This window comes from Nicotiana tomentosiformis, chromosome 12 (genome assembly GCF_000390325.3).
Source record: "Nicotiana tomentosiformis chromosome 12, ASM39032v3, whole genome shotgun sequence".
NCBI classification, from domain to species: domain Eukaryota; kingdom Viridiplantae; phylum Streptophyta; class Magnoliopsida; order Solanales; family Solanaceae; genus Nicotiana; species Nicotiana tomentosiformis.
The window spans coordinates 103,175,836-103,247,924 of record NC_090823.1 but is presented as its reverse complement, the minus strand read 5'-3'; the positions used below and the strand labels follow the sequence as shown (position 1 = coordinate 103,247,924).

At 36.6% G+C, this 72,089-nt stretch overlaps 5 protein-coding genes across 15 annotated transcripts; 4 read left to right on the top strand and 1 right to left on the bottom strand.

Moving 5' to 3' along the window:
- The first annotated feature begins 18,963 nt into the window (after window positions 1-18,963).
- On the top strand, window positions 18,964-22,135 carry LOC104109123 (F-box/kelch-repeat protein At3g23880-like). Its single transcript, XM_009618338.1, has 2 exons — window positions 18,964-19,064; window positions 21,652-22,135. Exons 1-2 carry the CDS (start codon window positions 18,964-18,966, stop codon window positions 22,133-22,135), a joined length of 585 nt encoding a protein of 194 aa, XP_009616633.1.
- A 759-nt stretch (window positions 22,136-22,894) lies between these two features.
- LOC104109122 (vacuolar-processing enzyme-like) lies at window positions 22,895-30,796 on the top strand. The gene is made up of 9 exons (XM_009618337.4): window positions 22,895-23,133; window positions 24,336-24,500; window positions 24,575-24,731; window positions 25,789-25,874; window positions 25,973-26,172; window positions 26,599-26,647; window positions 26,891-27,100; window positions 29,392-29,598; window positions 30,357-30,796. The coding sequence occupies exons 1-9, from the start codon at window positions 22,945-22,947 to the stop codon at window positions 30,537-30,539; spliced, it is 1,446 nt and encodes a 481-aa protein (XP_009616632.1). The 5' UTR covers window positions 22,895-22,944; the 3' UTR covers window positions 30,540-30,796.
- A 5,697-nt stretch (window positions 30,797-36,493) lies between these two features.
- LOC104109120 (uncharacterized) lies at window positions 36,494-41,354 on the bottom strand. 3 transcript variants are annotated; one of them, XM_009618327.4, is made up of 3 exons: window positions 40,938-41,352; window positions 38,541-38,753; window positions 36,494-37,124 (listed from the first exon to the last, which is right to left on the bottom strand). In XM_009618327.4, the coding sequence occupies exons 1-3, from the start codon at window positions 41,268-41,270 to the stop codon at window positions 36,777-36,779; spliced, it is 894 nt and encodes a 297-aa protein (XP_009616622.1). In that variant the 5' UTR covers window positions 41,271-41,352; the 3' UTR covers window positions 36,494-36,776. The 3 variants fall into 3 exon arrangements, with proteins under 3 accessions (XP_009616622.1, XP_009616623.1, XP_009616624.1); XM_009618328.4 differs by having other exon boundaries at window positions 38,541-38,702; window positions 40,938-41,346; XM_009618329.4 differs by lacking the exon at window positions 38,541-38,753 and having other exon boundaries at window positions 40,938-41,354.
- Window positions 40,857-46,907, top strand: LOC104109121 (serine hydroxymethyltransferase 3, chloroplastic-like). Of its 9 annotated transcripts, none has more exons than XM_009618336.4 (12): window positions 40,857-40,992; window positions 42,013-42,234; window positions 43,239-43,434; window positions 43,624-43,798; window positions 43,881-43,998; window positions 44,092-44,204; window positions 44,319-44,441; window positions 45,060-45,164; window positions 45,509-45,595; window positions 45,675-45,782; window positions 46,196-46,268; window positions 46,347-46,907. In XM_009618336.4, the coding sequence occupies exons 2-12, from the start codon at window positions 42,018-42,020 to the stop codon at window positions 46,619-46,621; spliced, it is 1,590 nt and encodes a 529-aa protein (XP_009616631.1). In that variant the 5' UTR covers window positions 40,857-40,992; window positions 42,013-42,017; the 3' UTR covers window positions 46,622-46,907. The 9 variants fall into 9 exon arrangements, with proteins under 9 accessions (XP_009616631.1, XP_018630722.1, XP_009616630.1 ...); XM_018775206.3 differs by having other exon boundaries at window positions 40,867-40,992; window positions 41,984-42,234; XM_009618335.4 differs by having other exon boundaries at window positions 40,980-41,119.
- A 1,031-nt stretch (window positions 46,908-47,938) lies between these two features.
- Window positions 47,939-48,673, top strand: LOC104109119 (uncharacterized protein C6G9.01c). The gene has a single exon (XM_009618326.4). It carries the CDS (start codon window positions 48,081-48,083, stop codon window positions 48,471-48,473), a length of 393 nt encoding a protein of 130 aa, XP_009616621.1. The 5' UTR covers window positions 47,939-48,080; the 3' UTR covers window positions 48,474-48,673.
- Window positions 48,674-72,089: the final 23,416 nt, after the last annotated feature.

The following is a 72,089-nucleotide window of genomic DNA, read 5'->3' as shown; positions in this document are numbered from 1 at the left end:
TTCAGGATAATGATAATATTTCTGATAAGGATATTCCTTCTGTGTCCGAGATGGATTTTGACTTAAATGGTTTTTAAATGATTCCACACCAAATTGATTTTAGTCCAGGGTCACAAGCTAGAGGTTATATCCAAAAATAAATTTTCAGTGATAAATGGAACCAGTTTAAAACTTGGTTTTTTGATACTTATAGTAAAGAGGATTTAAATAATATTTCCCAAGAGTTTTATGAAACTTGTGCTTTACATAATCAAATTATGTATTTTGTTCCTTGGGTTATAACCGCATATTTACCACTTTTTATAAAAGTTTTAGAAAGATCTTATAAAGACGGGAGTGGCAATATTACTAAAGTCATTTACCCTCCTCAAGCACCTTTTGTTTTACCTAATAATACAGGTATTACTTTTACTGCATTTCAAAAATTTATTGATGAAGATGTTGCTGCAGTCAGCATCGCAGAAATTAATAAATTAATTTCTCAAAATAATTATTTGAGTTTATATGTTAAAGTTTTCGGTGAAAACATTAGTTTTCTTAATAAAAAACTTGATGATTTAACAGTTTTGATAAAAGAAATGAGTACTATCAAGAGAAGAACTGATATTGCCTCTACTTCAGGAAGCAAATCAGAATCTCAAATTGTTGTTACTCATATTCAAAGACCCCCTGATATTCAGGATTTTAAATTTAAATCTTTTGGTGACTTAGAAGAACTTCTTGATAAAAAGTTATCCGGTTTGAATATCAAACCCATTGATTTATCAAATAATTTTGCTGATAAATTAGATGCTACTTTTGACTATAAAAAGGATGTTTTGTCAGAGTTTAATAAACTCAGAAGTTACCTCAAAAAGAATAGTAAGTTTGCGAATAGCAGATATGCTGATAAACCCAGAATGCAAACTTATTATTACAATCGTCCAACTCCTCAAGATGTTTTAATAGAGGAACGTGATTGGAATCAGACTAATACGTCTTACTGTGGTTTCGAAATCTACGAATGGAATCTTGATAGTTTGACTGATAGGCAGTTAACTATTCTTGTACATAGAATGTTTATGTACGCAACTATCTGTAAAAGTGTAAAAAAATACATATAGAAATATTTGCAGAATGATTGTTGCAGGTTTTACTGGCCAACTTCGTGGCTGGTGGGATAATTATCTGACTATCGAAGATAGAGCAATGATTATTAATGCTCAAGCCACTGATGAAGGAGTTGATAACTTAGGAATGACCTTAGTGGCAAATAGAGAAGATGCTGTTTATACCCTTATTCTTACTATTTTAGAACACTTTAATGGTAGATTTACCAATCAGAACGAGACTGTTCGTACTCTCCTTAATGGCCTTAGATGTAAGACCTTAAGTGAATTTAGATGGTATAAACACACTTTTATGAGTAGAGTGATGGAACTACCTGAAAATAAGTTTGATCATTGGAAAGCCAAGTTCATAGATGGCCTTCCCTCTTTATTTGCTGAAAGAGTTAAAAAGATTCTAAGAGGTAGTTATGGTAAAATTCCATACAGAGACTATACCTACGGTAAGTTAATAGGAATCTGCACACAAGAAGGACTAAACTTGTGCAATAAATTAAGATTGTCCAGACAGCTTAAAATGGATAGGCTTAAGGAAAAATCCCAGTTAGAAGATTTTTGTACTCAGTTCGGTATACCCGAGACTTCTACTCATAAGAAGAAGAAACATAAGTATCATAGATACCCCAACCAAGACAGTCCTTATAGGAGAAAGAGATCTAGATATAGATCCAAAGAAGAACGAGAAGCTAAGAAAGCCCATCGTAAGGCTACTAGATTTACCAAAAATAGGTCTAAGAGAGACCTAGCTGACATTAAGTGTTATAAGCGTGATAAATTTGGCCACATAGCTCCGAATTGTAAGCTTCAAAAGCTGAAAACCTTAGGACTAGACGATGAGCTACGTGATAAGGTTTATAGTTTGTTATACACTTCTGGATCAGAATCTGATTATTATTCTGAATCAGAATCCGAAGCTGAAATTGATTTACTTGATTTATCTGATAGTGATAAAAATATTGATAATACTTGTATAACTTGCAAAGGTGATACATGTACTTGTGATGATGAATTTTATAAATTACAATCACAATTTAAAAATTTAAACATGAAAACGATTACATCTGATAATATAATAGAACTTTTAAAAGAAGTTACTGATGAAAAACTTCGTGAAAAAATTATTAATTTGGCTGCTAGTTCAAGTTCTAATTCAAGTTCTAGTTTTGCAAAACCTTTTGAAAAGGAATTTGAATATTCACCGCCTTATTCTTTACTAGAGGTTAATAACCGTCTTTTGAACAAAAATGCAACTCCAGCAAGAGATTCTTCTTTCGAGTTGAAAACTTGAAGCGAGAGATTAAATCTCTTAAATAGAATCAGATGATTTGTGATCATAGGATTACTCAGATTGAGAAAATCAATTCTCCAGCTGAGAAATCTAATGATAAAAATAAAGGTATTTTTGAAAATGATATTGAAGAAAAACCTATTAGTTTTAATCCTAAACATGATATGTTTTTAGGAATGATGCAAATTATTACTGCTCACAAATGGTATATTAAATGTACTATTCTCATTGATAATAGTTTTTCTATTACAAACATTGCCATGATTGATAGTGGATCAGATGTTAGCTGCATTCAAGAAGGTTTAATACCTACGAAATATTTTCAAAAAATTACTCATATGGTTAGATCTGCATCCAGACATGCTTTAGATATAAAGTATAAATTACCTAATACGGGTATCTGTCAGAATAAAGTCTGTATTCCCCTTTTTTTTTTCTTGGTTAAAAACCAGTTATACCCTCCAATTATACTTGGAACACCGTTTATTAACGCAATTTATCCTTTTACTGACATTGACTCGAAAGGTTTTACTGCTACTTATAAGGATAAAGAAATTAGTTATACTTTTATTACGGATCCAGTAACTAGAGATATTAATGCTTTAATTGATATTAAGCAAAAATATGTTGATTCTTTACAAATAGAATTGTTTAGTATGAATATATTTGATACTTTGAATTCTACTAAAGTACAGGAAAAAATCAAATTGATTTCCGAGCAAATTGCTATTGATATTTGTGCTGAGCATCCAAGTGCTTTTTGGAATCGAAAAAAGCATATTGTCACTCTTCCATATGAAGACAATTTCTGTGAGGATGATATTCCTACTAAATCTCGACCTTGTCAGATGAATGCAGAATTGGTAGAATTTTGCAAAAAAGAGATTGATAGTTTGCTATCAAAGGGTTTGATAAAATCCTCAAAATTCCCTTGGTCTTGTACAGCTTTTTATGTTAATAACGCAGCTGAAAAGGACCGTGGAGTTCCTAGATTAGTCATTAATTATAAACCCTTGAATAAATATTTGAAGTGGGTTAGGTATCCTATTCCTAATAAAAGAGATTTATTGTCTAGATTATATGATGCCAATATATTTTTAAAATTCGATTTAAAATCTGGATATTGATAAATTCAAATATTTAAAGAGCATACTTATAGAACTGCTTTTAATGTTCCATTTGGGCAATATGAATGGAATGTTATGCCTTTTGGTTTGAAAAATGCCCCTTCAGAATTCAAAAAAATTATGAATGATATTTTCAACCCCTATCTAGACTTTATCATTGTTTATATCGATGACATTTTGGTATTTTCCAAAACACTTGAAATGCATATTAAGCATTTAGATATTTTCAAAAGAATTGTTATACAAAATGGTTTGGTCATCTCAAAACAAAAAATGAGTTTATTCCAAACTAACATTCGATTCTTAGGACATTATATTTGTCAGGGAAAAATTACTCCTATTCAAAGATCGATAGATTTTGCTTCAAAATTTCCCGATGTTATTACTGATAGAACTCAGTTACAAAGATTTTTGGGAAGTTTAAATTATATTTCGCCTTTTTATAAAGATTTGTCACGTGATTTAGCCCCCTTATATGATAGGTTAAAAAAGAATTATAAAAACCCTTGGACTGATAGTCACACTACTTTGGTAAAAAATATTAAACAACGTGTTAAATCTTTACCTTGCTTAACCCTTGCTAATCCTACATGGCAAAAAATTATAGAGACTGATGCGTCTAATATTGGTTATGGAGGGATATTAAAACAGATAAATCCCAATGATAAACATGAATATCTGATTAGATTTTACTCTGGTAAATGGTCTGAAGCCCAGAGAAAATACGCTACTGTGGCACATGAAATGTTAACCATAGTAAAATGTGTTTTAAAATTTCAGGACGACTTATACAATCAAAATTTTTTGATAAAAACTGATGCACAGTCTGTTAGATATATGTTTAACAAAGGCTTTAAACATGACGCCTCGAAAATGATATTTGCAAGATGGCAGGCACAATTAGCCCCTTTTGATTTTGAGATACAATATAAAAAGGGAATTGATAATTCTCTGCCTGACTTTTTATCTCGTGAATATCTACAGGATGGAACCCCCCTGGGGTAGGGGAAGAGGTAGAGGTTGGGGAAGATCATCCCCACACTCTAAAGGAAGATCATCATCTTCAGGATCGTCATACGGATCCTTATCAAACTTTCCAGTTATACAAATGGGAAGAAAGAGTTTGGTTAATGAGAGGATATCTCTCAGAGAAGAATCATCAATTGGACCATCCGTCCATCTGGAAGATATTCCAAAAGATAGCCCGTTATATACACATTTGCAGGCATATTTGACTGCTCAAAAACAGAAAGATACTTCTGTTAAGCAAAGTGATACTTTTGCTTCAATTTCTAAAGATGACAATGATGATATCAAGTCATACGAGAAAGTGTCAAAAAGAGAAATAATATTTCTCTTGGAAAACTCTAACATTCAGAGAAAAGAAGAACCTTGGAAGATATTCCAAAGGTATTTAATAAATGGGTTATATTATCCGGGTGAGTCATACAAAATCCGTTCCTACTATGAAATAATACTAACCAGTACTGGCAGTGCAGATTTTCAGCACTTTTCTGGGTATAGCACAGACGAGAACGTTTATAACTTCTCGAAGATTATAATTAAACAGATTATATCTGTTGAAGATTGGGGTATATCCACAATGAAAGAAAGGCAGATAAGCCTTAACAAAAGTAAAATGAATTTTACCTATTGGGATTATATCCAAACCTTTGATAAAGTACTTTACTACAATAATGATAGACACAAACATACTTGGTTTATAAAGGTATATGCAAAGATATTTGCAGCAACTGTTCCTAATTGGTTTCTGAACTGGTGGTCATACCACGGTCCAACAATAAAAATTTTACCAAATCCATTTCTCAGGTTATAAAAAGAATGGATTAAAACTTTCCCATTTATAAACAACTTATATCACTCAGATCATATATGTTACCCTGATAGAATCAACTAGATTTATTTCTTTCTGGAATTCTCTATTCCATGAATACACAAATGGAATCCAGAAGTCGGATTCACAGAAGAACAAGTCCCATGCTTATACAGGACTTTCTACAACAACTTTTGGGATAAGTTAATGAAGAAGGATCCCAAAACAAAGACATTATATGGTCAAGAATTCTTGGATTCAATAGAAATAAAAATTCAGGAATATTCCGGCAAACCTCAAAAAGAGGTAATTGATGACAGTTCAGTTAGGCATATTGCCAGAAGAATCTCCTTTCAAGAAGGAGATAAAGCAGAAATGATTAACGCTTACTTGGAAGAAGTCAAAAGAAATTTACTTTATTCCATTAATCAATACGAGAAATCAGATACGTCAATGCAAAGTGAAACAAGCAACGATGATATCGCTGAAGATTCTCAGCCCATTGAAACAGAGAAAATATTATCTGAGGAAGACTTAAATGATGCAGAAGAATTCATCCACAAAATGAAAGAAGCGGAGAAGAGACCAGCACAGTGAAACAGCTGGACCCCACAAAAACAGTGAAGCTGCCGGACCCCACAAAAATAGTGAAGCCGCCGGACCCCACTCAAACAGTAGATACACTGTTCATCAACAGTAGATACACTGTTCATCAACAGTAGATACACTGTTTCAACAGTGGAAACACTGTAACAGGGACCCACGGGACCCACTTTTTACTGTTCATAGATTCCTTTCCTTTTTCTATTTATAGAATTCATTCGTTCATTTTTAGGAGGCAGAAGTCGAGACCCTCTCTCTCTAAAACCCTCTCTCTCTCTAAGTTTGTAAGTAAGGAGTTTTTAGCTAGTAGCTTGTAATAGAAGAACACAAGTAAATAAAGTTTTCAGTTCTTCATCTTCAGGGCCTTGAATCTTGGCCACAAGGTAAATATTTCCTTCCTAATTAGTTTTTCTTTTTCTTCTAGTCTCTCCTCTCTGGCCGTGACGATGTCCGGCTAAGAGACATCATATCTATTTTGAGTATCTAACTTCTCTCTTATATACACCATGAAAGCGACGGCATCTATTAAAATATAAATGAGTTTTATATATAGGGTTTTGACTTGGTGTCAAGATGGTTGGTACAGTCTAATATAACACTGCTCTTATTGGCTTTGCCTTAGTGGCTTCGTCTAGCCAGCCGTGAACCTCAGCCCGATAAAGGAGTTAAAAGGGCATCTTCTTTCACGGTTAGAACTGCTAGACACATGGGCTCAATAAAAGTATGTATTATATTATGACAAACCCCTTTCTTGAGTAAAGGTTTTTAACCTTCCATACAGTCATTAAACTATATATAAAATTCAAGTATATTTCAATTCTTATATCCTTATTGATTGTGCGGATTACCGCCAGTCTTTAAATATAAGGGTACTGAATTAGCTAGATTAAGAATTCTCAAGTATGTTAAAATAGAAATCTTTAACTGGTGAAAACCTTCCAGGCATATAAAAGCCAGATGTGAGGTGTGAAACAAGTCCAGTTCCCGGTCAAACAGGTGATTTCTGTTTTAATTTAATTGAGAAGGCATGGCGGATTACCGCCCGCCACTTGATATATATATAAAATCTGAAATTAACAAGAAAAATAGCATAGAAGATCCGGGTCAATCTCTCTACTTTGAATTCAAACATCTTTCCTTTCATTTTATCCTTAATTATCTTTATGTCACGATCCCAATCTCTTACCTTAGAATATTGTGATGACACCTAGTCTCTAAGACTAGGTAAGCCTAACATTTGATAATAACATAACAGAAATATTCAACTGTGATACTAAGTACAACAGATAAACTCATATTAACTTCCAACATATAACCTCAACAACAATATTCCCAAAATCGGTGAAACTGATTCATAAGTTCTACAGAATGCTCTAAAATGTCTACTACAACACTGTCTGATAAAGTAAACAATGGAATGAAAAGATAAGGGAAGGTGACTCCAAGACTTGCGGATGCCGAGCAGGTATACTTTGAAGTCTCCGGAAGGCAGCTAACAAGTCAATTACTAGCGTCCAACATGGGCAGACGTACTTGGATCTGCACAAAAAAGAGGTGCAGAAGCGTAGTATAAGTACACTATAACGGTACCCAATAATTATCAAGCCTAACCTCGGTAGAATAGTGACGAGGCCAGGTCAAGACACCTACTAGGACATGATAAATCGAACAAAATATAATAACGAGGAGTAATGAAAAAGCGGCGAAATGAATGATAACAAAGCAATTTAATAACGTAAACAAATTGCAGAATCGTAAGCATAGAGATAACAAGAAGGAAGCAATTAATGAGAACCACAAATAGTCAAATACGGACAAAACTGATAAGACAAGAAATACTAAAAGCAACAAGAACTGTCCAACCAACAACTCTTTTCATTATGAAATGCACAACAAGAATCACAACCGATGTACCACCTCATATTCACTTTTAACAATTTCAATCACAATCTTTCCTTATACCGACGTGTGAGCCTTACATTTAGATAGTTTGAAATTATTTTTCTCGAAATAGCTACACGCACTTTAGCCCACCTTATGACGCCGCTTGGCTTCATGTAATTCCCTTACTAACAACACGTACATAAATCTCACCTTATGATTCCGCATGCACGTTAAACCCTATCCTTAAACCGCCGCATGCTCATCAACATCACAACACAATAACAACTAGCACCACAAGTGGTCATATGCTACAACTTGCCAAAAATCAACAATATTAATATTTTCACAACAAAAAACCCATGGCTAAATCACAATGTGTACAAGAAAATCAACAATAACAATGAATGTGAATTGCTCAACAAGGCAGTGGCGGATGTAGAGTGTCGGGACCGGGTTCGGCCGAACCCAGTAACTTTGAAACCATTTTTCTCAAAATAGCTACACGCACAACCCTGTGTTTGTCTTATAAAATCCATTGAATATGTATAAATGATTAATTTAGAACCCAATAACTTTTAACGATTAGAATCCCAAACCCATAAGCTTGAAATCCTAGCTCCGCCTCTGCAACAAGGAAGATATATCAAAAATTAACAACTTCGACAACCTTCACAACTTCAACACCAATAACTCAATAAGAAGATATTTCACGAAATATTAACTTCAAGTAAAAGTAATCCAACAATTAAGGATTTAACAAGGCAATAAGGAAGGCAATAACTTCAACTAAAGCATATAAGAGCAAAGTATCAAGTAAGAGATAGAACAAGTGTTAACAAAGTCAAGTAAAGCATGTAAGGATAGACTAACACATGTAAGAGTAGATTAACAATGAGAATTAAAACATGATATGACAATCCAATTAAAGGCATGGAATGAGTCTAAATAATATATAACCTGTGTATTCACTCGTCACCTTACGTACACGGATTTCACATAATACAAATAGCACAATCAATCCCAAATCCTAAGGGGTAGTTCCCCCATAAACAGTTTACCTTAACTAGATGAACTCAACCCTCAAAAATAGTTTTTCCCCTAAAATGCGCCTCCACACGGCTCAAATCTAACAAATATTGACTTAATATCATCAACAATGCTAGGAAAAACAATTACAATAGATAAAGCCATGATCTTTACACTTTTTCCAAAATGTCAACAAAAGTCAACTCCAGGCTTGCCCAGTCAAAAACCGGGTCCAAGAGTATATTCCGACTACCCATAACTCCACGAGTCCATATATGTGATTAGTTTCAAAATCCAAGTTCAAATCGACTCTCAAAACTCAAATTCTCATTTTTCAAAAACTTGACAAAATTTTCCAATTTTCCCTCTTTGATTCACATAAATTTGTTGTTAAATCTAAGATATAATCATGAAATATAGTTGGAAGTTGATTATAATCACTTATACAATGTTTGTAGATGAAAATTCCCACTCCAATTCGCCTCCTACCGAGTCTAGGGTTCTAAATGAAAGAATATGTTAAAAACTCCTGACTCCCAACCCTTTTGATCAGTTGCACCCCAGGGCGAGACACTGGGTCTAATGAATCTTTGGTCAAGCAAGTCTTATAACTGCTCTTTCAACTCCGGCGGGGCCATACGGTATGCTGGAATAGAAATGGGCTGAGTGCCCGGAGCCAAATCAATACAGAAGTCAATATCTCTGTCGGGTGGCATCCCCGACAAATCTGCAAGAAATACTTCTGGAAATTCACGAACAACTGGTACTGAGTCTATATAAGGGACATCCGCACTCGGATTGCGAATATAAGCCAAATAGGCTAGACACCCTTTCTCTACCATACGCCGAACTTTCATATAAGAAATAACCCTGCTGGCAGAATGGCCAGGAGTTCCTTTCCACTCTAACCGAGGTAACCTCGGCATAGCTAGGGTCACTGTTTTAGCATGACAATCTAATATAGCATGATAAGGGGACAGCCAATCCATACCTAAGATGACATCAAAATCTACCATATCAAGAAGTAGAAGATCCACACAAGTCTCAAGATTACTAATAGTAACCACACACGAACGATAGACATGATCTACTACAACAGAGTCTCTCACCGGTGTAGATACATACACAGAAGCACTCAGAGAATCACAACGCACAACCAAATATAAAGCAAAATAGGAGGACACATAGGAATAAGTAGATCCTGGATCAAATAGAACTGAAGCATATCTATGGCAAACTAGAATAATACCTGTGATCACAGCATCAGATGACTTGGCCTCAGGCCTAGCTGGAAAAGCATAAAATCGGGGTTGGGCACCACCACTCTGAACTGCGTCTCTAGGACGGCCTCTAACTGGCTGACCTTCACCTCTAACGGTCTGACCTCTACCTCTAATGGCCTGACCTTCACCTCTAACGGCCTGACCTCCCCCTTTAGCTGCCTGACCCCTACCTCTAGCTGGCTGAGCAGGCGGTGAAGCAACCGGTGCCGGTATGATAACACGAGAATCTTGCCGAGATCTGTTACTCGCTAATCTAGGGCAATACCTCATGATGTGACCAATGTTCCCATACTCATAACACCCATCCTGATGTCGTGGCTGCTGAAGCTGAAGCTGAGCCAAATAGGCCGGATAACCGTTGTAGTAACTCTGGAGTGGTGATGCACTGATAGGATCTGAATATGCACTGAACGTTGGCTGCCCATAGTAAGGCATAATAGTACCGTGACTCCCTGAAGCACCAGGAGATGCATGAAGTGCTGAATGAAACGGTGTGGGAGGATGACCCCTACCAAAATTACCCCTGCCTCCAGACGAGGCACCACTAAAACCATCGAACTGACGAGGCCTCTTATCGGACCTCTGCCCTCTCTCCTATGTAAGAACCATCTCGATCCTCCTTGCGACATTAGCAGCCGCCTGAAAAGAAATCTCACTTCCGGTCTCCTTGTCCATCTGAAGTCTGATAGGGTGAGTGAGTCCCTCAATGAACCTTCTCACTCTCTCTCCCTCCGTAGGTAGTAAAAGGAGAGCATGATAGGACAAATCCACAAAACGGGACACATACTGAGTAACAGTCATACTGCCCTGCTGTAGATGCTCAAATTGCTTGCGGAATTCCTCTCTCAGTGTGATAGGGAGGAACTTCTCCAGAAATAGCTGAGAGAACTACTCCCAGGTAAGTGCAGGCGATCTGGCTGGTCGGGTCGATGTATAATCTCTCCACCACCTCTTGGCAGAACCCGTCATCTGAAATACAGCAAAATCAACCCTATTGGTCTCAACTATACCCAAGTTCTGCAGCACCTCATTGCAGCGTTCAAGATAAATCTTGTGGGTCCTCAGAAGGCATAGCACTGAAGTGAACTGGAAAGAGCTTAGTAAACTTATCCAGTCTCAATAAGGCCTCAAAAGACATGGCGGGCCTATAACCGGTCTGAGCCGCAACAACTGGCTGAACTACCCCAACTTGCGGGGCTGCTGGAGCCCGATTCTGGGGAGCCATTTGCTTCGGAGCGGGAGTAGTGGGAGTTTGTGCTCCTCCCCCAGCCTGCGAGACGGCTGGTGATACTGGAAATGTACCATTCTGGGCCACGCCCTCCCTAAGACTTACCAAATGGACTAGAGCATCCTAAAGTACAAGAGTGGCTCTTAAACCTTCCGGGACCTCAACTGGACCAACTGGTACATTCTGAACTGAATCCTCCTCCTGAAGATCCACCTGAGGTTCTACAACAGGTGTAGTTGCTCGAGCTCTGGACTGAGCTCTACCTCGGCCTCTAGCACAACCTCGGCCTCGACCTTTGCCCCTAGTTGTAGCTATCACTGGGGGCTCTGGCTCCTGTCCGGTTGTAGACACAGTGCGTGTTATCACTATTTGCGAGAGGACAAATAGTGAAATTGTTCCTAAACTCCATAGCCTCTAAGAGATAAGTACAGATGTCTCCGTACCGATCCTTCAGACTCTACTAAGCTTGCTCGTGACTCGTGAGACCTATGTAACCTAGTGCTCTGATACCAACTATCACGACCCGAAATTCCCACCTTCGAACCGTGATGACGCCTAACATTTCACTTGCTAGGCAAGCCAACGTTAGAATAATATTATCTATTTTTAAAACAATTTTTAAATTTATTAATAATCAAAGAACAAATGCGGAAGTAAAGTCTGAAATGTAGTGAATAATCCATAAAAACAACGGTGTCTAAGTACCATCCCAGAATTGGTATCACAAGTGCACGAGCTTCTAGAATAATATAAATAAAGGTCTGAATAAAATAAAGCTGTCTGAAAATAAACACACAGCTAAAGTAAAATAGACGGGGGCTTCAGAACTGCGGATGCCATGCAGTTATACCTCAAGTCTCCTCCGAGCAGCTAAAATCCGAGCAAGTCTATGGCACACCGTTGGGACCAACTCCGAAATCTGCACAAGAAGCGCTGAGTGTAGTATCAGTACAACCGACTCCATGTACTGGTAAGTGATGAGCCTAACCTCGACAAAGTAGTGACGAGGCTAAGGCGGGTCACTTACATTACCTGTACGCAATATTAGTAACAACAACAATAATAGAAATAAATCAGGTAACTCATTTATAATAATTGAAGCCAACTCAGCAGTCATAACCAATTATCATTTCCATCAATTTTGTTGCAACGTGCAACCCGCTCTCATAATATATTCACATACAGTTATGTTGCAGCATGCAACCCGCTCCTCCAATATATTCATTTTAATCAAGTCTGTTGCGGCATACAACCTGATCCCCCAATATATATATGTCGACTTTTAAATAAGTCTGTTGCGGCGTGCAACCCGATCCTCCAATATGGACTTGGCGTGCAACCCGATCCTCCAATATGGACTTTTAATAAGTCTGTTGCGGCGTACAACCCGATCCTCCAATATATTCATTATAATTAATTTTGTTGCGGCGTGCAACCCGATCCTCCAATATATTCATTATAATCAATCATGTTGCGGCATGCAACCCCCTCCTCCAACATATTCATTTACCAATTCTTATAGAAGAAATTTTTCAAAAAATACAATAATTAATATAAAATTATAAGACAACAAATATACAATAATTATGATTTAATTATGAAACAAACAAAGGCAAATAGCAAATTATTATGGAAATTAAAGAGAAAATATGCAGTTTAATATTTAACATGCTAAATGTCAAATAACAATTAAGGCACATAATTCAAATAGCATGTAACAATTAATGCAGGAATTCAAGAATTAATATTTGACACCGAATAGGAGAGAAACAATTATTATAATAATCAATTCATGATTTAAAATAATTTATGATTTTTTAAGTAAGCACGCAAACAATTAATTTGACGACGTATAGACACTCGTCACCTCGCCTATATGTCGTTCACATGCAATTCACGTAGGTTTCCGTCTCTTCTTCTCTGTGTTCGCGAAGCACTTCTTGGCAGCCTTAATTTTTCTTCTTTGCGAACGCGTCCCTTTCTCCGCGTTCGCGATGCTTTCAGACCTGGGCAGAATATAAGTTTTTCCAAATTGAGGGTTAGTCCATTTTCATCATATTTTGACTTGTAGAGCTCGATTTTGAGAAATGTTTTGTGGGTTTTTTCAAGAAAATCGATTGGGTAAGTATTCTTCACTTAGAATTTAATATATTCCATGATTTTATCTTTATTTTTATCATTTAATTTGTGTTTTGAGTTGAGGAAAAAGGAGGTTTTTGAAGAAAGTTTTCAAAATGAAAAATCATGATTTGAGGGATGAATTGGTATCGAAAATTGATAATTTTAGTATGGTTGAACATATATCGGAATGAGTGTTCGGGTTTTGTAAAATTTGTCGGGTTCCGAGGTGCGGGGCCGGGGGTCGACTTTTGGACCAATTTTTAGATTTTGATAAAGATTGAGACTTTATGGTCCGGAATAATTCCTTATGAGTTTTATTTGTGCCTTTAAGTTATTTTGGTTAGATTTGAGCCGTCCAGTGGTCATTTCGCCTGAGAAGTTCATTTTTGAGTATCAGTCTGTCTTCTTTGAGGTAAGTATCTTGCCTAACTTCGTGTGGGAGAACTACCCCTTAGGATTTGAGTCTTTTATGCTAATTGTAGTCCGTATATGCGAGGTGAGGAGTACTTGCCCAGACTTATTTGTGGAAAATTAGCCTTTTAGGGTTTTTAGGTCCTTGTATTCACTGATTATGCAGTTGTGATGTTATGAATACGTCTCTTAATTACTAGTCTTACCTCTATCTGCTTTAATTAAAATTAATTGCTTCATGATCCGCCCTTGATGCTTATTTGAGTCATCTGTGCCTTAACTAAAATTGTTATCTCTTTTATTGCCATGTTATTTTTCCCGTAACTGCTTATCTTTATTTGAAGTTATAATTATCTCTTTTATAATTGCTCATTCTTAATTGAGGCTATGATTATCTTTCTGCTGCTTATCCCTAGTTGAAATTGTTGTATCTCTTTCCTAATTGCCAACCTTAAAAGAAGTTAGATATCCTATATTTTAGTTGACTTGTCCTTATTTGGAATCATCCGTCTTGTGTTAGCTCCCTCGTTGTCGAACTGTACATTGTGGACCGTTGTTACATAATATTTCCTTTCTTGTTGAGTTGTTCTTATTATGACTAGCATTCTCTATTGTTGCTACTCTTTGTGAATTATTTCCTCTGTTTCCTTGAGTTCTGGAATTTCTGAGTTGACTTATTTGTCGTACCATTGTGCAAATATCAATGGTAACAATAGCATGACAGAAACCTCGTGCAACCCCATAACAACAACTGCATGGCAGAAATCTCATGCATCACCACAATAAATACAATAGCAATATATATATATATATATATATATATATATATATATATATATATATATATATATATATATATATGAGAGAGAGAGAGAGAGAGAGTTGCGCATGTGGCGAGACAAGGTGGGAACATTGTTATGCACGTGTGGCGAGACAAGGCGGACACTTACTTTATTATTGCACACGTGGCGAGACAAGGTGGGCTGTGTCAGGGATTGATTTGTAATGATTTGTGATGGCCTGGGGGCATTCTGTTGTTGATATTTATGTAGTGGTACACTTACCTGTGTGAGCTTTATCTTGTGAAAGTTGTGAAGAAATATTATACGTGATGTCCGTTCTTTTTCCTTATGCTTATTTGCTGATATGGACTATGTTAGGACACTTATACAAGCATACACGTAGTTAAGCACTCTTATTGGATAAGAGATTTTCTTGATATTGTTGATCATAGATGCTCACCCTTATTTACTTGCCTTCTATGTGAGAATGGCTCTATTGGCACGTGAGTCGTCAGTGCGGTTATCGGGTGTTATGAGGGCACAGGATGCCAAATGTTAGGGTTCAGGTATTGAGACCCGTAAGTTGTGATTTGTCCGAGGTTCGGTACCTCATGGAGTTTGTTGACTAAAACCTGATATAAAAACGGTTGTAGTTGCTGAGTTATTACTTGTCCCTGCTGTATTTGTGATTTTGGATTTAGGTTGTGTTCCATTCACTCTTCTATGTCATTTTTTTATGGTATTCCGCTGATACTTGTTGTTTCCTTTCTTATTGCAATTACTGTATTGTGAGCCATATTGCATAGTCTTTATGTAGATATCATATTTTTGTTGTTCCTATACTTATACTTGTTCAGTTTATTAGACCAGTGAGTATCTTGACTGTTCCTCGTCACTACTCCACCGAGGTTAGTCTTGATACTTACTGGGTACCTCTGTGGTGTGTTCATTCTACACTTCTGCACATTTTTGTGCAGATTCAGGTATTTGTTCGATAGTAGTTGTGCGGGTCGTTGCTGTGGAGACTCAAGGTAAACCTATTGCTGCGTTCGTAGGCTTCAGAGTCACCTTCAAGTTTTCGTTTTGCACTGCTTATTCTTATTTTTGGACAGTTATATTTAGAAGTTTTCTATCAAACACTCTGTAGAGCTTATGACTTGTATTACCGATTTTGGGAATTGTAAATTTTAAGAGATTTCTATTTCAAATTGTTGGGTGTTATTTAGATAATGTTGTTGTTTCAATTAGTGTTAGGCTTACCTAGTCCCTAAGACAAGGTGCCATCACGATACCCAAACGGAGGGGAATTTGGGTCGTGACAGTGGAGGTGCTCGCCTGCTTGGTTAATTATCGGGGGGTATTTTTGACACTGCTCGCATTTCTTCACAAATCCTAGAGCGTCTTTTTTCATGGTGGGCCAATAATATTCTGCCCGTATGAGGCACCTGACGAGTGCTCGGTCACTAGAGTGACTTCCATAATGACCTTCATGGGCTTCCTCGAGGACGCGTTAGGTTTGGTTAGGGCCTAAGCATTTTGCCAAGGGACCATCGTACGTTCTCTTGTATAAGTCGTTGTGAAGGAGGTTGTACCTGACAGCTTGCATTCCCAGCTTTGTTGCTTCCTTTTTGTCATTTGGGAGGGTGTCGTCATGCATATAATTTATAATACAATTGTGCTAGGCCTAAGTTAGATTTACAAATTTAACCTTAATATGGTCCAATACCGATCTGAGGAGGTGAACTACACTCTTATCCCTAGGGGTTACACTTTTGATGGCAGCGACCAACTTGGCAATTCCGTCTGCTTCAACGTTATGATTTCGTGGAATTTGGTTGAGCTGGTACTCGTCAAAATTGGGTAACAATCTGGAGATATCGGTCTGATATTCTTGCAACCTTTGCTCTTTGATTTGGAAAGTCCCAGTAACCCGGTTGACTACGAGCTGAGAATCACAACGAAACTTTAATCGATTCGTTCCGTACTTTAGTGATAGTCTTAATCCTGCAATTACCGCCTCATACTCAGCCTCGTTGTTAGTCATGTCCGGGCATCTTATGGATTGGTGAATTATCTCGCTGATGGGAACCTCGAGTACGAGTCCAAGCCCAGATCCGCATGCATTGGATGCGCCATCGGTGTGCAGGCCCCAAAGGTCCTACGTCTGAAGAGAATCTTTAGTGGATTCCTTTTCAGCCTCAGGAATTACTTTTGCGCTAAAGTCTACGACGAAGTCGGCGAGTACTTGCAATTTTATCATTATGCGAGGCTGATAACTAATGTCGTGCTCGCTTAACTCGATGGCCCATTTGGCCAGCCTCCTCGACAGCCCGGGTTTGTGTAATATGCTTCTTAAAGGAAAGGTGGTGACGATCGAGATAGGGTGGCACTGGAAATAGGGTCTAAGATTTCGTGAAGCTATAACCAGGGCCAAGGCTAGTTTCTCGAGGTGAGGGTACCTCGTTTCGGCATCGATAAGTGTTTTACTGATATAATAAATTGGAGATTGCGTACCTTTGTTTTCTCGAACCAAGACCGCACTCACTACTACTTTCGAGACGACAAGGTAAACGAGGAGGAACTCCCCGAGCTCGGGTTTTGAGAGCAAGGGTGGTGATGACAAGTACGCCTTCAGTTCTTGCAATGCTTGTACACACTCGGGCGTCCACTCGAGGCCGTTATCCTTTTTTAGTACGCTGAAAAACATGTGACATCTATCGGACGACCGCGAGATGAATTTGGATAGGGCGGCAATTTGACCGGTCAATCTCTGGACTTGCTCTTTAGCAGTCAATTATTCTAGTATCCGGTTGATAGCCTTGATTTGATCCGGGTTGACCTCAATCCCTCGTTGTGATACCAAGAAATCTAAAAACTTTCTCGAGGCTACACCAAACGCGCATTTCTTGGGGTTTAATTTCATTTCGTACTTTCTTTAGGTGGCCAATATGATCCTCTGCCTTCACGGACTTGACCAGCATGTCGTTGATATACACCTCCATGATTTTGCCGAGTTGATCTTTGAACATTTTGGTGACCAACCTTTGATAGGTAGCCCCTGCGTTCTTCTACCCAAATGGCATGACCCTATAACAATATGTTCCCCTATGGGTAATGAACGTGATCTTCTCTTGGTCCTCTTCCTCCATGAGTATTTGGTTGTAACCTGAGTAGGCATCCAGGAAACGTAACAACTCGTGCCCGTCCGTTGCATCGATGAGTTGGTCGATGTGTAGTAGTGGGAATGAATCTTTTGGGCATGCTTTGTTTAGGTCTGTAAAGTCCACACACATCCTCGATTTCTCATTTTTCTTTTTGACTATCACCACACTGGCTATCCATTTGGGGTAGTTCACCTCCCTGATGGATCCATTTTCCAATAACTTCTCTACTTCTTCGTGGACGGCCTCACTGATGGCGGGTCAAACTTTTGACGGACTTGACTTACCGGGGGGTAGAAAGGGTCGACATTCAGCTTGTGTGAGGCAATTTCTTTCTTTGGGGATACCTGGCATGTTTGTATGACTGAAGGCAAACAAATCTGCATTAGTTATTAAGAATTGACTTAATTTACTTGGTTCTCAAAGTTTGTAGCCGATGTAGGCCTTTTTGCTGGGGTCGCTATGATCTAGTTTAACAAGGTCGAGGTCTTCTATGGTTGATTCAGCGACTTCCACCGTCTCGAGATCCATAATGACTTCCTCGGCTTCGCCTTGTGGTGACCTCAACCCTGCTGATTGCTATGCCTCATTTTCCTTTTCTTTCTTTTGTTGAGTTGTCGTGATGTCCATGGCAATTCAGTAGCATTCCCAGTATGTACAATGTTCCCCTCGTATACTGAATATTCCCCAAAGTGTTGGAAACTTGATCACTTGGTATAAATTGGAGGGGCGGCTCTCATGGGGTATATCCATGGTCGTCCCACGATGGCGTTGTATGTAGTGTCCTAGTCTATGATATGGAATGTCGTCTTTAGAGATACTCCGCCGGCGAGAATGGGGAGTGTGATTTTTCCCGAAGTCCGTTCAACTGCATTGTTAAAACTGGTTAATGTAATGCAATGTGGCACTATCTTATCATTGAATCTCATATGTGTGAGGAATCGGGGATGGATGATGCACGTTCCACTTCCGTCATCTACCATAAAACTCTTAACATCGGTATCTAAAATTCATAAAGTAACGACAAGTGCATCATTTTGAGGGAAAGTCAAACTGTCGGCATCTGACTCATCGAAGATAATACTTTCTTCGAGTCTATCATACCGTTCATGGGTGATCGATCTTTTGAGCCTGTGGGTGGCAGTGAATTTGATGCCATTGATAGAGGCGTCGTCGCTGCCGCCAATAATCATATTGATGGTGTGAGCCGGTGAAGGGGGCTTTAGCGGGCCTGGACGTTCTCAGCCCCTCGCCAAGATGTTCCTTCCTTTGTCGCTAAGCAGTTCTTTGAGGTGCCCTTGCTGCAATAAGTTTGCCACCTCTAGCCTCAGGGTGATGCAATCTTCTATTTTGTGTCCAAGTTCTTCGTGAAACTCGCAGAGGGCGTCAATTTTCCTTGTGTTTGGGTCCGACCTTATCTTGGGCGGCCATTTGACTTTTGTTCCGAGCTTCTCGAGAGAGTAGACCATTTTTGTAGGCGATACGCAAAAATTGTGAGTATATAACAAGGGAACATACCTCGATCGTTCATGTGAGTGCCTGATCTCAGTCTAGGCGGACCATCTTCATAGCGGAAGGAGGGAATGAGTGTCCTGACATAGGGTTGGTGTCGTTCCTTGCCCGGCCGCGATATTGGTAATTGTGAATACCATGTCAATGCCCCTCTAGTGAGGGTTTCGCCAATTTTTTCAGGAAGATGGAGGACACCTGCTCTTTGGTGAGGTCGTTGCCTTTCACAGCGGTAACGTAGTGAGTCACATGATCTTCAAGGTCGGTTGTTCCATCGTAGATTCTGAGATATGGAGGCATCTTGAAGGTCTTTGGTATGGCATGTGGGTCGCTTCCTCGCTGTACGGCTGTTCCATAAACCTGCCCCCGTCCATTTTTAGTAATAATTTAGGGGAACCTGGTATTTTGTCTACCCGTTCCTGGTGCCTTTTCATTTGGTCTTTGAGCGCCTTGTTCTCGTTTTCCATTTCTTCCATTCTTTTCAGCACGGCGGCGAGGACGTTATCACTTGCATTATCAATAATAGTGTGAGTTTTACCTAGAGTCGGAGGGTTTGGTTGGTCGTCCTGTTCGTTCCCATGTTGTGCTGCATGGATTCTCGTGGTTTTTGTGGTCGTGCATGGAGCTTGTTTACTGAGTACGCTGACTAGAGTATCAGTTAGCTATGCTTCGATAAGCTTTTTCATAGCATGTGTTGCCCCTTCTCCCGTGGACGTGGAGGCTCCTTTCCCATTTGGTTTTGTTGTGCTGCAGAAAGGGGGATGCGACCTCTCCCGCCTGGGGGAGGCAATGGGCGTCACTTCCTCACCCTGGGTGTCATAACCTTCGTTGATAGTAGTCGTGAGGTTGAGGGGAACATTATCTATTACCCTCATTCCGTTTCCTTGGTTACCTGCCATGGAAATTTTTGTATGCACAGAGAGGACAGATAAACTTTGTGGTTTGTTAGATTAACAAGTCATGCGAGTTGTAGATCCAATGGAAACTAAAAAATTGGTTGAGAAAATCTCCACAGACGGCGCCAAACTGTTTGACCCAAAATTTAGATCTAGGTTTAAACAATTAGATTTTCTAATAGAATAGAGTTAATCTTAGCCAATATTAATGTCTAAAAGATTGTTTGACTAATTTTGTAGAAAGATGTCACGAGTACTATTTGAATAGCAATAAATAGCAACAATAAAGCAATATTCAATGGCCCAAGAACAAAGCGAATACCATTAAATAGTATTAAATGATAATAAATGACATTTATGTAAATAAATGCAAGTGAGTCACCTGAAAATGGGTGAGATTCTTTGATATTCTCTCCGACAAAAATGGATGATGACAAGCCTTAGAATATTCAGACCTTCCTTGGATCGTGGGAGAAACGATTGACACATATCTAAAGAAAAGGTGTATTTTGTATGTTAATGATAAAACAAGAATCTTCAGAGAATGTCAATGTATTATTTTCTACAATGAGTGTCCAATCCCCTCTATAATTCTTTCTTTCAATTTATAAGGGCACATGGACTACAAAAATCTTAATAATACAGATGGTAAGAATATTTCCGAGAATATTCTCTATAAGATTTTATCTTGAAAATTAGCCGTTACTGCCCTGATAAAGGGAGTGCTCGTCCTTGTCCTTCTGCCGAGTCTACTCTACCTCGTCTTCGTCCTTTGTTAAGTCATCTCGACCTCGCCTTCGTCCTCTGTTGGAAACACATCGATGGCACGTGGCAGCCTTCGAAGGCTCTCTTAATGTTGACTTGACCCACATATAATTATGATAATTTTTAGTCCATACAGAGCTTATTCTTTCGTTTTGTGAGAATGGTGCTTCTTGTTGTGGTTCAGCTCTATTGTATGTACTTTTAATTAGGGCTGTTCAAAACCGAACCGTAACCGTTAACCAAACCGAACCGATGGCTTATTAGCTTATTAGTATAGGGTTATTGGGGTATGGATGGTGAAAGAATTGAGATTTTATAATTAACGGCTGGACGGTTTGGGGGCGGATTACTCAATTTTCTTATCGGATAAACCGTAAACCTGTTAAGAATTTTTATATTTATACTTTTACTCCTATGTATATAAAGTACTATTGCAACCCTAAATGGCTAAATCCCTAATTTCTAATTCTCAATTGAATTCAATCTGTATCAGAGAGTGAAAAGTCGACTAGTCATCATAGGAATAATCTCAATGTTAATTCTCAAGTTATGTCTATCAAACCGCCACTCTCGGTTTTCTCCTTTGATTTTTCTTATCCATTGATGAGTACTTGTAATGGATTGTAGCCATAGAATAGTATTATGGAATCCTGCTATTAAAAAATACAAAATGATTCCCAAGTCTGATCGTTACATGTTGCGACGTGCTAATATTCGTCATTACGAATCAACACTATATGATTTTGCCTATGATTCTGTTACTGAAGATTATAAGGTGGTCGCTACACTTGTGATTAGTGCAAAGGATAGCAATTGCATTGTTGGAATGTACTCAGTAAATAATGAATCTTGGAGAAAGATTGGCACTATTCCTGATGGTTATCGATTGTTCGACCAAAATTCAGTTTCACTATATGGTACAATTAACACGATGACGACTACTTCAGTTCAAGCAAATAGAAGCAGTACGTTTAATAAATTCGCGATCATTTCCTTATTTGTGGCTGATAAAAAATTTATTGTAACGCCCGTTCCATTGGAATATTGTGGGAGTCCTATGAAATTGTCTAATTCTTTAATCGTCTGTGTGTTTCCATGTTTGTTGAGATGAATTTTTTGGTGTGTTCGCTAGAGAAAAATGGAGAAATAAGTTGGACCTACCCATATTTTTATTAAGAGTATTCAAAAAATTTGTTCCAGAGATTATTCCGTGTACTCCATGATAAGTCTTCATTGAGTATATACTGAGGATTATGAATGGTAAGTTGAAATGATAAAAGCCAGTGAACTATGCAGTTTGGCCGTTTGGTATTCACAAGATTAGGATTGTTAAAAAAATTCTATTTGGTTTAGCCGATAAATCGTCCGATAATCGTTAATCTGATACCAATCCGCTCGTTGTCTTATTGGATGACTAGCGGAATACTATATTTATAATCCGATAAGCTGACCCGTTAAACCGAACCGTTAAATATAATTATCCGTGTGATCTGTCTGATCCGTCCGAGAAGCACCCCTACTTTTAATTACTGATTTCGAGTTTAAGAGTTGTGAATGAAAAGAGCTGGCCCTTTAATGGAAAAAAAAAAAAGAAAGAAGAGAGAGCCTTTTAATGGGTTTTACGAAAAAACTAAAATAGGAAAATGCAAAAGGTAGTCTGTCTCTACTGACGAAACTTCTTCAGGAGTACTTGTCTTTCACCCACTCTCTGACTTTAATATTTGTCATAGGACCCACCAAAAAGACGTGATTATAATAGAGAGCACGAAAACTTCTTTCAATGAATCCCAGCCGTCCACGTCAAATCCACTGAATAATCTACTCCAATTGAAGTGAACTGTAGATATTATCTGTAATTACTTGCTATAAATAGCAGAACCTTTACGCTTACCCTTTTTAATTACTCCATACCAATTGATAATGATTTCGTACGCTGCCGGAATATTCTTCCTCGTAGGATTCTCCATCGCCGCCGCCGCCGACGGACGTAATGTTTTGAAACTTCCGTCGGAAGCTTCCAGATTCTTCGATGAAGCCGATGACTCTGTTGGAACCAGATGGGCCGTCCTTCTTGCCGGATCAAATGGTTATTGGAATTATAGACATCAGGTTATTATTATGACTATTTGGCTTTTAGAAAATGCTACGTATTTATTTTCATTTGAAATTTATACTTTTCTGATGAGCACAAGTTTGTTTTCCTTCTGATCTATTTTATTTTGTTGTTTATAATATCTGGATGGATGTAGTACCATTTCTTTTTTTTGAAATAATATGTACTTATCTGGTTTGCTTATTTTGGTGAAAATACGGAGGAAAATTTCCAGTAAATCTATGTTGATGTTTTTATTTAACTTTTGTTTGGTTGAATGAGCTAGCGAGCTAGAAACGTGTACTCTGATGCTTTTTCATATAGGATTTAAGTTATACTCCATTACACTGTAACAGTGTAATGAACTTTTTACACTATCTGTTAATTTTGACCTGTGATAGTTGGTTAATTACCATTTTTACCAGGTCATCTGTTAATGTTTATCATAAATTTATCTGTAATTGCCTCATAAAGCGAACTGATTGAATAAATATTTTGTTCACAAGCTCTAGGTTTTTCATTGGATGTGAATTAGGCAGAGGCCGGGAAACTAGTAAAAGCTTATTAAATTGTTAGAATTTGGACTTTGGTTACACTGCACTTGTTAGAATTAAAAGTTATGAAATGTGAAAATTATTTTGACGCAGTGTAATACTTGGAAAAGCTGAACGTCATGATTATTAATCTAAAATTAGTATGCCCATGGGACAAGTCATTACTAGTGACTACCATAAGAGAGAAATTTTCTCAGTTGATTTTCTTCTTTTTGTCTTGTACTCGAGCACTTTGTATTAGAGACTGCTTTCATGTGAATGTTGTCATGCCCACTGAAGAAATTAAGAGAGCTGGATTCAGTCAGATTATGGTGTAAAGATAATTTGATAGTTTGGAATGTGATCCTTTTCTTTCTTTAAGTCCTCATTCGTCGGTGGTACATTTGACAAACGAAGCCTTTTTGTTGCACTACAGTTTTACCAGAAATATTCTTGTTTGGTAGCTTGTAAAGCCTGTGAAACTCATCCCATTAAGACAACTTAATGGAGAAAAAAATTAGTTTGTAAAGAGTTTTGCTAAGACAACATTTTCCTTCTTTTTGATAAATCAGATTTGGGACTGTAGGGTAATAAATCTGCTCCTAACTGTAACAATGTGGAGTGTCTTCATAATTTCTTTTCATGTGTTTACTAATAAGCCTTGTCAACCTTGACGTTCGTATCAGGCTGATGTATGCCACGCGTATCAGCTGTTGAGAAAAGGTGGTCTCAAAGATGAGAATATTATCATGTTCATGTATGATGACATTGCTTATAATGAAGAGAACCCAAGACAAGGAGTTATCATCAATAGTCCTGCTGGCGAGGATGTCTACAAAGGAGTCCCTAAGGTAGTTGTTTTTCTGTCATGTTTTAGTGTATACCTAAATCATACTCTTGTCTCATGTGCTATCTCTTGAGGCAGGATTATACTGGAGATGATGTTAATGTGGACAACTTTTTGGCCGTTCTCCTTGGTAACAAAACTGCTCTTACTGGAGGTAGTGGAAAGGTGGTGGATAGTGGTCCAAATGATCATATTTTCATATTCTATAGTGATCATGGTGGCCCTGGGGTGCTTGGTAAGTAGCTTATTTATCTCTCACTGGGCTTTTGCTTTGCTTTCTATATCTCGCATTTTTATATTTGATCACCTTATATTAAGGCTTGCACCTAAGCCTGAAACTCAAGACCTTTCTGTCTATTGAATATGAATGATCATTGCCTCACTGCTTTCTACTGTTTGACAAACAGATGATGTCTATTCTAGTTAGGAAGGCAAATAATCTTTATTTAATATTATCTCTGGTTCTTATATGTTGAATCTGCTTATGCCTTTGAACATTCTGTTTTCCATTTCAGTTCAGTTTGTCGATTGATTCACCAATAAAACTTGTGGTAATAGTCCCTTAATGCCACCTCTCCCCTAACTAAAAGAATGAGGCAAAGCATCTCTGAGAAAACCAATAGAACCACTGTATGCTCATGGTTCCAGTTTCACAACTTCACCTTTCCTCGTCCTTCCTAATTGGCAATTACATCTCTGATTTGTGTAATATATACATCTATAGTGGATGAAATCACCAGCACAAAGCTTAAACGATCTATCTAACTTGTCTCTTTGTAGTGTCTGTTCATGAACCACCTTCACTTTCAGTCGTCAAGCTATGAAGTGAGCACCTTTGTTTCTATTATTTTTGTGGATCAATAAGAAGTGGTATTTTATTGGACATGATTTTTAACAGGTATTAGGTTAGAGTGTCCCATTAAGTGTTGCATGCTTACTGTCCCTTTTTTCTTTTTTTGATAACCGTGTTGTCCGAGGCTCCGGGCCAGCTTGCGCGCACCTCGACTAATTCCACGGGATACCTTCCACCTCCCACCAGCAACAGGTACCAGGTAACTCTGTCCACCAAGGATTGGACAAATGGGAAGAAAACACCTAGTGTTTTTGTCTCCACTGGGATTCGAACCTGAGACCTCATGGCTCTCACCCACTTCATTAACCACTAGGCCACACTCTTGGGTGATGTTGCATGCTTTCTGTCAGTCACTTATATTGTCATAAATTTGGTTTATTGAATTATAGATTGGATACATTATAATCACTTTTCACATGTCTGCTATACTGTATATTAGGGATGCCTACCAATCCTTATCTCTATGCAAGTGATCTGATTGATGTGTTGAAAAAGAAGCATGCCTCTGGAACATATAAAAGCTTGGTGAGCTGCTTTATTCAATGCAATTCTTAATATTTGTGAAGGCCCTTTCTCATTTTTCCTTTACTTTTTGATTTTCTTCTTCTGTCTACTATTTCCAGGTACTGTACATTGAAGCTTGTGAGTCCGGAAGTATCTTTGAGGGTCTTCTTCCTAAAGGTCTAAATATTTATGCCACAACAGCATCAAACGCTGTAGAGAGCAGCTGGGGCACCTATTGTCCTGGAGACTATCCTAGTCTTCCTCCTGGCTATGAGACCTGCCTGGGTGACTTGTATGCTGTTTCCTGGATGGAGGACAGGTACATGAAGCTTTCTGAACTTCGACAGCCATTTCTATAATTACCAATGTCAAGAGCTGGATGATGTTAAGTTTTAGTTGTTCTATGGTTTAATGACTATGAGGCTTGTGCTTGTCCTTTTTCTCCTGGCATTACCTGTAATTCTTGAGATTGATTTATTATTTCCTCAAGTCTTAGAGGTTGAACTATTCTTAAATCCCACTGCGCCAACAGCTAACTAAATTACGTGCATGTGAGTCGTGACTGGCCAATGCAAGGAGGGACTTGTTATATGAGGACTCCTGTTTCCGTTACTTCTCTTTTCAAATATGGATTTTACATTATGCTCTGGATTTTAAGTTTAAAGAGTTACGATTCTGCTTATAAATGATCATATTAGCCCAATACTTTGCTTCTGACTCATTTTGTATCTCTATTTCTGAGCAGTGAAATGCACAATTTGCGGACTGAAAATTTGAGGCAACAGTATCACCTGGTAAGTTCTTGTGGACATTGACAATTAGGTCATCTAGCGGATGTTCCAGTTTAGAAAGTAAAAATAATAGTAACAATATAGGGAATTTAGGATGCTGAAGCAATGTTTTACAGTTATTAAAAGTGAGAAGAAGAAAGGGGTTTCACGACTAACTATCGGATGATGTAGTTTCTCTCTATGCTTTATTATGATGCCATTTAAATTATTTTGTGTAGTTATGTCTCTATTGCTGGGTTTTTGCAGGTCAAAGAGAGAACTGCTAATGGAAATTCTGCTTATGGTTCCCATGTCTTGCAATTTGGTGATCTACAACTGGGTATGGATTCTCTGTTCATGTACATGGGTACAAATCCTGCAAATGATAACTACACCTATGTAGATGATAATTCCTTGCGGGCATCATCAAAGGCTGTCAACCAGCGTGATGCAGATCTTTTGCATTTCTGGGACAAGGTATGCTTCGAATGTTTTCGTGTTTTTTGGTAGAACTTAAGAGATTCCCGAGTTTGAGGAAAATGAGTTTGCACAACACATAAGAAGCAAAGATATCAAATAGCTATAAACTAGTAGGAAATAAAGCGTTTGAGTCTTGAAGCGCTCCTTTTCATTTTGTCCTTGAGCCGAGGGTCTTCGGAAATAGCTTATCTCTACCTCTACGAGGTAGGGGTAAGGTCTGCGTACACACTGCCCTTCCCAGACCGCACTTGTGGGATTATACTGGGTATGTTGTTGTTGAGTCTTGAAGCGCATTAGTTAACACTATCTCCTCTTAAAAGAGTATCTTCGCTCCATGGCGACACCACGGGTACCTTGTTATATAACCATATTAAGGTGGTTTAATTGCTTTCGAAAAGGTTATATGACATTCTCCATTTTGCAATATCCCAAATTGTTTGACGCAATTCCACTGGTGACATATTCTATACAACTTTCACAACTTTCAAAAGTTCAAATTCATTTAAATTCAAAATTTAAACTTCGATGCTACTTTTTTCCTCATGAAAGCAAAAAACTTTGATGCTACTTTTTCTCCACCAAACTATATTTTCATTCATTATCTTAATATTAATGTTTGTTACCATGCTTTCTATCTAATTTTTCAAATATTAGTTTAATAAGTTTTTCCACTGTCACTAATATAACACATGTCAATATAACATCTTAAACTCGTGACTAGTCAAACATTATAAAAAAGGATTAAAGGAGCATTGTTATTTTTAAAAATGATTTAAAAAATTCAATAGTTCAGACAACTTGGTTAATTTGGGCTAATAATTAAAGATGTTAACTCCAAAGGAATTTAATTGATATCTCGCCAGGTAAGAAGGAAAAGATAGTCTTTGATTTCTCAGGTTCGAATTCCAGCAAAGGCAGAAAAACAGTAGGTGTTTTCTTCCTATCTTCCTAAGAATTAGTGGGCAAAGTAACCTAGTACGTGTGTTGGTGCGAGGTAGCAAGTTTCCAGTAGAATAGTCAAGATGTGCACAAGCTGGCCCAGTCGCCCGGACACCACCTTCATAATAAAAAGATAGTCTTTGACTTCCCTTGGGCAGTCTGCCCAATTATTTGGCTCTTGGCCCAGTGTAATCCGGTCTGCATTTGGCTCTTGGCCTAGTCTAATCCGGTGAATCTATTGATGGTGTACCAAGGTGGTGCTAAGCTGCAATGAGATAATTTTTTAACAAGGCACAGCTTAGGCATTTGAAAATAAACCTGGTTGCTTTATAGAATTCTAGGGCCAAATGAGAGGATATGCAACAGTATTCTGCTGTTTAAAGTTTATAGAAGCATTTCCATTATGGTGCTCACATTTCTGATATTAAGTTGCTGAAAGATTCCTTTTTGTCTTTTAATTGATGGAAACTGAAAGATCCCTTCTATTGACATTGAGGATAGACTGATTTGTTTGGAGATACAAGTAATATTACATGATCGAGAATTCAGAGGCGGATCCAGGATTTAGAGGTTACGGGTGCCACTCTTTATGGTCCACTCCTTAAACAGTATACCTACCTCTAGCCACAAAGACCGATAGAAAGGGTAGGTCGGCTCGATAAGATTTTTGTTACTCCGATTAGTTGAGCCTTTTATTCACAAACATAGACAAATAAGTTTGATTTTGTCTAATTACTCTTTTTTAAGCTTAATTTAAATTATATTATGGAAGGAAATTGCCAAAAAAAACAAATTACTGAAAGAGCACCTCCAATAATAAAATTTGCTTAAAAAGTAGCTTTACTACTACAAATTATTTGTTTTACTAGATTAATTTACCTTCAGTATACTCAATAGAGAAAACAAAGGAGAAGAGCAAAGGAAAATGCAAAGAAGAGGCAGCAACCCAGATCCATACGATTCTAATTTGGGTTCTTTTGGAAAAGAAAGACTACAAAAGCGTCCATCATGTTTGCGAACTGCGGGTGGCACTTTAACTATATATACGTTTTAGCCTAGATATATACTTACATATTCAAAATTTTAGCTTAAGCAGTACCACCCCAAACTCTCAAGGTAGATCCGCCCCTGATCGAGATGCAGTTTAGAGTAAGAGTTTAGTCAAAGAAACAGATTTTAATTCTTGGGGTTTATGTGTTTGAATTAATTTGATGTATTACCGAAAGTTGGTGCCCAATTTGGCTGCTTATGATATCCATCCATACTGAGCTGACTGCTGAGTAGCCTCTGTGCCTTGATGTGAAATGCTTTATTGCTGATTTTTCTGTTTTTTCCTCCAATTTTGGCAGTTCCGCAAGGCTCCTGAAGGCTCTGCTCGGAAAGTTGAAGCTCAGAAGCAATTCACTGAAGCTATGTCACACAGAATGCACCTAGACAACAGCATGGCTCTTGTTGGTAAGCTTCTGTTTGGAATTCAAAAAGGTCCTGAGGTGCTGAAGCGTGTTCGACCTGTAGGTCAACCTCTTGTTGATGACTGGACCTGCCTGAAGTACTTTGTAAGTACAAAAGTTGCAATATTATAGAGTTGCTTAATTATTTGAGATTTAGCTAGCGTTTGGCCATAGATTCCCAAATTTGTTTTGAAAAATCTGATTTGGGTGAAGTTTGATTTGAAGATAAAAATGTGTTTGGACATCAGTTTTCAAAACATATTTCCCAAATTTATTTTGGAAAAACATGAAACATGACTTATACCCACAAGTTCTAAAAACTATCACAAATACCCAACAATACCATTATCATTTACATTCATTATATTATCGCAAACCATAGTCTTGAACATAAATAAATTTGATACAAAATTATTATTTTTATAATGAAATACATGATACACTATCAGGTGACCGAGAAGACGAAGCAACATTGTTACAAAATAATAAATGGTGGGCTCTTTTATAAAATACAAAAGTTTGGGGCAATTTTAGAAAAATGTAATAGTGATATTTTGGCCCAAAACCAGCTATTGAGCTGGTTTTGGGATTTGGGATTTTGCCAAAATGTAGGCAAAATCTATGGCCAAACATGTGTTTGCCAAATAAAACCCAAATTTATTTTGGCAAAATCTATGGCCAAACATGTGTTTGCCAAATAAAACCCAAATTTATTTTGACAAAATCTATGGCCAAACGGGTCCTTAGAACAAATAGGGAGGAAAAGCTTATTTCATCATCATAGCTCGACTGTATGCATGGAACATAATAAATTTTTTGTTGCTTTATGCCTCGGAAATCAAATTAATTTATCCTATGTGCAGGTAAGAACATTTGAGACACACTGTGGATCATTATCCCAATATGGAATGAAACACATGCGATCCATCGCCAATATCTGTAATGCTGGAATTAAGATGGAGCAGATGGTGGAGGCATCAACACAAGCTTGTCCCAGCGTCCCGACCAATATTTGGAGTTCCCTCCACAGGGGTTTTAGTGCATAAACGCCATGGAATGTGCAGTCTCACACTCTGATGCTGGTATTAGTGATGCTACCCTTATCAATATCAATATTCATGTCCTGTCTGTAAATAGTGATTTGATGCTGGTATTAGTGAAGTTTACCGTTATTGGTATCAAGATTCATGTCCTGGTTGTAATTGTTGCTCTGTTGGCATAATGGCTTCTCTGTAAATACAGCTGAAAAGCACACATATATTGTCTGGAATATATTGAGAGCACATTTCTCATTGTAAGCAAATGGTAAAGTCCTTCCTTATGTAGGATTTTGGTTCTTTTCCAGGAATAAAAATAAGAGTCAAACCCAGTTTAGAATCGAACTTTTAATGACGGAGAAAGAGGGTATGCAGGCATCTAAGGTTGCTTTGCTCAAACGGCTTTTTCTTAGGTCACTATTTATATCTGTCCCTCTTAGCCTGGTAGGCTAAATTTGTAGGTGAAAATTGTAATTTACCGATCAATGGTAAAGGTGAAATTTTGCCGCCTGCTAACAGGGATGAATTAAAAGATTGGCCTGATAAAAAATGCTACGAATGTAGCTTATCTTTGTGCTTTTATAACATTTTTGTGATGAGTATTGGTAAAAATGATACCAGGTAGCCACTTTTAATGGTGTAGTTTAGAATATAGTCGGCGCTGTATTACAACAACAAATCCAGCGCAAAGCAGAGTCACAACACTGATTATACAGTAGAGAAAAAGCCATAAAAAAGAGACAATAACAACAAGAAGATAATAAGATAATTGAAGTAAGAAAAAATAATATAGGTAGTAATAAAAATCTAAGAACAAGAAAATACGAGAATAATACTAGAACTACTGGTATGGTAAAGGGGTACACTCGACACTCTACTAACCTTTTATCCTAATTCTTTCCCTCCAGACCTTCCTATCAAGGGTCATGTCCTCTCTGAGCTGAAGTTGTGTCATGTCCTGCCTAGTTACCTCTCCCAAATATTTCTTAGTCTTGCTTCTACCTCTCTGTAGACCCACCAAGGCCAACCTTTCACACCTTCTTACTGGTACATCTATGCATATCTCCTCTTCACATGCCCGAACCATCTCGACCTCACTTTCCGCATCTTGTCCACCAAGGAAGCCACTCACACTTTGATATCTTCATTCCTAACCTGGTCAAGTCCATGAAGCACATGCTTGAGAAAAGATGATCCGCCTAGAAAAGAAAAATCTAAAACAACTGTTGAACGATTCAACCAGGCATAACCAATTTCTAGACGACAACCATTTTGAGAACGAACTGGTTCAAATTTACCTGAGTCAGAACTTCATTTTCTTTATTATCTTCCCTTATGTAATACTCCGTTATTTTTTTTGGACTAATTTAACCTGAAATAGAACTTATGGATGGAATAACCGAACTTTTGTTTGACTTGAAGGCCAAAAACGTGGCTGACAGTATATAAGGCCATCAATAGCCTTGTAAATACCATTTACTTGATTAAGAATATATATATTGGGCCAAACTTTAGATTAAAGGAGGAAATAAGTGGGCCAACCCCACTTCTTAGTGTTCCTTACTTTACAGAGCCTTAGAATTATTTAACGGAAAAAAAAACACTTTATATTAAAGAAGGAAATAAGTGGGCCAACCCCACTTCTTAGTGTTCATTACTTTGCAGGGCCTTAGAATAGCTTAAGGGAAAAAAAATTAAACCTTATTAGCTTTGGAATCAAATTAAGAAAAATAAGAAAGACTTACTTGTGTTTGGAGGTCGCGTTAAGGATTAACAAAAAAGAACAATTGTTTGATATGTTGCTTGGGTCATTATTGTTTGAGGAGTTTGAGGATACATAATTGGCGCTAGCAGAGAGCTAGAAAGCTTGAAAATTTTGCTTGTGCAATTCAACAAATAATTAGGTATGTAGATATATAATCTTATCCTTATAGCATGCCTTGGATTACATTAGGATTAATGTGGATATCAAATTCTTTAGAATGATGACAAGAAGTAAATTGAAAGCAATTTGATAAATTCTAAACCCATTTGAGTTGCCGCCAAGTTTTTGAGATGGGGAACATGACTAGAAATATTAAATAATGGAGAAATTATTTTCATCTAGTAATGGACAAAACTTTAAGGGTAAAACGAGGAGTATTTGGAATATTATTATGGTCATAGGTTTTGGATGGTGTTATTTAAGTATGGACATGTAATATTTTTGATATTAACATATGTTTCTTCCTCTCCATAAACCAAGTGGTCAAGGATATTGTAGCAGTAAGCTTGACAGAGAAATACAAATATTTTTTTTTCACATTATGCACTGATTATATTGAGTAATTCACGATTTAGAAATTAGTTCAATTGGTGGTGAATAAAATTTGTTGAGTATGTCTTGATGATTCTAGCTTAAATATTTGTAGATCGTGAGTTGTTGAACTCCCAGGAAGTTTGAAAGGATGAATTGAAGCTAAGACTTGAGGTGAGTTGAGGTTTACTTTCCTAGTAGGGAATTCCATTAGAACCCTTGTGCTCTATATGCTAGATAAAGCTAAGTCATGTATTCTCGTGATCCAACACTCAGTTCACTTATTCTTATTCAATACGACATTATATGTGACATGAATACATGCTTGTGTGTATTACCAATTGTTATGTGTCTTTATTTGTGATATTCACATTCAGTTAAGTATTCAGTTTCAACATTAATTCATGCATCAATGTGAACACATTCAGTAGGGAGAAGTGGCCAACCTCCCCCAGTGTGAGTGTCATGATGTCAAGGTTACCTACCCCATGCTCGTAGGTGCCAACTATTTATTGGGGAGATAGGCCGACACTCCCCGTACTTGTTCCCAGATGCTCACGTACGTAGGGCCATTATGCGTAATATTTTTTAGCAAAGTTTTGTCTTATATTTTATATATATATATATATATATATATATATATATATATATATATATATATATATATATATATACTGTATATAACTCAGTTTCTATTTTAGATATCAGTTATGGATTCAATTTCTACGTTAAGTTTTAGTTTTAGCTCACAGTTTAGCGTATAGTTCAGTTTCCAGCTTATGACTTGGTTGTAAAATTTATTTGATTTTTCTGTATATGCGTTTTCTTTCTTATTTTTCCTAGAAGGTCTCGCTCTGCCTTTTTAGGAGGTAGCCTACGAGACTTACTGGGTATCCTTTGGTGGTACTTAGCCCGTTTGGGCCTGCTACATCGTGTAGCAAGTATTGAGGACGCAGGTAACGAGGCACGTGGCTAGAAGAGATATTCTAGATTCAGTTTACAGACTCCGTTGATTCATCCCAGCGGTAGTGGATCCTTTTCAGACTATTATTTATATTTTTTTTACGTTTTTTTTTATTTTCGGGGGTTGCCCCCGTAGGCTATGTATTTTAATTTTTTTTTATTCTAGAGGTTCATGACTGGTTAGTGGGTCAATATTAAAATATTTTGGGATTTATCCTTTATATATTATATTTTATCAGTCAGCTTAAAAAATACAATTTGATTAGAATTAATATTTAAGCACGTAAGTTTCTTTGCTATTGAACTTGGAGTTTGATACAAATAGTACACGATTAACTCAACGAGTGATAAGGGTTGAGTGCCAATCACGTCCAACCCAGTTTGGGGGCGTGACACCTTCCATCAAGAATGTCTTACTGCAAACTTGCAACGTATCATTTAAATTAGGGGCACGATATATTAGCACTTGGCTTTCCAATAAATTGTTTTATAGCTTTGCTTGTGCTCTTCTTTGGAATTTTGTTAATCAAAGTCCAATCTTGTGGACTTACGTTGCTTCTCTTCTATCACAATGACAAAGATATGCCCCCAAAAGATTAATCATACTATCATCTCATGTAATCTTCGTATTCAGTTCTAGCAAGGAAATGCTCACCTTTACGCTTCTAAAGAAAACAAAAGCAGACGTTTTCTTTCAGATACACAAAATTTCCGAACTGCCCTGTGTAACTAAAAGCAATATCACGTCCAGTACCCTTAAGTAGTAAGCTTGGCCCTAACAATGAGAGCACCCAGAGGCGGATCCAGGATTTTACGAGGATGGGTGCACCATTACCTGACCACCGTTTGATTTGGTCCTCTAAAATTTTACCATGAACTAACTACAACTTGACAAGTAAAGAACATTCAATATTGTTATTACAAAAACTTATCATTCCATAGGCAAATATCAATAAATAGTTTTCTTACCTCGGAGAACTATCAATGATAACATCGTTATTTATAGTTACAAATACTAAGTTCGATATATTAAAATTAAATAACTAATCAAAAAGAGAGTGGTAAATGAAAAAAGAGAGAACTTGAAATTGAAAAGATTCAAATTAATTTAAATTTCATTTTTAGAGGTTTTGAAACTCAATGATTGAACCAAAAAAGAGAATGAAGAAAACACAATCCAATAAAAATGAAATTTTAATTTAAGGATATATCAAAGGATAAACCCAAAAACAGAAGAATGCGTAGAAAAAAAATATAGAAAACAAAAATAGGACATGAGATTTGAAGGAACTGGAATTCGAACACTAGACCTAGGGATCAATGGTGCACAAATCTACCACTGCACCAAATGCTCTTTTGACCATGGGTTCCCACATGAAAAATTAAATAGTTTATCCGAAAAATACCACTGTAATACACGGTCTAGGGAGGGGAGCATTGGTTCACGTACCCCATGCCCCTCCGCGTGGATCCGCCTCTCAGAGCACCATGGCAAAATACTCATTACTAGGTTACTAGCCGAATACTCATAGTTGGTAGTTCAACTTTGTGTTTGTCACTTTTTTTATATGTAAAAGTCTTTAAACTTTGTGTTCATTTTTCAAAAGTCACTTTTCTATCTTTTATTACACAATTTATTTTACTTTGCTCTAGTTATCACAAAATTTACCTTGGCAAGATTCTATAATACTTTTACTTGAAAAGTCTGTTAGCCCTTGACATTATAAACCCCCTCTTAGTTATGTAATACCTTCTACATTATATACACAATATAATATATTTTTACCTAAGTATTTTACTTATAATTCAAGTAACTTTATATTATTTTTTTATAATATATACGTAATTAGTTTTTTCATGGTACTCTATTTGTTTAATCATATTCAATAAAATATAAAAATGATAAAAAATATTTATTTGAAATAATAAAACCATATTTATTTAACAAATGATATAATAGTTTTTTAAAGCCAGTAAAATTTTTAAATAAATTTCTCAGATATTTGTGTTTAATATTAAGTTTTTTAAAGCTTTATCTATTAATATTATTTATGTGAAAGTATTAATCTAATGTGTCAGTGTGGTAAATGTGGGTATTTTGTTTATTGAATTAACGAATATGGCTTGGCTGAAAAATCTATGAGCTTTGATTTTATAATTTTCATTAAAAATATTTCATTAGGCATGGTTAAGAAAGTTGACTTGAGATTTGTTCACAATAATGTTACTGACATTAATAATGCTACCTATATATCTTAAAAATTAACGTTAAGAAAAAATTACATGCACAAATATATTATAAAAATAATTAATAAATGAACTTTAAATTATTTTAATTATAAGTAAAATACATAGGTAAATATATATTATATAATATATATATAGAAGATATTACATAAATGGGGGATTTATAATGTCAAGGGCACGATAGACTTTTCAGGTAAAAGTTTTATAAAATCTAGTCAAAGTGACTATTGTAATAACTAGAGCATAGTAAAATAATTTTTGTGTAAGAAAAAAAAATGACTTTTAGGTAATGAACACAAAATTAAATGACTTTTACGTAACAAAAAAAAGAAAAGTGACTTTTGGGTAATGAACGTAGATGATGAATGACTACACATAAAATTTAACCCCCAAGTTTTATTCTTCGGCCTGAAGAACCAATTCTAAAGTAAAAGAAATAGAAAGGGCCATAGACCAGTGAAAATAACAGCACATCAGATGATTTTGCCATGACCAAGAGAGGATAGAGCTCATCAACCCTGATACATTTATATTCTTAGATTGGTTTAGACTTTAGACATAGCAACAAAAAGATTACTATACAGGAAGAGACAGGTGCATTTGGGGGGGGGGGGGGGGTTACATAGTTGACCAGAGTACCCTGTCCAGATTAGTCCTCCACAGAACACTAGAACAAGAAGGACGAAAAACAACACAACCAGGGAGAGTTGCTTTGATTTGTTTACAATACGTATCATTGGTTAGAGAGCAGCATTTTCATCAGCTGGGGCTGAGTCAACCGTAACTGACTTCTTTGTAAGAGACCTGGGAATGTCAAGGTCATCTTGCACGCAACGTTGCTGCGGGTGGGACAAGAGTGTACACATATGACGGAACAAGACACGAGTAAGCCCCTGACCACTCTCAAATATGTAACCTTCATATTCGCTGACATGTTCAAGGGCCTCCACGAGGGCATCATACACCTTTTGAGGGCAATTGTCAGGTCCAGGCTTGTCATGAAGGTAAACTACGTCCAAAGTGAAGAGTTTTTGGGTAGCAGGCCATTGATGCTGTGGTGGTATAGATGACCTACAATATAGAAGTATCTGCATAATAATGAGAAAAGAACATGTTAACACTTTCTGGTAACTAGTTGTATAGAATGAGAATTAAATTTGCAAGCATCGGATGCTTTACGAAAATGTTCATTCAGAAGAAAGCATTTAGTGGAATGGTTCAAACTCTGTAAATATTAGATAGACCAAAGAAAATGAGAACGACCAAATGTCACGAAGGTAAACACCTCTTTAGATGCCACAAGACACAGAAAATGTAGATCCATGACCAGCCAGAGAAAGAAAGATCTTGTAGGCACTCTAAAGACCAAGTATTCAAAATATTCGTAAAGCATCCATACACAGGCTTTTGAAGTAATTTCAGACATTCTGTCACTGAACTATGCAGTACTTCTAACTTTTGCTATAGTAACCGACATATTAGTATCCGCATGTGGCGTGTTAGCAATTACCATAGACATGAAAGAATAGAAGAACCTGCACACACAACTCAACTGTACACTTAACACGCAAGCACTAGCCATTGATCAAATTATCTAAAGGAAATTACTTTTGGGTTACACTGTAGTAGTTAGGATTTCTTGTATAAAGCCGAAGGAGGTGACAGCTGGTGATTATGCTTGCAGTATGACCTTTGATGCAAGTTAAGACTTCTCTAAAGGAAGTAAAAGATATTTCTATGCATATAGACACCTGAATCTACGTCAGCTGCATCCTTCATTTGACTTGACAAACCCTATATGTTATCCTTGTCAGATGGAGCTCACACCCAACTAACACCAATCTGAACTGCTGTAACCTTAATAAATTCATGTGATTTCAAGAAATTTACCTTCCCTTCTTCTCTAGCTTTTCTGCATACTGTCCCTCATGATTAGCAACTACCTAAAACCCACTATCATATTTGAAAAGTTTACTTTACTTCAAGCTTCTGAAGAGCTCTTAGTTCATAACACCCCTGTTTGCCAAAGGATAATAAACTCCTGTTTAGTAGTATTATCACCCTACTTTGACCAATGTGTTGTCTCTAAATTACAAGGATCCAATTTGAAAGTAATTTATGCAAAAGAATGCTTCACAACCATAATTCACTCCAACAGGTAGTTGACAACTACAGGGTAACTCCTATAACATTACTTTTTTTCTTTTCTATACCATTACTTATTGCTTCAACAGTTTCAACTACATGACGAAGCAAAGCCATTTTTCTTGAATTGACTAAAAGCTAAGAAATAATTCTACAGAATATAACACATTGGTTCATTACATCAGACCAAAAATGAGTAGCTGATTTACCAAGCGTGTCATTCATATGCAAAGTAGCCTCTATGAATTTCTTGGCAAACCAAATGTTAACTTTCTCCAATATCAAAGGTTAAGCAACAGATGCCGCAAAGCAAATAAAATGCAAAGACAAATTTTGGTGATTGCTAATCACATCCTTACCACCCTGAGTATCCGATTTTGTGCACGTGACTTTTTGGCGTCATGAGCTGCCACCCGAAATAGTTGAGTAAGGTCTGCATGGCCACAAGGTGAATCGACTGCTGTGATACCCCGACATGCAGAAATTGCCGAGTCAATGTCACTAGTAAACTCTTTCCGAACCTTCACGAATAGAAAATTGAGAAGATGATTCCAATTCAATTCTACAGCCACCTAACTTTCCCCACCAGTAAAATGGAACAGGAAGGAGATACGGAGATGAAAACATAACTTAAGCAAATCCATAAAAGTTTTAATGAAATTTTACTATAATAAAAACATAAAAATGTTGCAGAACAGGTATTTGGGAAGCCATCAATAAAAGCTAACATAATTCCGCAGTACTGTTAGAAAGTCATACATCAAATAATACATCACAGTAGCAAAGGGGAAAAATGAGAAGAAAGTGCATCAAAGTTAAGGAGATATTCAACAATCATTCACACTCTTTTACAAACTTCCTCATACTAATTTTTCATACTAAGAAGCAAGTATTCCTATCAGTGACAGCAATATGTTCTAAGCTTGCAGTAATTAAGTTTGACAAGTTGTAAACAATAAGGAAAGAATGAGCATTACATAGTTTTTAACCAAAACGCTAATGTTAAAACTTATTCGATATGTTTGTATGAGAAATTAAAAAGTAATGTCAACTCCTGGCTAGTGAAAATTTTACTTAATCAAGCTACGGTAACTGGTAATCTTCCATCAAATGCCACATATAAGAAACAAAAAACAAGCTTAGTATAGTCCACCAATTGAACCAGAGTAAAAGCGAATGTGATAACATGAATTAATTTTCCTTCTTATCCTTTTTTCTTTTTCGGGATAGGTAAGCAAAATTTTATTAATCAGCAGCACTGCGATGGTCTTGCAACAGGAGCATTACAAAAATCCAGTAGTCTGGTCAGAGGCAGAGACACAAGCCAAACTACGGGTTCGATCGAACCCAATAGTTTTTGCTCAAACAGTGTATTTGGTGTTTAGAATGCATTAAATATGTACAGATATTAAATTTAGAATCCATTCACTAACACTTGAAGTCGTTGCTCTAAAATTCAGAACCCATAAGGTTGAAATTCTGGCTCCGCCTCTGAGCCTAGTCAGCAAGGTCACCGAGAAAGTCTATCAAGTATTAACATAATTGTATCATATACATTTTGCGTTTTACAACAACAAGACAAAGGAAATACTATTGCAGTTCAGCTTGTGAATGTTCTCCTTGCTCTTTGATTGGAAATATCATAATTGCCTCGTATTAAGCCACAACAAAGAAAAAGGCCTGTCCAATTACTTTAATTTTTTTGAAAAAGAACAAGTATCACTATGGAAAGATAGCAAAATCAAAATATTCAACAATTGCATATGAGTATCTGGCATTCTAATATATTATGAGCATTACCTAAGTCAAAGTTCAACCAGCAATCTATTAGCACCACGAAATTATTACTCCCTCCATCCCAATGTTGTTTGACTGGGGACACAACTTTTATTAAGAAAGAAAAACAAGACTTTTATAATTTGTGATCTAAAACAAGTTATAATATTTGTGACCTAAAACAAGTTATAATATTTGTGTGATTATATATCATGTTATTAAGGGAAAAATGTATAAAGTTAAATTATTTCAAAATATAGAAATATATCATGCTTTTTAGGAAATTCTTAAAAAGAAAAGAGTATCACATAACTCACGGAGGAGAGTTCTACAAAAGAAAATAAAGAGAAAATAGTGAGATATTTAAATTTATTTAAACTGTTTCTGAATATAGAAATGTATTATTCTTGAAATAGATAGTATTCGTTAAGAGTAATTGGAAAACTTAAAGTTAAATTAATTTTAAATATAGAAATATAGTACTCCATCCGCATATGAGGTTATTTGACTCGGCACGCACGGACGTATGTAGCCTATAGGTGACGGGTTCAACTGAACCATAACTTTCGACGCGGAGCATAAATTTATGTGTAAAATCTACTAAAATTGCAACAAATAGTAAATTTGAACCCATAACTTTAAAAATATAATGAGTTCAATACTAAAAATTTCTGAACTCATAGCGTTTAAATCTTGAATCCGCTTATGTCGGCACGAATTAAGGAAAAAAAATCGTGCTAAAAACTTAAGAGGCAATAGTTATAAAGTTGGTAAAATAAAATTTTTAAAGTTAAATTATTTTTGAATATAGAAATGTGAATATATATATATTTTTTATATGCAATAATAAGGAAAGTGTGTTATATAAATTTAAGAGGAGTACTTACCATTTCTGAGACATACTAAAAAGTAATTTATGAGGTGACTGCTAGGAAGGATGGTGATGGAGTAAGAAAGAGAGATTCGAAGAAAGAGGATACCCAAAAAGCGGATTTGCCAAGAGCAGCAAAAGCGAAACGGTGATCTGGGTTAATGGTAAGCTTAGCGTTGATAAAGAGAATGATGGCTTGCTTAATGGAGTCTAATCTGCTATAAGGTCGCCCACCCGCAACCGAAACCTTCATTTCAACCAGTGATTCGCTGTCTACATCTACACACAATAGTATGTCTTCGCTTGCTAATCGACTTGGTTGTAGAGTGTAACGATTTGAGCCCTGTCCTTCTACTCCCTCCATTTTCCCCTCTGTCCTCAACACTCTCTCTGTTTCCTTCGGGTTTTTCTTTTGGGGGATTTTGTGTTTCGCTTCTTCCATATCAACTTTACTAATATTTAGTTATATGCACCGATAGTCTTTAATCTCGAAAAAACTATAAGTGTTATTGGAACAAAGGGAATAACCTTTTTACATAGACTCAGATTTTGAAATTTGTGATATTTTATGTAATTATAAAAATATGTAATTAATAATAAAATAAAAAAGTAAACGTAATATTTGTAGGGACAGAGCAAATTACAACGTAAAATGGATTTCTCCAATACGTGGTTAGTTTGTTTAAATACACTGAATTCTTTCGGAAAGTATACGGACCATTAGACCATGGTCACAGAACCTGTTTTTAAGAAATTCCAATATTCGGCGCGCGCTTTTCCATATACGCTGTAACTGAGCTAGGGTTTATCTTCTCTTCTCCTTTAGCTTATAAAACTACTTTATATTTATACTAGGTAAGAAACACAGAGCACCGCAACAGAACCTGAATATCTATATCTGATAGGGTAAAAAAAACCTTATCTGTGCAGCAATTTTTTGAACTTCGAATTGTGAGTTCCTGTATTGACTTTTTAAATAATTTACAAAATTTGAATTATTTGAATGTTTTCTCATCATTTTTTATGATTATTTTTTTGTTTATTAGTTATTAAAAATGAAAAGCCTTTTCTTTTTGTTGATAAAAGCAGACTAAGAGTGTTTGCATCAAATTTGCTGTTTTTGAAGTAATTTAACTTATCTTAATTAAGTTGCAGGATTTAATGAAGTTTTAGTCTTGCTACAGTATATATGGAGGCTTGCTGTGGAGCTGCAGTGATGGGTTCTTTTATTCAGCAACCTGTGTGGGTTAAAGGATCAGCTTTTCCTTTAAAAGGTGAAATGATAAAATTAAATGGGATGGTTAAATTATGCTCTGTTAAGCCTTGCGGAGCCTCTCAACTTGAAGGGAGCTTGGTCACAGGAAGGCGTCCTTCTTCTGTTTCTGTTCCTATCCCAGAAATGGCAGGTAATTTTCAAACTTTTGTTTTTGCTTTTTCTTGGCTCCAGTTTGTGTTTTAGTATTTGTATTTGATTCATTTGAAGGGGTTACATCTCATAATCTCATGAATAAACTGTGGTTCTATCTTTATTCTTTGTTTATTCCTATCTTTAGTTATGTATGAAGAGGATTAAGAAGGTAACCCGGTGCACTAACTATTGTGTGCAACCTTACTGTGCTATTTCTGCAAGGGACTGTTTTCACGTCTTGAACCTGTGACCTCCTGGTCAAACTACGACAACTCTTACCATTGCACCAAGGCTCCCTTTCATATATATTTTGGATAGTTAGTGCAAAATTGATGTTATCTTGATATATGTTTTTGTCTAGTTGCCTATGTTTTGTGCTCCTATATCATGCTGGCAGTATAAAGATGGTTTTTTTAGATTTTTGTCTAAATTTGAATTATATTATACTCTAAACCAGATTAGCTAATTCACACGTTAAAAGATTAGATATTTAACTGCTATATATGCTAGAAGCGCTTGAATCAATTATATAAAGGACTTATTGTTTTGACTTCTATTCATGTGTTTATACCTACTTCTGTAGGGAATGCTCTTTTTCTTCCATCAGCCTTTTGGTCTTATAATGTTTATGAAATCAACCCAGGGTAATGACATTATTGGCATTTGGCAGAACTCAAAAGTTATAAAACAACAACTATGCCTCAATCCCAAACAAGTTGGGGTTAGCTAAATTATTTCATGTTTGTCATGCATTTCTTTGTGGACGAATATGAATGCAATTTTTGTAATTTGGAATCTCTCCATAGTTCTTGTAATTGCATTATTTTTCCTTCCTTTTCCTTCCTATGTTAGTTCGTAGTAATCAAGCCACTTCTTGGTGCTTTCATTCCCTTATTCCAGCGGTATATCATAGTTGAAGTTGATGAATTGGAATTGTGGCTCCTTCTTCTTATAGCTTATTCGTTTACTCTGTTACTTAAAGTTGGCCACTGTACTTTCTAGGTGCTGGGAGCAGCTTTATAGACTATGAATTGGCTGAAGCTGATCCTGAAGTTCGTGGTATTATTGACAAAGAGAAGGAACGCCAATTTCGGAGCTTAGAGCTTATTGCCTCTGAGAATTTCACATCTCGAGCAGTGATGGAGGCAGTGGGTTCTTGCCTTACAAACAAATACTCCGAAGGACTACCAGGCAAAAGGTGAATTTTATCCCTACCAAAAAAAAGCATCATTGTTTTTTCTTTATTATTTATTTTTTGTGTGGTATGTTTATTTGATGCGAAACATGAATCCCTTCATGGTAGTGAACCCATTTTTTCTTCTTTTATGTAGCTTCTTTAACAATGTCCATCCTCTGTTTTCGTAAATAAATTCCTTTTTCATCTCAGATATTATGGTGGAAACGAGTACATTGACGAGTTAGAAATACTCTGTCAAGAGAGGGCTTTGGCAGCCTTTAACTTAGATGGAAAACAGTGGGGTGTCAATGTTCAACCACTATCTGGCTCTCCAGCAAATTTTGAAGTTTATACAGCAATTCTTAATCCACATGACCGGATCATGGTTAGTTGTAAGCAGCCTCTTCCTTTGGTCTTATAGATTTGCGTGGATTGATATTTATCATTTTTCATTGTAATTCACTTAGGGATTGGACTTACCTCATGGAGGTCATTTGTCCCATGGATTTATGACTCCTAAAAGACGAGTTTCAGGCACATCTATTTACTTTGAATCCATGCCTTATCGGCTTGATGAATCTTCAGGTACTGCATGCCTATATTAAATTCTTAATAGATGAATTTAGACTCTTAACTAGAGTTGTCATTCAATAGGAAGTTCTTTTTGACTTTAAACAGGACTTGTTGATTATGAAATGCTTGAGAAAACGGCAATCCTTTTTCGGCCAAAACTTATTATTGCCGGTGCTAGTGCATATCCCCGAGATTTTGATTATCCTCGTATGAGAAAGGTATATATTGTTTGGAGTTTGCTAGTTGGAGTTACTGCTCCGCTATGATAATTTCTCCCTGTTGATATTTTTGTTTTCTGCATCTAATTATTTCTTTTGTGACACGTACCGAAGATAGCAGATGCTGTTGGAGCCTTTCTCATGATGGATATGGCTCACATTAGTGGGCTTGTTGCCACCTCTGTAGTTGCTAATCCATTTGAATACTGTGACATTGTTACAACGACTACTCACAAGGTATGATTTATATTTTCTTCCTAATGGAGTTCTGTCCAGTAGCCATCCAAGCCCCTTCCACCACTCAAAAAGACAATTTTAATAAACCACAGAAAAGACAAACAGAAACTTATGAAATACAAAAATAATCTTTTCTAGTTTTATTTTCACTGCCCTGATTAACATGGCCATTCATCTCTGTCCAGATTCAAGTAATTAAGCTGATCCTCTGTTCCAAGAACATATGAATTCTGTCATTTTTTCAAATTTCCGGAGCTAAGAGGACTTTCAGTAATTTGTGGGAATAAGATAAGATGATCTCAGTTAGAACTTAAAATTCTCTTATAGTTTTCATAGTTTTTATTGGGGCTGTCAAATTGTTGTTACTGTTGGAAATGGGCTGAAATGCTCAGACCAGCTGCCTGAGGAATGTGGGTTACATCATGCAGTGTAAAGTTAAATTATAGATTTACATATTTTCTAAACCTAGTAGGTCTTCATTGGAAAAGGTAACATACTTAAAAGACTACCTACTTCATCCATAAACTCTAATATTCTGTGGGTTTAGAAAGCTTTTCATTGTGTTGTTGGAGTATTTTTCTTGATAAAAATGGCCCTAAGTTGCACTACTTTGTTCAGTCTCTGAGAGGTCCTAGAGGAGGAATGATATTCTTCAAGAAAGATCCCATTCTAGGTGTTGATTTGGAAACTGCCATCAACAATGCTGTTTTTCCTGGGTTGCAGGTCAGTTTTGTCTTCTATCAACAGTATGTTTTTATTTTTGGTAACTTTGAAATCCCCGAGGGCCAGTAGGGCACCGTTTAAAACTCGATCGATAATGGGCTTGCCTCTCTACCCTTCTCCACTTAAATACCAGGCGTTTGTCTGTGGCAAGGCTTGAACCTGTGACGTGCGCCTAATCCACACATCACATGCTGCGCAGCCATGGGCATCGTACACTATTTTACTTCACATTTTGTCTTTAGTTCCCTTGATTGTTAAAACCTACCAATGCCATTTTGACCTTTTGGATATGTTAATATAATGTGGATGAGTTTGACTAGCAATAGCATTGCTTGTCTTCACAGGGTGGCCCGCATAATCACACAATTGGAGGATTAGCTGTTTGCTTGAAGTATGCCAAATCACCTGATTTCAAGGCTTATCAGCACAAGGCATGCATATTCCTGTCTTTTCACTAGATTGTGGCCATTTATGCGGGAAATATAATTCATATGCTGTTTATGCTTCCAGGTGGTCTCTAACTGTAGAGCTCTTGCAAGCCGGTTAACGGAGTTGGGGTACAAGCTGGTTTCTGGAGGAACTGACAATCATTTGGTTCTAGTGGATCTCAGGCCCTTAGTAAGTTCTGCATTTTGCACTGTTTCTTGTCCAGTTATCTTTTCAACAGAAATATTAACTAGGACATGCGAAGATACTGGTATCTCAATAGTGGTGAATGTACTACTAAACTATAAGCACCATCGCCTACTGTTTTGTTGATTACCTCTTGAAGAATTTTTTTCGAAATTTGGTAGTTAGAGGGTAACTGAAATGGATGCATACGTAATTGTTAAAATATTGAATTATATAAAGAATGATTATTTGGCTGATTAGTGTTTCCATATGAAATAGTTAAGATGGTTAGGTAAGCTCTATAAAGGATCCTTCTGCCTTTTATGTGTTAATATATGTTTATTACCAGCTACAAGCACCAAGATACAACCAACCTTTTCTTATAAACTTCGATTAACCAGTCTGCATTTGTCAATTAGGGTACTGATGGTGCTAGAGTGGAGAAAATACTTGACATGGCATCAATCACGCTCAATAAGAATTCAGTACCCGGTAAGTATAGTAGCTTAACCATTGCTATTTGTTATTGCCACTTATTATCTTGTCCTTATACCATCAATGAAACTGTAGGTGATAAAAGTGCACTAGTGCCTGGTGGTATACGCATAGGTTCACCTGCAATGACCACTCGAGGTTTCTCTGAGAAGGAATTTGTAACAGTTGCAGACTTCATTAATGAGGGTGTGCAGATAACTCTTGAGGCCAAGAAGTTAGTCTCTGGTTCAAAGCTTCAAGATTTCTTGAAGTTTGTTACTTCACCGGAGTTCCCTTTGATCGATAAGGTGTTAAATTTGCAAAGAAGAGTTGAAGCTTTGACAACCCAATACCCATTGCCCGGCTTGTGAAGAAACATTTGGGGAGACTCAATTGCTTCCAATAGCAAACTGGTCCCAAAAACTGTATAACAGGCAAACATTTTGCCATTTCTTAATGTGGGGTAATGTCATGACTGATATGTATAATAGTTTTGCCTTAAGATAATCAGTTCCTGTTGTCTTGGAAAATAAAGTGGTTTATCGAACTGTTGTACCCCTTCTTTTGGGATTTAAAAAAGGAAAATCTGAGAATAGCAGGATATCATCAGGTTGCAATGCACCTGAATAGTTATGTTATTCTGGTTCAATTTGATTATACTGAACTGTAAAGATATAGAATGCTTTGTAAATGTGCATGTAGTTATGTCATCTTGCTTATGTATTCCTCAGCAGGAGTGCAGGGCCTTTTGAAAATTTATGTGATCACTATTTTCTTAAAAGATACTTTTTCAATGTGAAAAGTTTAAAATAGAGATTTTGGGTATTGCTAGGAGACTTCCATCAAATAAGGTTTGACTTTCAACTTTAAAAGCAAAGTTTATGATAGCAATTCTTTTCAAAGACACTAATAAGCTGTACTTGTTTGATGTTATATGAAATAAGGGGAGATGATCCTCGTTAAGAAACAGATGAAAATCGGCATGGACTTGATTGTCTGAGTGTAGAACACTTTAAAAGAAAAAAGTAATCATCTATGAAATTAATCCAGAATAATATATACAGCGGCATATTAGATTTTCCCCCCTTTCTAATTCATTTGGGATTAGCTCATGTCCTTAAACAATGTAACATGGTTACACACACTCCTTGTATTATGTAAAAACTTTCTTTGTTCCAATTTGTTTGAGATTTATTTATTAGTCTATTATAAAAAGAATGACATATTTATATATTTAAAAATAATTAATTTTAAATTTTTTATTTTATTTTAAATAAGAAATTTTTATGATTACATAAATATTATAATATGTTTATACCATAAATTTTTAAAGTTTTATAAATAGGGGCGGAGCTATTGTATAGGGTACGGGTTCGGCCGAACTAGTTACTTTGGTTCAAACTCTGTATTTGTCTAAAGAGATTTATTTTGTATAAATTATTAATTTAGAATATCAAAACTGATTAGAATCTATAACCTATAAACATCAAATCTTGACATCTATTTATAGACATAAGTATTATACTGTGTTTATGAGCAAAAGTTTTAAAACTATTACTCTCTTTTTTAAACTTAGCCACGAATCAAACAATATGAAACAAATTAGAAGAGTGGAAGTAGAAATTTAGATTTGAACAAATACTACCAATTACGTTAACTTTAAAAAAGTTTTAAAATCGAAGAGGGACATAGGGTACCTATATGTGGGCCGTGCATTAGAAGCTAGGGTTTAAGATAGAAAGAAGAACACACTCGCAATAAATCACAGGTAAATTCTTCACGATTTGCTGAATAGGAAACCCTACATTTCCATAATTTTTGTAGCTAAGGATGCCAAAAAAGAGTAATTCTAAGAAGCCTAAACCAGTGGATGCAACAGCAAGTCCTGTTGTAGAAAAGTTGAAACCAACTCCTTCTTCTAAACCAAAAAAATCAGGCAATGAAATCGACGAAATATTTGCTGGAAAAAAGAGGAAGAAACCGGAACAACTAGAAAAATCAAAATCAAGCGGAGATTCCATTACAGAGCCAAAAAAGCTGAAGAAAAGCAAAGATAAAAGTAGTAATAGTAGAGTTCCTAACGTGTTATCTGAGCCGCCACGTCGACAGAGGAAAAAGACGGCGGATGGGTTAACGATATACACGGAAGAGGAGTTGGGTTTGGGAAAGTCCGATGGTGGAGGTACCTCACTTTGCCCATTTGATTGTGACTGTTGTTTTTAGTGAATTCTGCTGGAATCATTTAAATTAAATGAACTATCAGTTTGTAGTGAAGTTATATAGTTTAGGATGGAATTTTGTTCTCTTTGGCTGACTAGCGTACAATTTTTCTGGAATGTATGAGAAATTTTATGTTTAGACTTAAAATAGTTAGTCTGCTGGTGCATTATCAACAGTCAATTTACACACAACTTTGTATCGAACGAGTGCATCATGGTTATGTGTATTCGTGGAATTGTTCAAAATACACTAAAAGTTGACAAAAAACCGAATGTACCTGGCTCATATAACATAGATAAGGGGAATACTGCTTTGAGTTTTTCATTTGTTGTTTCTAGTGCAAATGGATGTACTTGTGGTTTTCCCTTTCTGCATTAGAGGTTGCACCAAGATGGGCTTCATATATATATAATCAGCACTGGTCATAACTTTGCAAAAGTCAGAGACGATCTCATGTAAGATGGTATGCTAGCAAAGGCATCAGAGGAGATAGGTAGACCTGTATAAGTACAATGAATTGTTCTTTACTGTAAACACTTGTGGTTGATGGGTGGCAGGGGTGGATGTAGCAATATGGGGACGGGTTCAATTGAACCTATAACTTTCGATACGGAGCATAAATTTATATGTAAAAATTCGCTAGAACTGCAACAAATAGTGTATGAACCCATAATTTAAAAAATATAATGGCTTCAATGCTTATAACTTTAAAGATTGAACCCATAGAGTTTAAATCCTGGATTCGCCTATTGGATGGACAAGCTAACGAAGCTTGCCTATAAACATCAGTATTAGGTCCCCATTCTTAGTGTAGGAAGTGCTTTTTTGGTGTTACCCAAGCATTGCGACAATCAGGATAAGCCCATATGGATCATTGCATGGGTCCATGTGAGGTAGTATCTCATTATTTGATGATCTGATGAAGTCATGAAGATGGTTCATCGTCCGGGGAAGGTGGAAGTTTGTTGGAGTTTGGAGCCACAGATCTGGCCAATATTTCCAGCACCATGTTACAAAGATGAACCCTCTTCATGTAGTTTTTTCTAATGCAGCATTTTAGGAATACGGTCTTTGATCTGAAGAAAGAAAGGGTCCAAACATGACAAGAAGAAAAGAATTGAAAGGAGAAAAATTAATGGGCTGGGAGCAAAACTAGCAAGTTGAAGGCTCGAGAATGGTGCAGGCAGCATACTGATGGCAAGCAGAACAATCTGGGAAGGCAGACAGAATGGCGCGTAATAGTATAATGGAGGGAAAGCTGGAATTTTTGTCGGAATCACCAGTGACAGTGAGGAGAGGGAGGAGGGACTGTGCAGCTGGAAAGAGGAGAGAAAATAAGGCTGTTGTGAAAAACCTAACCTACAATTGTGAATTGTGGGATTGTATTAATCACAGTGAGAGGGATAAAGTCAAAAATTAACCTAAACATGTAAAAAGTATATTATATAACACTATGAGCATCACAGCTTTTTTTTTGTCCATTTGGTAAAGTAGATGCTTTCTTCTTTATATAGCTGAAAAACTCATCTAGCCGGTTTACTCAGCTTTTGTTTTACCACCTAACTCATCTTCCAAGCCTAGAAGAGAGAAGTGAGCTCAACTATGCAGAAAACCTTGCCAGACTTTCAAGTCTCCTGTAAATTCTATAAACTTAAAAGTGTCTCATGAGACAGCACCTCAGTCTTGGATTAACTCAGCTGCTGTTTCGTCCGAACTTGGTTTCTCTCGATAATATTAGAATGAATAGCTTATATAGCCTAGTCTTATTTTATATTTTTGACTTGCATGTTGTACCTTATATTTGGAAATCTGCTCTGCGCAATCAAATTGCCCGATTGTGTGAAAAACTAGTTACGTTTTCTTTCAACTAAACTCAAAATTAGCTCAATCCACCTAACTTTTATTGCATTTGAATTGTTCTTCCAAGCGCCAAAGCATAGAAGCAACACAGGTTATTTAGAATTTTAGCTTGCAGTCCGGTTCTCGTGAATAAAATTTGCCTGATGAGTGGTTGATGCTTGTTTGATCTGGGAGACTTAATTGTACACTTTAGTGTTAAGGAATTCCAGACCTGCTGAGAAAATCATTGTCATATATACTCTCTGAAGTTGATGGAAATGGATGGCTATTCTTACGCAAAAACAGTGAGCAGTAGTTCTGTGCTGCTTCCCCTTGTGTTGTTCCTACAGTAATCGCTATGTTCTTTCACTTGAATGTTTCCTGCTGTTGTGCAGATTAATTAATGCAGCTCACACACATGGGAAAATAGCACCTCTTTTGACACTAAACTGTTTCAGGCCTGCAATTTTTCTTTTAATTGATGTTACGACTACAATCTCCCGCAACTTAGGAAAGCACAATGTCCATAATTGACTAATCCAGGGATAATGATAACAGACGAGCACCTAAGGGTGTGACTTAGTGGTCAATGAAGTGAGTTGAAAATCATGAGGTCTCAAGTTCAAATACCAGCGGAAGCAAAAATACTAGGTAATTTCTTCTTATATGTCCAAAACTTTGGTGGATCGAGTTACTCGGTACCTGTGTTGGTGAGAGATAAAATTAGTCGAGGCGTGTGCAAGTTGGATCGGACATTGCGGTTATTAAAAAAACAACTGACAATGATGCACAATAACAATGATGATGATGATGATGTGCACTAAGACAATACTACTTCCTCTGTTCCAGTTTATGTGAACCTGGGCACGAATTTAAGAAAAAATGAAGACTTTTGGAATTTGTGGTCCTAAACAATTCAAAAGGGGGTCCAGAGTATTTGTGTGGTTATAAAATCTTTCTCATTAAGGGTAGAATTATAAGTTTGAGCAAAATTATTTCCGAATTTAGAAAGGAGTCATTCTTTTTGGAACGGACCAAAAAGGAAATAGGTTCACATAAACTGGAACGGAGGTAATATTTCTTATTAGTCATTTTTACACGGTAGGACCTTTTTAAAGAGTTATTAATATAAATGACATTACTATTTTGGTTTATTCCAAAAAAGCATATTTATTTACAATTATGGCATCTTTTGAAAACCACATACGTTTAATTGCCATCAAGTTTTAAAATATCCACTAATTAAGGGATCACTATTAAGGGTTGGATTGCCAACAAGTTTTTTCTTTTTGTCCATTTGCCCCTCTTAACGTGGTACTCAAACTACTTAAATACTACTTACCTAAGGCAATACTTTGTTGTTCGAATATGTAAACCTACAAACTTTATGCTAATGAAACAAACGTAAATTAAATAGATCCAGCAGCCAGCACGGTATCGTTTTATCCACACTTGGATTTCCCAAACTTCTTGTGTCGCTTATTACACCAGTAGTAGCCCTGGGGGGCGATCAAGCTTTCCATACGTAATGGCAGATATATATTCGGTCGGTGTACGAACACGAATACAGTATTATTCTTAGAATTGTACAGAACAACTTGATCTTTGTTTGCCATCATAATTACGTATTTACTTCGAAATTCCTTATGAAATATAAGGATGTCCATGATTCCCTTTTTCCGTACTCCTTCATGATCAATATCTCATTACCCTCATCACGTGCCAAGCAAGTTACGGAAAGGCATTTATTTAAAACTCCTAAACCAACAATAAACTTAGGTGGACAAGGCTCTTGAAACGTATGAAATGTCATGGGCGGCTTTCCAGCCATGCCCGTGACCCCTTGGACGTGCCTCATGGCGTCGTGGCAAGCCTCCCAACGCCTAGTTTCATGGATGGTCCCGTGGTCTTGGCCGCGCCAAGTGACAAGTGCGCCTGTGCCTATATCGCCCCACCGATAGCCCTCGCCAGCGCCCAACCGCAGGAAGATCAGATGCCAACAGCGTCGCACGCACAGACTTTGATGCTAAAGGCAATATTGCTGCCAATAGACCTGCTTCTACCTTGTAGAAATCTAAATTTTTTTCATTGTAAATATAGAGTAGTTTTACTTCCTGTATTTCCATTATGTTTCTCTAGCTTAATTAGGCCAAGTCCTCTAACTTTGGTTTATTTTTTTTAAGCATTATTAGGGGATCAAGCAATCAAACTTCCTAACAAGCAACCAATTCTCTATATTGGTGTCTCTCCCCCTCGACACCGTGTTGCTTTTCTGTAATAGCTTTCGTTAATGCAATCAAGCTTTCTTTCATTCTCATTCTCTTTTTATTCTCTCAATTGCTCTTGATATTGATTTTCCTGTACGACATTGTCAATCTCGTCTAGCTTACGGAGGGTACCCCAGTTGGTGGATAGTAACTGCACGGACATCGGTTGCTTAGCCTTGCGTTGCCCTTCCAAGGAATCTCAAGAAGGCACCGCGTAACATAAAGCATCAAAATAAATTAATTCGTTACGAGGAGGTGAATCCCTCAAATCCCAGTATTTACTACATTTCAATTGAGGTTAGTACAATTTTTTTTGTCTAGGTAGCATTACTTTAAATAACGTTTCTTGACACCTACCATATAGTGAAGTTGTCCGTGCAAAGCAATGGCACCACGGACCAAAGGGATATAATACGAGACATCCAACTTTCTTCACTCTTTGCCTTTAAGACTTGCAATTATAACATATTTATAATCAATATACACTGAGTATATAAAAAATATTGGCTTGTAACCATTCTTAGAGGAGTCAAAACAAAGTCCCCGAGCATAATATTGCCTTCTCTTGTTAAATCATCGAGCTCAAGCAACTTAGAACAAAATCTTGTAGTAGGATTCCACAAGAATATATTCTCTTCCACCTTTATTAGTAGGAGATCGACTATGACAAGAACCTTTCAACAAATTACAACCCAATGTGAAGCGTGGAATAGACTTGCATGCCATCCTTGTTGAGTGGCCTAATTTTACTGAATGGATATCTAAGATTTTTGAAGAGTATTTTTTGGCTTAGAAATCGGAATAAGGGCATAACTTTGATGTACGAAAGCGCAATCGCTCCTCCTCGTCGTTCTTGATTCAACAACTCGAATTTGGGATCGGAAATCCAAGAAAGCCATGGCTTAGAAATACACTTGAATCGCAAAAGAGATTTTGCTAGTAAGTTTGAGATAATAGTGATAGTAATATTGTCCGGTATATATAGTTGCCATGTGATGTTATGGTGTCCGATGAGAAACTTTTTTTTTCTAAGGGCTGGCGCATTTTGAAGTTGAAAAAAACAAAAGTTCCTTATTTGAAAACAAAAAGATTCATTTTCTCGAAAACAAAAAGGTTTACTTTTCCTTTTTTCCTTCTTTTCCTAATAAGCAATAGCATCACGTATTTTGGCCCGTCCAGAAGTCCAATGTTCACCAAAAAATAGAACAAAAGAGAAAACAAGGCCAATGGATACCAATGTGAATTTGTTATTGACAAGAGAATGCAGTACAATAAACTAGTAAAGGAATAGACTAAAATCCTTAAACTAAACACTACGAGCGTCAATAGTTGAATAAAAATTCCCTAATGAGTGGTTGATATTTGTTTGATCTGGGAGGCTTAATTGACAATTTAACTTGGTGCACCAATAAAGGAATTTCAGTACTGCTGAAAAGATATTTATCATACACTTCCTTCGACATTCAGTTGAGTGTTAACATGTCCAACATAATTCTGCACCTAAGATAGACGAATTAGTTTCTAATTTAGGGAAGTGGTAGGAGGTAGCAGCTACTCGATAGAATAGTTGAGGTGTGTGCAAACTAATTTGGACATTACCGTTATTAAAGAAAAAAAAAGAAAAAAAAAAAACTTTGGCTTCGGCATCGAGAGAATAAATCAGAATCACGAGCTTTAAAAAGTACATTTTGAATTCAAAGTTAAAATAACAAAATAAAGAAAAAGAGCTTTATTTATGAGACTTTCATCTTATGTCTTCCATGATGCATGATTAGTTTTTGTCCATGCTATAACTATTAGTTTTCGATTAGTATATCTTTGGTCCAGAAAATACAAAACTTCATCTGCTTTTACTCTTAAAAGAAAAATTACTTTTTTCAGCTCGAGAAATAGCTCGAAAAACTCTATTTTGTTTTTCATAAGATTCCACCAAATATCTTTAACTCCAAGATATATACTTGCTTATTTAAAAAGACTTGGACTTGCATGCAAACCAACTCTAGGCTGTCCCTCAACTACTACATTAAATTATCTCTTAGTTCACACGGATTTATATTAGCAGGTGAAGATTGTCCAAAATCATATAAGGAGACCAGGAACTCCACATTCCAGCGATATGGAACCCCCCCTCCCCCCCATGTCCAGGTCTGTCAAACTAACTGGAGCATGGACAACATAAATGCGGGCACAACATCAGTAACAATAAAGAGAAATTTTCAGAAACCACAATTGTTTAGTGACAATTAACTTCCTATACCTATTATATACATAATTACTTCCTATAACTACTATTTAGTTATTACACGACTGTATTTGATGTATTCGCGCTACTGTATTCACTAGCTGAATTCGTCTTAAAAAAAATAGGGAAATCCAACTATACGATTGTATTCGCTGTAGTCGCGCTACTGTAATACATTAGCGGAATTCGCCTAAAAATAGGGGAATCCAGCTGTTTAATAACGAAAAGGGGATCAATTAGCGTGTATCACTCCTAATTTAACTCAACAAAATCAATTCTGCATAAATTTCGCTGCTACTGTGATATATTCCATGTATTCGCGCGACTGTATTTATAAATACAATGATGTAATCAAGAAATATGGTGTATACCATTCTATTCAATTCGATTGTATACATTTTATTCAATTCACAGATATTCATTATTCATTATTATACATTGTATTCAATTCACCGTATTCAATTCGACTGTATTCAAACAACAAAAAATCACAAAATACAGTGATATTCGGCTGTATTAAAAAAATACTGACCTTCAAAATACATAAATATGGGCGAAAAAATAATATATTTATATAAAAATACAATGTATTTGAGTATATTTGATAGAGTACAATGTATTTGTATCATTGTATTTGACTAAAATAGCAAAGAAGAGAAAAAAGTTCGTCGAAGATGGCGTTTTCCGGCCAAGCAAAATACTGTATACATTTTATTAAAACAAAAAATGGAGATGAACAAAAACCCGACCCACAGATCTTCTCCGGCGTAGCCATGGCCAGATCTATTCGCCTAAGAGGATGAGCCAATAGTGGATGATAACACTTCTAACGCCTACTGTTCGCCTACTCCCTCTTCGCTTCAGAAAGTCCACCATAGCCACCAAAAATGACTGCTGTGACGACCGTCTTGATGGAAAAAGGGAGAGAGATTTGAGGGAGAAAAGAGAGAATTGAGAATCTTGCTGATAGAGAGAGAAGGAAGAAAGAAATATTATAATTGGCGTAATTCACTCCTCAATGGTAGGATATAAAATAAATACTTATTTTGATATAAAATAGAAAAGGTAGCTATAAGTAATAATATTTTAAAATTAGTTTGGTTTATAATAAATAGGATGTAATAGTTTGCTATAGGAGGTAAAATTTGAGATGGTCCTGACTATGATACCATATTAAATGGACCTTGGACCTAACTCAACCCCAAAAGCTAGCTCATAAGGCGAAGATTGCACAAGACCATATAAGAATCATATAAGGAGCCCAGGAACTCCACAGCCCAGCCGATGTGGGACTCAACAATTTGTTAACATCGATCTTAAAGTTTATTCATAGTTTTTTTAAATATTTATTCATAGTAATTCCAGTCCTTCACAAAGGAACGACACAGTACTAAGTAAATAAGTAATTAATTTAATACTACTATTATTAGCAATGACACTGGACTATGTGGTATTTGTAAAGTTGGAGTTTTTGTTCTCTTATATATGCGCAATTTCCTTTTCAATTAAAATTGAGCATGACACTGACCATAAGAGTTGTTGATCTCTTTGTTCTTTCTGTGGTTATTAAAGAATAATTCTCAGAAAATTGATGCTCATGTACTAATGCTTCAAGCTCCACTATTGATAAAATGCAAATTTGATAAAATATATCAGTTTGGTGACTCACTTTCTGATACTGGCAACTTCATTAGAGAGAGCCTCACTGGATTTGGTGCTCAATCAATATATGCAACACTTCCTTATGGAATGAATTTTCCAGGGGGGACCTTCTGGACCAGCATGCTCATCATTGATTTCATAGGTATAAAACTTCATGACTAAATATTTGTCACAGGTTAATTTTGATACTTACTAGTCGGTTGTATTCAAACTATATTTTTGAACCTTGTATGTAGATTTTGGAGCTAAATTGTTGCAAAGTTCGGGAGCGTGTATTGTAGACACATTAGATTTTAAGTCATTAGCGTTTGTATTTCTTTTTGTGCATATTCAAACGGATAATGTATTTCTCATATCAATGTTGTATTCTTATTCTTAGTTGCTCTTGACTTGTAACACAAATTCTTGGGTAGTTAATGAAATTTCGCATTTTAGTTGCTTATTTATAAGGCTATCTTCTATTTTGGGTTACACATGTATTAGTTGGTTCACCTAGCGGATTGACTTAGATGCCATCATGATCCGATGTAATTTTGGCTTGTGACATTTCTCTTTTTTCTATTATTGACAAGTACAGTCAAAAGTTAAAATTAGCAAGAAATCAAGTGGGTAGAACTATATATTTCTTCTTAAGGTGCTTTTGTCGTGACTTCTGCTCAATCATGTACTTGTTTTCTTTTACTTGGATTCACCCATTAATGTTTCTTTTATTGTTAGACTTATGGTTCCGTTTTTTGGGGATGGTGGGGGAAGAGAAGGGAGAGGGGGATGGTGGCAGGAGTGGCGGAGGAAGGTGGTGGGCTGATGGCATAAGAGAGAATAAGGAAGGAGAGAAAAAAAAGTTTAATAAAAATATGAGCCTCCTAGAATAGGTTTACTATATCACTATACCTTGTCAGTAATTGATATTTAAAAGACACAGTTTAAATATACATCAGATGTTCAATAAGTCAGCCCTTAAAATAAAGCGTTTAAGTACTGCAATTTTGAGTATATTTATTTGGCCAATAAACATACTCCATAGCATTGAGCTATATATCTTAGAAATACTGCAACTTTATTTTGCGATAATCTTAGTGTACTTTACATAATTACAATTTCAGTTTTGCATGCTAGAACAAATTAAGCATGGAGAGATAGGTTACTTAAGGTCAATTTATTGCTCATTTGGTCGATCCAAAAAATCATCTAGCTGATATTTCACACAAAGGATCATCTAGCTGATATTTCACACAAAGGATCAATTCTCAGTGTCGTGGAGAAAGTAAGGAGTACTGGGGATCAATCTACCTCGTATTTAGCTTGAGATAAAGTGTTTGAAGTGTAACGACCCGATCGGTCATTTTGTGTAATTGTGTCCCGTTTCCTTACTTTGATACTTTATACATGTGTGTTTATGGTTTTAAGACTTACGAAATTGATTAGTTTCGTTCCGGGGAGATTTCGGGTTGAATTGGACCCTTTGGCTCTTGGTTTAGAAGCCTAAGTTGATTATGTTGACTGAACTTTGACTTTTGTGAAAACGACCCCGGAATGGTATTTTAGTGGCTCCGATAGCTTCGAATTGTGATTTTAAACTTAGGCGTATGCCCGAAATCGAATTCGGAAGTCCGTAGATTGATTTATGTTGTTTTGCCGAAAATTGACAATTTGAAGTTTAGAAGTTTAACCGTATGTTGACTTTTGTCTATTGGGATTCGTAATTTAGTTTTGGGACTTGAAATAGGTCCGTTATACTTTTTAGAACTTGTCTGTAAAATTTGGTGTCATTTAAAGTTGATTTGATAGGATTCAGACGCTTGGTTGCTATTCTAGAAGTTCTTGAACTTTACTTTGAAATTCATGTGTTTTGGTGCTCGATTCGTAGTTCTAATATTATTTTTGTATTTTGATCACGCGAGCGAGTTCGTATGATATTTTTAGACTTGTGTGAATGTTTGGTTTGGAGCCCCGAGGGCTCGAATGAATTTCGGGCGTGTTTCAGAATGTTTTGGACTGATAACAGAAATCTGGTGTGCTGATGCCTTTGGTGTTGCATTTGCAAATACCAGGGCCGCAATTGCGACCTTAGCAGGGGGATCACAGGTATCACAATTGCGATGCCTGGGTCGCAATTGCAAAGGTGAACTAGGCTGGGCTAGTTTCGCATTTGCGATATAATTGTCGCTTTTGCGAGGGAAGCAAGCTTCGCAATTGCGACTTCCCACATAGGCTGTCAGTGCTGCATTTGCGAGATTTCCTTCGCAATTGCGAACTCAGTGTCGCAATTGCGACAACTGCAACTGTTACACCCTATATTTTCGTACGTGAGAGTACGTCATAAGTCAATTAATGTAAGCTCAGAAATAAGATTATATTTGGATGTATATAAATTAAGTTAATCGTGTTACCTTGGAGGTTACAAATATTTAAGATCATGAATAACTAGTACCACGAGGGTTGGAAAGCTTAGAAGCTAAACGAATTGAAGAAAATAAGTTTCGTCGAAAGTCGACAAGTTTGGAATGTTATAACATGTACTTTTGGGGTGAGACTAGGGTGCTTAATATGATAAGGAGGTTATGTTATGAGTTATTTTAGTCATATGATAGTTGTGTGTTATGTTTTGAAGTTAAGCGAGTTGTGGAACAAAAGTTGAAAAAGGTCATCACAAGTTAGATTCATAAATGTGCTAAAAATTAGGTTAAATGTAGCAGCGCTTTTCTCTCAGTATAATAAGAGTTACGGGGTGATCCACCTATCAAATTGAAGATGTACAAGTATAGTTTCCAATGCGTTAAACCGTTCGTCAATACGACATCATAGTAGAGAGATACTTGCGTTTTCGCGAGACTGCACAAACAGCTCCCTATGGGACCCACTTAGGCGGTTGAGACATCTTGATATATATATATATATATATATATATATATATATATATATATATATATATATATATATGTGTGTATGTCTGTGTGTGTGTGTGTGTGTGCCTAAAGCCAGTTTTAAATCATTATTTTTCACTTTCTTCAGACCCTATACACCTAAGAACTTTCTCTTAAAGTTCTCTCATGATCCAAGACCCAAACCAAGGGCAAATAACACAAATCAAGTGTCGGAAATCCTGTAGCGCTAGTGAGTTTCTTATTCTTCTTGTGGTTGCTGATTTTGGTGTGGTTACAGCTCATGTGGGGAGTTGTTTAAAGTGGTTTAAGTTCTATAAAACACTATTCCAAGGTTTTCATATCAACCCTAGGTGATTTCAAGTCTTCCAAAGTGATTCTAGTGTCGAGAAACCCGAATTGATTGCTAGTTTCGCTTTCTTGTTCTTGAGGCTGCGTTGCAAGGATATTTCGTGGTGGACTAAGCTAAAATTAGAGTTGTTATTATCTATTTAAGGGTAAGGAACCTTTTACTCTACATGTATTTAAGATTATCCAAGTTACGGCTAAATCGTTGAAGCTAGAACTTGTGAGATATCGATCGAAAGGCTTGTTAGTAATGCTGTTGATTGTTGGACTGTTTGGGAGGTGTTATTGAAGTGTTTTATGGCTGGAAAATTTATAGAATAACCTGAGTATATTGTGTTGTTATTACCAATATTTTCCTGAATATAAATAAGAGGTAAAGGGTTCCAAATATAATGTTATTAGACATGAATCGAGCTTGCCACTCGACGTGTTATTGTACTGGTTGTGTTCCATATAGCTATTGGTTGTTGTTTGGACTGTTTGGTGACTTTTAGTAACTTAGGGGATGCAGTACAAATAGGGGAGGGGCTGTCTGTTTTCTTGTAGAAAATAGGTTTTGACATATGAGAGTTACAATGCTTATATGACGAGTACGAAGTCGGTTTACTCATTGTAGACGTAGGAAGATCATATTGAGCTTGGTTGACGATTGCAAAGGTATGTTAAGGCACTTCTTTCTTTCTTTTGGCATGATCTAAAGTGAAATGAACGTAAATAATACGCTCTTTCATAACGGATCTACTCATAGCAACTAAGACTGCCCATGTTGTTCTTTCCTTATAAAGTTATTCTAAGCATGTATGTATGATGCTTGAATTCTATTGAGGTTCATATTGATGGTATCATGTCCATAACGTTAATCGAAAGTGCAATGACCTTACGTCACTCTGAAAGGTTTAGAGCGTGATTCCATGAATCCAACATGCATTATATAAATATCTATTTTACTCTACCGAGCCGCGCTATAGCCGGCCGGGTACGACACCTATTGTGCAATCACTGATCAATTGGGTTTTACCGAGCTCCACGTGGCCGGGTACGATTCTACCGAGCCTTATGATGGCCGGGTACGATATGATGATGATGATGCACACAGAGGCATATGTTTTTAAAAGTTTATGTGTGTGTGTGTGTATATATATATATATATATATATATATATATATATATATATATATATATATATATATATATATAGTAGCCCTCAGAAGCACTCAGATGTTACAAGTTGTATCTTCTCTACCTCTCTTTTGCATTATTGTTCTTATTTATGCTTTCCTACCTTACATACTCGGTACTTTATTCGCACTGACGTCCCTTTTGCCTGGGGATGCTGCATTTTTGTCACGCCCCGAACTCAGGGAGAGTGACAGGCATTCAACCGAGTGAACCCGGCCGAGCAAGCCTACTAGATGCCTTCTACCCAAACTCACCCATGAATAACAAGAAGATATCTATTCATTAATAAGATATTAAGGAGATCATGTATACAATATCAATCCATTACTATTAGCTACTTCATTCATAAGTCCCCAAAATGTTACATTATACATTCATCGTTTAGAAATGAAACATATGGTACAATTACAACATCTTTAGTTTGACCTTCCCAATACTAACGTACAACTCACACCATGTCTACGGAGCCTCTAACGGGTACAAGAGAGTACTAGGATAATGCCGACAACAAGGCCCCGACTATACCTCAAAACACAATACATGAGAAAATAAAAGGTACATGACCCGATATGAAATGAGGCCCACCAAGTAGCTAAGAGGAGGATATACTGTTGTCACTGATCGATGCCGCATGCTATAGAACCACCTGTATCCATTAAAAGATGCAGCGCCCCCGACAAAAGGGACGTGAGTATATGTGGAATAGTACTCGTATGTAAGGCAGACAGAACAATATATGAAAATACGATAACTCAAATAAGAGGTAAATAAAGGACATCAAGGAATTACGAAACATCCCATAGATTAAAATTTTAAGTCTTATTATACTTACATCATTTTAAACCTCTTTTAGGATCAATTGAGCCATATGAACTATATGTGGAATACATAATATAATGTAATTGAAACAACATGTACAAACAACGCCGATAAAAGTGACACCTATTGCCTGTGTTAATAATGCGCCTCACTAAACCGTCCATATCCCTCTCTTATCTTACACCTATACATTTCACCTGTGCGTTTCATAGGCCGTTCACATTGTTTACTTACACAATACACCTGTACGTTTCATAGACCGTTCACAGTGCTTACTTACATAATACACTTGTGCATTTCATAGACCGTTCGCAGTATCACCTATACAATACACCTGTGTGTTTCATAGACCGTTCACAGTGTTCACATATCATATACTTATGTGTTTCATAGTCCGTCCATAGGATCACATACTACATTATATACCTATGCGTTTCATAGCCCGTCCATAGGGTCACATACCACATTATATACCTATGCATTTCATAGCCCGTCCATAGGGTTCACCTATACCATTATACACCTATGCATTTTATAGCCCATTCATAGGGTCACATATTACATTACAATACACCTATGCGTTTCATAGACCGTCCATAGTGTTCCTTACACAATACACCTATGCGTTTCATAGACCGTCCATAGGATTACATATCATATTATACACCTATGCATCTCATAGACCGTCCATAGTGTTCACATATCATATTGTACACCTATGCATTTCATAGACCGTCCATATGATTCACATATACCATACAATATACCTATGCGTTTCATAGACCGTCCATAGGGTTCATTCATATTATATATGTGATGACCCAAAATGTTATCTTTAAATTTAATAATTAATTCTGTATTCTAAGACCTCGAAAAGCACTATTTATCATTACTCGACTTGCGTGTGCAGTCCGAAAAAAAATTTCCAGAAAGTTTTTAGGTGAAAAATGAATTAAAATGTGAATTAGAGCTTTAAAACTCAACTGAGTTGACTTTGGTCAACATTTTGAGCAAACGGACTCGGATCAGTGTTTTGATAATTTTGGAAGGTCCGTATCATGATTTGGGACTTAGGCGTATGCCCGGAATCAAATTCCGAGGTCCCTAGCCAGAGATATGGAATTTTGATAAAAAATTAAAAGTTTAAGTTCAAATAGTGACCGGATGTCAAATTATGTGCAAACGACCCCGGAATAGAATTTTGAGGATTGCAACAGCTCCGTATGGTGATTTTGGACTTAGGAGCGTGATCAGAATTTTATTTGGAAGTCCGTAGTAGAATTAGGCTTGAAATGCCGAAAGTTGAATTTTTGGGAAGTTTGACCGAGGGGTTGACTTTTTGATATCGGGGTCGAAATCCGATTCTGAAAATTTTCATAGCTCAGTTATATCATTTATGACTTGTGTGCAAAATTGGAAGTCATTCCGAATTGATTTGATGTGTTTCGACACAAGATATAGAATTTGAAAGTTCAAAGTTCATTGATTTTGATTTGAGGGTGATTCGTCGTTTTGATGTTGTTTGATATAATTTGAAGGCTCGACTAAGTTCGTATGGTATTTTGGGACATGTTGGAATAATTGGTTAAGGTCCCGAGGGTCTCGGGTGGATTTCGGAAGGTAAACGGAATGGATTTCGGACAAAGTGCTGGAAATTTCTGTTTGCAGAAATTTCTGTTGCAGAAATTCCGTGCGTGGAGCCAAGTTTGAAAGCTTATATCTCGCACAAAATAAGGAATCAGAAAATGCGCAAAACATGAAAGTTGTAGTCGTTGGATTATAGGTTCCAGAAAGTTAAACTATGCATTATTTGGACATTTGTACAGAAAGTTATGATGGATTGAATGAAGGCTGGTAGAGCAGTTTCGCCGGAAATTCTGATGCATGCAGCCGATTTTGGGAGCTTATATCTCGCAATGCATAAGGAACTGGAATAATTGCAAAACATAAAAGTTGTAGTCGGTGGATTCTAGTTTCCAGAAAGTTAAACCATTTATCATTTGGACATTTGTACATAAAGTTGTGATCAATTGAAGTAAGACTGGTAGAGCTATTTCTGGCGGACTTTTAGTGACGAAAAATGGACTTTTAGTGACGGATTGGCAGAAACTTAAGGACCAAAAAATGGTTATTTCATTCATTTCGTTTTGGATTTTTGGAGCACGGTTCTTGGGCGATTTTCACGGAAAAACATTGGGGTAAGTGTTCCTTATCCTATATTGATTATATTTCATGATTCCATACTCATTTACATCATGAATCCGTGAATTTATGGAAAAAAAAAATCAAGATTTTTGCAAAATCTTCCAAAAATAAAAATTTAAGATTTGGAGGTCGAGTTGTTATCGGATTTTGGTAAAATTGGTATGGGTGGACTCGTAATTGAATGGGTTATCGGATTTTATAAGTTTCGCCGGATTTCGAGATGTGGGCCCCACGGGCAAATTTTGAGCTAATTTCGGATTTTAATGAAAATGTAATATTTTCTTATGAAATTGATTACTATAATTTTTGTTGACTGTATCGAATTGATTATGACTAGATACGAGTCGATCGGAGTCGGAAAATCGAGGAAAAAGCATAATACTTGGTTAAATTGGAGCAAGTCGAGGTAGGTGACTTGTCTAACCTTGTGTGGGGGAAATTTTCCCTAGGATTGGTATTGATGTGATTATTGAAATATGTTGAAAGTCGTGTGCACGAGGTGACAAGTGTGTACACGGGTTAAATTGCGAAAGATTATATTGTGTAGATCACTGTTGCGCATTTATTAAATTATTTTATCTTGTGATATTCTTCATCATTGATGTGAGATATATACTTCAAATTTGTTTGATCTTTTCTTACTAATTGTTTTACCTGTTTAGTTGAAACTTGGTTTCTTTTATTCTGTGCATTATTTGAAGGTTGATTTTCTTTAAATTAAATATTATTAATATGAAGTATTTGACATTTCTAAACTTGTTATTGAAGCAACGTAGTAAAGATTTTGAACTCCGTTCGAGGACGAACGTTTGTTTTAGAGGTGGAGAATGTGATGACCCAAAATGTCATCTTTAAATTTAATAATTAATTCTGTGTTCTAAGACCTCAAAAAGCACTATTTATCATTACTCGACTTGCGTGTGCAGTCCGAAAAAAATTTTCCAGAAAGTTTTTAGGTGAAAAATGAATTAAAATGTGAATTAGAGCTTTAAAACTCAACTGAGTTGACTTTGGTCAACATTTTGAGCAAACGGACTCGGATCAGTGTTTTGATAATTTTGGAAGGTCCGTATCGTGATTTGGGACTTAGGCGTATGCCCGGAATCAAATTCCGAGGTCCCTAGCCAGAGATATGGAATTTTGATAAAAAATTAAAAGTTTAAGTTCAAATAGTGACCGGATGTCAAATTATGTGCAAACGACCCCGGAATAGAATTTTGAGGATTGCAACAGCTCCGTATGGTGATTTTGGACTTAGGAGCGTGATCGGAATTTTATTTGGAAGTCCGTAGTAGAATTAGGCTTGAAATGCCGAAAGTTGAATTTTTGGGAAGTTTGACCGAGGGGTTGACTTTTTGATATCGGGGTCGAAATCCGATTCTGAAAATTTTCATAGCTCAGTTATATCATTTATGACTTGTGTGCAAAATTGGAAGTCATTCCGAATTGATTTGATGTGTTTCGACACAAGATATAGAATTTGAAAGTTCAAAGTTCATTGATTTTGATTTGAGGTGTGATTCGTCGTTTTGATGTTGTTTGATGTAATTTGAAGGCTCGACTAAGTTCGTATGGTATTTTGGGACATGTTGGAATAATTGGTTAAGGTCCCGAGGGTCTCGGGTAGATTTCGAAAGGTAAACGGAATGGATTTCGGACAAAGTGCAGAAATTTCTGTTGCAGAAATTCCATGCGTGGAGCCAAGTTTGGAAGCTTATATCTCGCACAGAATAAGGAATCAGAAAATGTGCAAAACATGAAAGTTGTAGCCGTTGGATTATAGGTTCAAGAAAGTTAAACTATGCATTATTTGGACATTTGTACAGAAAGTTATGATGGATTGAATGAAGGCTGGTAGAGCAGTTTCGCCAGAAATTCTGATGCATGCAGCCGACTTTGGGAGCTTATATATCGCAATGCATAAGGAATTGGAATAATTGTAAAACATGAAAGTTGTAGTCAGTGGATTCTAGTTTCCAGAAAGTTAAACCATTTATCATTTGGACATTTGTACATAAAGTTGTGATCAATTGAAGTAAGACTAGTAGAGCTATTTCTGGTGGACTTTTAGTGACGAAAAATGGACTTTTAGTGACGGATTGGCAGAAACTTAAGGACCAAAAAATGGTTATTTCATTCATTTCATTTTGGATTTTTGGAGCACGGTTCTTGGGCGATTTTTGGGCGATTTTCACGGGAAAACATTAGGGTAAGTGTTCCTTATCCTATATTGATTATATTTCATGATTCCATACTCATTTACATCATGAATCCGTGAATTTATGGAAGAAAAATCAAGATTTTTGCAAAATCTTCCAAAAACGAAAATTTAAGATTTGGAGGTCGAGTTGTTATCGGATTTTGGTAAAATTGGTATGGGTGGACTCGTAATTGAATGAGTTATCGGATTTTATAAGTTTCGCCGTATTTCGAGCAAATTTTGAGCTAATTTCGGATTTTAATGAAAATGCAATATTTTCTTATGAAATTGATTACTATAATTTTTGTTGACTGTATCGAATTAATTATGACTAGATACGAGTCGATCGGAGTCGGAAAATCAAGGAAAAAGCATAATACTTGGTTAAATTGGAGCAAGTCGAGGTAAGTGACTTGTCTAACCTTGTGTGGGGGAAATTTTCCCTAGGATTGGTATTGATGTGATTATTGAAATGTGTTAAAAGTCGTGTGCACGAGGTGACAAGTGTGTACACGGGTTAAATTGCGAAAGATTATATTTTTAAATTGTGCAGATCACTGTTGCGCATTTATTAAATTATTTTATCTTGTTATATTCTTCATCATTGATGTGAGATATATACTTCAAATTTGTTTGATCTTTTCTTACTAATTATTTTACCGGTTTAGTTGAAACTTGGTTTCTTTTATTCTGTGCATTATTTGAAGGTTGATTTTCTTTAAATTAAATATTATTAATATGAAGTATTTGACATTTCTAAACTTGATATTGAAGCAACGTAGTAAAGATTTTGAACTCCGTTCGAGGACGAACGTTTGTTTTAGAGGTAGAGAATGTGATGACCCAAAATATCATCTTTAAATTTAATAATTAATTCTGTGTTCTAAGACCTCGAAAAGCACTATTTATCATTACTCGACTTGCGTGTGCAGTCCGAAAAAAAATTTCCAGAAAGTTTTTAGGTGAAAAATGAATTAAAATGTGAATTAGAGCTTTAAAACTCAACTGAGTTGACTTTGGTCAACATTTTGAGCAAACGGACTCGGATCAGTGTTTTGATAATTTTAGTAGGTCCGTATCGTGATTTGGGACTTGGCGTATGCCCGGAATCAAATTCCGAGGTTCCTAGCCAGAGATATGGAATTTTGATAAAAAATTAAAAGTTTAAGTTCAAATAGTGACCGGATGTCAAATTATGTGCAAACGACCCCGGAATAGAATTTTGATGATTCCAACAGCTCCGTATGGTAATTTTGGACTTAGGAGCGTAATCGGAATTTTATTTGGAAGTCCGTAGTAGAATTAGGCTTGAAATGCCGAAAGTTGAATTTTTGGGAAGTTTGACCGAGGGGTTGACTTTTTGATATCGGGGTCGAAATCTGATTCTGAAAATTTTCATAGCTCAGTTATATTATTTATGACTTGTGTGCAAAATTGAAAGTCATTCCGAATTGATTTGATGTATTTCGACACAAGATATAGAATTTGAAAGTTCAAAGTTCATTGATTTTGATTTGAGGTGTGATTCGTCGTTTTGATGTTGTTTGATGTAATTTGAAGGCTCGACTAAGTTCGTATGGTATTTTGGGACATGTTGGAATAATTGGTTAAGGTCCCGAGGGTCTCGGGTAGATTTCGGAAGGTAAACGGAACTGTTGCAGAAATTCCGTGCGTGGAGCCAAGTTTGGAAGCTTATATCTCGCACAGAATAAGGAATCACAAAATGCGCAAAACATGAAAGTTGTAGTCGTTGGATTATAGGTTCCAGAAAGTTAAACTATGCATTATTTGGACATTTGTACAGAAAGTTATGATGGATTGAATGAAGGCTGGTAGAGCAGTTTCGCCAGAAATTCTGATGCATGCAACCGACTTTGGGAGCTTATATCTCGCAATGCATAAGGAATTGGAATAATTGCAAAACATAAAAATTGTAGTCGGTGGATTCTAGTTTCCAGAAAGTTAAACCATTTATCATTTGGACATTTGTACATAAAGTTATGATCAATTGAAGTAAGACTGGTAGAGCTGTTTCTGGTGGACTCTTAGTGACGAAAAATGGACTTTTAGTGACTGATTGACAGAAACTTAAGGACCAAAAAATGGTTATTTCATTCATTTCGTTTTGGATTTTTGGAGCACGGTTCTTGGGCGATTTTTGGGCGATTTTCACGGGAAAACATTGGGGTAAGTGTTCCTTATCCTATATTGATTATATTTCATGATTCCATACTCATTTACATCATGAATCCGTGAATTTATGGAAGAAAAATCAAGATTTTTGCAAAATCTTCCAAAAACAAAAATTTAAGATTTGGAGGTCGAGTTGTTATCGGATTTTGGTAAAATTGGTATGGGTGGACTCGTAATTGAATGGGTTATCGAATTTTATAAGTTTCGCCGGATTCCGAGATGTGGGCCCCACGGGCAAATTTTGAGCTAATTTCGGATTTTAATGAAAATGTAATATTTTCTTATGAAATTGATTACTATAATTTTTGTTGACTGTATCGAATTAATTATGACTAGATACGAGTCGATCGGAGTCAGAAAATCGAGGAAAAAGCATAATACTTGGTTAAATTGGAGCAAGTCGAGGTAAGTGACTTGTCTAACCTTGTGTGGAGGAAATTTTCCCTAGGATTGGTATTGATGTGATTATTGAAATGTGTTGAAAGTCGTGTGCACGAGGTGACAAGTGTGTACACGGGTTAAATTGCGAAAGATTATATTTTTAAATTGTGTAGATCACTGTTGCGCATTTATTAAATTATTTTATCTTGTTATATTCTTCATCATTGATGTGAGATATATACTTCAAATTTGTTTGATCTTTTCTTACTAATTGTTTTACCTGTTTAGTTGAAACTTGGTTTCTTTTATTCTGTGCATTATTTGAAGGTTGATTTTCTTTAAATTAAATATTATTAATATGAAGTATTTGACATTTCTAAACTTGATATTGAAGCAACGTAGTAAAGATTTTGAAATATTATTTTCCTAAATTATTTACTCCTGAATATTTTTATACTCATTGTGAGGGAGCCGTGAGCTCTTTATTGTGGAAGAATATTATTGATGAATTATTTTGACATGAGCTGTGAGCTCTTTATTGTGGAAAACTATTATTGATGATTTATTTTGGCATGAGCCGTGAGCTCTTTATTGTGGCAAACTATTATTGATGATTTATTTTGGCATGAGCCGTGAGATCTTTATTGTGGAAAAATATTGTTGTTGAATTATTTTGGCAAGTTAAATTATTTGAGCACTTGAGGTGCAAATTGTGATATATTGTGATATTGATACGCATGCGGTGGTATAAGGTCTGGGTGTTGAAACGCATGCGGTGAGATAAGGGTGGCTTGATACGCGTGGCTAGTAGGGGAACTTCTAGAAGTCATGCGGTGTGATAAGGGTGGCTAAAATGCGGGATGCTATTTCGGGAAAAAATATTTTCTTTAAATAAATTGTGAAGGCTCCCGCGGTGATATAAGGAAATGAGATATTGTGAATGTATTTATGATTTGGGACTACGAGGCGGTACCTCGGGAGTGCCCTTGTTGATATTGATTTATGGCCGTAGTTGCCTTTGATTATTATTGTGATTTTCATAAAGTTGAAGGAAATTCTGTTTTGATTTCCACGAGATATTATTTGCAATTATTTGGTGTCATTAAATGTGACATACTATTTGATTCATTTTCAATGTCATTTTATTTTACTACATTGATAAACATTTTACCATGCCATTATTATATTCCAGTAGGGCCTCACCTGACCTCGTCACTACTCTACCGAGGTTAGGCTTGGCACTTACTGGGTACCGCTGTGGTGTACTCATACTACGCTTCTGCACATCTTTTTGTGCAGATCCAGGTTCATTTTACCAGCCTAGACGTCAGTGAGTTACTTGCGCACGGAGACTTCGAGGTATATCTGCCAGCGTCCGCAGACTCCGGAGTCCCCTTCTATCATTTTATGCTGCTTCCTTATATTTTATTTAGACCTTGACATATAGAGACATTGAGAATAAATTCTTAGAAGCTTGTGACTTATTTCTACCGGATTTTGGGAGTTAAAATTGTTTGAATTGTAGTTTATTTATTTCAGATATTTATTATTATTCCGCATTGATAGGCTTACCTAGTCTTAGAGACTAGGTGCCATCACGACATCCTACGGAGGGAATTTGGGGTCGTGACAAGTTGGTATCAGAGCACTAGATTCATAGGTTCATGAGTCACAAGCAGGTTTAGTAGAGTCTTGCAGATCGGTACGGAGACGTCTGTACTTATCTTCGAGAGGCTATGGAACTGTTAGGAAATATTCACTTCTTTGACTCCTTATCGTGCGACATTGATTTAGCTTGAAACATATATCTTATATTCCTTTGTATCCACTCGTGTATGACATTGTGCACTCGGTATCAGTTGTGCGTCGACGGTTCGTGATGCCGTAGATGGACTATGATGGAGCCAGAGATGCTCAAACATTACCTCAACGTGTGGTTCCGACTGAAGATGCAGGCGTATTGAGAGATCACCTAGTGAATCATGTGGGGGGTGCAACGGACGTTGGCGTCCAGTTGATTTATACAAGCTGTGAAGATTATTATTGTGGATCATCGGACGTAGTGACCTATGACTTCGCGCCGAGTAGGGGGAGTCCACTACCAATGGGTGGATTGCGGGGTCATGTATTATATCAGTTTTGGCCTGAAATGTATATATGTGGTACTGAGAGGTTCCCTAAAATTTACACATGTTTAAGACCTGAGATTTCGTAGAGGATAAGGTTGGGACTTGCGGTATGTCTGCCTCCTTAATAATCCTATACTTCAATACCCAAGGAGTTATAGAAACAACTCTAAATTTGTAGAAGGTCTACTCAGCGCGGACATCACTGTTGCGGATTTTGGGGTGCTTCAGAGTAAGTACACTTGTTGATGAGAGTCTGGACTATGTGGTTGGTGACAAGATTTGTCTGTATGGAGCTCTACTTTTGTGATCATTGTGTATAAATAGGGGTAAGGGTTACCCCAAAGAAGAGTCGAAGAGTATGTTAAGCAATTGGTCAGCTCAACAGTGTAGAGTCAGTATAACAAAAGAAGAAATTCGCCTTGGGAGAGATAATTCTCCACCGGTGTTCGTGGCAAGCCTGTGAAGCGAGCAGACCAGCCAATGAAACACCGCCCACTTGGCTCAGTTCTCAGAAACGCTTTTGAAAGAGTTTGTTTTCTGGACTCTCCGTAATGCGTGGCGCATAGGGTTTGAACGGTTGCGTCATGTCACCATTGACGATTTCAGAATATGCCATCAAGTTCAATAAGTTAGCCCGTCATACTCCTACTTTGCTTCCTACAGCCAGAGGGCGAGTCCACAGACTCATTAAAGAACTCAATTATGATCATAAAATTTTGTACGACTCGGGAGCTACAAGTTAATACTTCATTTCTGCTAGTTGTACAAATTGCCAAGATATTAGAACGTGTTCGGGGTGAAAAAAAAAGGGAAACTAAGGAGACCAAGACATCTCAAGGTTCTGGGGGATTCAGTGGATTCTACTCTGCAAGTATAAATCATTATGGAGGGGGCTCGGGCAATCGGCCAGCCGAGTCCGCACATCGGATTACTCGGGGTGCTCCAGTAAGTTCTTTTAATGCACCACCGACATGAGTTCCTACAATGGTTATTCCAATTATCTGCACAGACTCAATATGAGCAGCCTAACCCGCAAAAGGGTTGTTATGAATACGGTGATACTAGGCACATCATGAGAAAATTATCCCAAACTTGGGAGAGACATACTTCATCAAAGCACTCAGGCTACGTGCCCCATTGCAGTTACTACACCACCCACACGACCAGTTAAGGGTGGAAGACATACGGGTAAAATGCGTCCTAGAGGTGGAGACCCAGCCGTTGATATATTTATTTTACGGTATGGCAGAGGTCGCTACATCAGATGGTATCG

Excerpts from the sequence above, each read along its gene's own strand:
- LOC104109120 (XM_009618327.4), bottom strand. The coding sequence starts at position 41,270 with ATGGAAGAAGCGAAACACAAAATCCCCCAAAAGAAAAACCCGAAGGAA. Across the intron at positions 38,754-40,937 it reads TTGGCAAATCCGCTTTTTGG|GTGGCTGTAGAATTGAATTG; the intron begins GTATCCTCTTTC and ends GGGGAAAGTTAG. Across the intron at positions 37,125-38,540 it reads AAAATCGGATACTCAGGGTG|ATACTTCTATATTGTAGGTC; the intron begins GTAAGGATGTGA and ends ATTATTATGCAG.
- LOC104109119 (XM_009618326.4), top strand. The coding sequence starts at position 48,081 with ATGCCAAAAAAGAGTAATTCTAAGAAGCCTAAACCAGTGGATGCAACA.
- LOC104109122 (XM_009618337.4), top strand. The coding sequence starts at position 22,945 with ATGATTTCGTACGCTGCCGGAATATTCTTCCTCGTAGGATTCTCCATC. Across the intron at positions 26,173-26,598 it reads GTTTCCTGGATGGAGGACAG|TGAAATGCACAATTTGCGGA; the intron begins GTACATGAAGCT and ends ATTTCTGAGCAG. Across the intron at positions 27,101-29,391 it reads TTTTGCATTTCTGGGACAAG|TTCCGCAAGGCTCCTGAAGG; the intron begins GTATGCTTCGAA and ends CAATTTTGGCAG.
- LOC104109121 (XM_009618336.4), top strand. The coding sequence starts at position 42,018 with ATGGAGGCTTGCTGTGGAGCTGCAGTGATGGGTTCTTTTATTCAGCAA. Across the intron at positions 42,235-43,238 it reads TCCTATCCCAGAAATGGCAG|GTGCTGGGAGCAGCTTTATA; the intron begins GTAATTTTCAAA and ends TGTACTTTCTAG. Across the intron at positions 44,205-44,318 it reads ATTATCCTCGTATGAGAAAG|ATAGCAGATGCTGTTGGAGC; the intron begins GTATATATTGTT and ends CACGTACCGAAG.
- LOC104109123 (XM_009618338.1), top strand. The coding sequence starts at position 18,964 with ATGGGTGATCGATCTTTTGAGCCTGTGGGTGGCAGTGAATTTGATGCC. Across the intron at positions 19,065-21,651 it reads CATATTGATGGTGTGAGCCG|CCATAGAATAGTATTATGGA; the intron begins GTGAAGGGGGCT and ends AATGGATTGTAG.